The sequence below is a fragment of the Geotrypetes seraphini genome, chromosome 14, assembly GCF_902459505.1.
Source record: "Geotrypetes seraphini chromosome 14, aGeoSer1.1, whole genome shotgun sequence".
NCBI lineage: Eukaryota > Metazoa > Chordata > Amphibia > Gymnophiona > Dermophiidae > Geotrypetes > Geotrypetes seraphini.
The window spans coordinates 12,950,318-13,022,406 of record NC_047097.1 but is presented as its reverse complement, the minus strand read 5'-3'; the positions used below and the strand labels follow the sequence as shown (position 1 = coordinate 13,022,406).

Here is a 72,089-nt window from a genome sequence, read left to right as displayed (position 1 = left end):
CCTCAATATCAGGATAGGCTCAGCCAGGCTCATCGGGCAATTCTGGTACAGAACCAGCAGTGGTATATTGAAGTGGAGCAGGCCAAGCCTCCCAGCCAAGCTCTGCCGCTCCCAGAAATAAGAGTCGCATCCTCTGCTCCCAAGGTACCTCCTCCCAATCCCGCCCATCCCCTACAATCCCATCCCATCCCCAGACATATGCACATCCCCACTCACACCCCACTCTCCCCCAAACCCCCAGCCCACTGCCCCCCTGCCCCCAAAACATACTCTCTCCTCCAGCACGCAACCCCAAAGACAGTCCCCCAGCCTACCCCGAGACCCCCCACCCCACTCCCCAATAGACCTGCAATCCTGCAGCCCCCCCAGCCCCCAAATCCAAAAAGACCAAGACAAAACAACAAGTCCAATCTGGTAGCCCAGGTATGGGCAGGCTAAGTCTCAAATCCAGGAACCCCAGCATGTGGAGCAGCTCTCAGTGACTCACAAAAGTACGACTGGACTCGTAGCAGACATCCCAATAGCCTGATAGGCGAGAAAGGCTTCTCTCAGATCTCAGCAGCTTGTGACAATGAAAAATAGCAAGCCCCATGAATCAGGCACTGGCCCATTTGAATCAAAAGATTCCTTCAAAGGTCCCCGGTCCACGGGCAGTTCTCTGAAGTCCTCTAGAGCAGAAGCCTGTCCCAACGGGAGAAGGGAATGCAGATAGAAAGCAAAAGTTCCCGAGTGATCCACTCAAGTAGGCATCTTCGCCAGCAAAGCCCTGACCTCCTCAGCCGTAGACACGGTGTGGGTCGTGCCATCATGCCAGACCCGCAGCTTGGCCGGGAAAACCAGCGTGAACCTCACCCCTCTGTTGTGCAGGTCCGTGCAGAACGGTGCCATGATCTTTCGCTGGGCTGCGACTCTCACCGAGTAGTCATTGAAGACCAGCACACGGGATCCTTCATAATCCAAGGCCCCAGCCTTGCGATAAGCCTGGAGGATCATCTCCTTCTCCCGCCAGTTGGTGTAGCGGGCAATAGCCGTTCTCACTCTCCTCCCATCTGTAGGTTTCGCACCGATGCGGTGGGCCCTCTCGCACCCATAGCGGTTCGCTCCCTCGGGCAGACCCAGTTTGGCCGGCAGCCAGGTGGTGAAGATAGTATACAAGTCCTGGTCCGCCACCGTTTCCGGGAGCCCAACAAGCCTCTGATTGTTTCGGCAGCTCCTGTTCTCCTGCTCCTCCAGTTTATCTGCCAGCTCCTGGGATGTTTTCCGGAGCTCCGCCATCTGCGACGCTAGGCCCATACATGTGTCCTCCTTATCGGACACTCGCTGCTCAACCTCCGTCAGATGTCGGCTGTGGGAATCGAATTTTTCATGCGTCTCGTCCACAGCCGACTGGATTTTGTTAAGCCGATCAGCCAACGCCGCGGACACAGACCTGGTAATGTCCGTGATCCAGTCCCCCAGCCGGGATAGTAAAAGTGGCTGGTTCCGCCGCCATCTTGGAGGGGGTAGTCAAAGGCTTATCCCGGGCACTACGGGCCGTTTTAATGGGCATAACCGACTCGGTAGCCGACTCCTGAAGGTACTCCTGGGAAGCAAGGAGGTTACCTAGCAGGTAAAATGAAAAAATACCTGGGGGATGCAGGAAAAGGCAGGTATATTTGCAGTTTTACTCTCTGTGGAGCGGGAGCTCTCCTTCCGCACTTCCAACTAGGCAGGCTGCATCATGTGACCCCCCCCCTGTACGGTGCTCTATTGTCTTCCCTATTACCTTCCCGTTTGTACTCTGAGTAGGGAACCCCCGATACACTCCTGCTCTCGTTGAGGGGAAGGGTGGGGGGGGGAGAATCCAACCTCCCACTACACTTACAACTTGCGCTCTCCTCGCACAAACTCCAACCTTTGACTTTTCCGCTCCACTCCACTTATAATTTCGGCCCAAACGGAAGGTAATAAGGTGGTGTGATTTTGTCCTGTGCACAAATGTCAAGCTGGGATTGTCGGCGCACCAATGTCCTACGTGCTACTGACAGCGTACCAAGAAAAATATAGCATTTATGGTGCATGTAGAACAGTGGCCGGTGGCTGCCTGAGGCTGGAGCTCCTACAGCCACACTCCAAACTCAGACTGCTTGCCACAGCCAGTGTCATATGTAGGTTGTACACAGAATTAGCTTACCCCAGTCAAGAGGTCCTCTGGGTCCTGATGTCAAGGAGTATGCTGGCCCTACATCTTACTTCTATTCTCCTAGGCGTCTGACTCTGCCTTATATACTGTATTTTTACCTCCATAAGACGCACTTGACCATAAGATGCACCCTAGATTTAGAGGAGGAAAACAAGAAAAAAATTATTCAGAGCCAAATGGTGCACTAATATATTTAACAAAATATGCCAGCCTCTACACCCAGCTCCCCTCACTTCTTGCCAGGCGCTATAAAAGAATACTTGAGTAGGTTAATGGAGCACATAGCTTAGAGTAAAAAAAAAAAAAAAAAAAAACTGTCCCCCATGTGACCCACGAATATTCAAATATTTTTCCCCGGGACAGTCTGCCACTTGTTGCCACGTAAGCCTTGCCCTTGCAGCTGGGCGCGACCTGCCATCCCGCACAACCTGCACGGGTGCATGTGCTTCCCACAATGGGCCATTGTGATGTTGCGGCAGGGGAGCGCCCCCTGATTGCCCTGAGAGCGGCTGTGACGCCACGCTAATATTTACTAGCATCATGCCCCTCTTTCTTGGCCCCTACCCCTGCCTTCCGTATCTCTGGCTATCCAGGGCCAGGACAGCTGCCGTCGCTAGTTCGCCCACCTGAAGCAGGCTGGGGCCGAAGCAAACTGGAGACAAAGAGTGACCGCGGGGGGGATTTTTTAATATTTACTCCCTAAAATGCACTGATATTTCCACCCACTTTTGGGGGGGGAAAAAGTGTCTTATGGCGGGAAAAATATGGTAATTCCCTCTCGCCTCCTGACTGTGTCACTTTTCACTAAGGAGGAGTTAAGGCCGATTCAGACATTGTGATGCAATATGTAGCAGGGGTAGCATACTAGCGTACACTGTTTTCCAAATCAGTCCTGGGGTACCCCCATGCCAGTCATGGCATGGCAGTCTGTATCCACAGTTACAGAAGTACAGGGAGAAGGGAGACAGTGTGCATGGCAGTGGGGGTAGGGTTACCATATGTCGGGATTTCCCCAGACATGTCCAGGCTACAGCATGGTCTGTCTAGCATTTTCACTGGGCTAGACCATGTTCTAGCCAACGGGCCAGACTCCTTCCATCGCCAGTAAACTGGCCCCACCGCTGGCCCAGCATTTTCTCGCCACTGCCACTAGCCATTGTAGAAACAGGAAATTGTCAGAGAGGGCAGGCTGCAGTGGAGAGAAGACACCGGGTCAGCGGAAGGGCAGCGCTTCTCTAAGATGTTAAAGGTAGACACCTCACGGGCAGAAGGGAGGAGGGGGAGGGGCGCGTTAGAGTGCCCACCAGCAGGCACACACAGGCCGGTAGCTAGGTGTTTTCTAGAGAGGGAGGGAGCATATGGGACTGGGGGAAGGGAGAGAAGTTGGACTCAGATGAGGGAGGGGGGAGGGAATGATGTCAGATGTGTGAGGAACAGAGGGAAATTGGATTTGATGGTGGCAGAAGGGGTAGAAGGAGGACAGGGAGAGGTGGCAGAGGGGGGCGGGAGAGGGACAATAAGATGGATTTGGAGAAGGACAGAGGGAGTAAGTGAGGGAGAGATGGAAGAGAAGATATGGCTAGGGAAGGGCAGAGGGGACATGAAGTGGGGGCCAGGAGAGGTGAGAAATGTTATACTTGGGACCACACCAGGACCTCTGGTCATACTCTGCTGCTGCTGCCTGTGGCTTTGCGAAGAAAGAAGTGCAGCTGGAAAGAATGAGGTGGAGACCTACTTGGACGTTTTAGAGCCAGCCAGAACACAAGTACACACTCTTGGGAGGAGGCATGAAATTGGGACATAGGATGGAAGGATGGGGGAAAGAGATGCTGAGGTAGGGGGGGAGGGAATAGAAAAGGAGAATTGTTAAGCATAGGTGGAAGTGAGAGAGAAAGACATGGTGTACGTAGGGAAAGGAAGAAAGAGGAGAATTATTGGACATGGCGATGGGAGAGAAATGAGAGAGAGGGAGAAATGGTGGAGGATGTGGTGGTGGAGAGGAAACAGTGGGACAGATGGCAATGGATGCAAGAGGGAGGAATGTTGGACATGGTGGTGGAGGGCATGGAGGAAGAGATGTGGCATGGAGCTGGAGAGGGGTAATAAAAACATAAATGTTGGATATGGGGCTGGTGGTCAGGGGCAAAAAAAGACACGCAGCTCCTGATTGGTGAGGCCCGACTTTAGTACAGGAAGAGACGGTCAGAGCATACAGCGAGTGATTACCTTCACTCGCTGGCGTTCCAGCTGCCCTCTCCTGTCTCCCCTGTCTAAAAACCGTATTCGCGGTTTATCAAAATTCGCGGGGGTTCCTGGAATGAAACCTCTGCGAATATCGGGGGAGTACTGTACTTTGGAGTCTGGAGCTGAGCGAAGGGTGTACTCTGTATGTTCTCTGCAATTTATGGACTGGAGTGATTAGAATGCACTTGGGTTTTTTTATTTTTGTAAGTCTTTGTTATGTTTTGAACGTACAGGTATTTTTGGAAATATGTCAATAAACCTTTATTTCCATTGAGAAAAAGCGTGTGTGTGCATCACTGCTGTACTCACATGTAGTCATCTTTGGGGTCAGGGAAGGCCTCATGGACTTTGCAGGTTTACATCATCAAACCTGTGCCTTCTTAACTGCAAACCTAGTGGTCTGCAGCACTTCTATATGGGTGCACAGTGGGCAGCAGTAAGCAGCCATGTCATCAGTGTAGCCTCTTGCTGTTTCAACATACTGCAAATATTACTTGAGTTTGGTTCCTAGCTTGCATCTACAGAATCCCTCCCCTTCCTGCAAGGGTCGATGCAGCGCACAGGCTGTCCTAGGGGTTGGTCTGGCACCTCTCTCCTTTTCTTCCCTCAACTTCCTTCTCAATTTATTTTCTACATCCGTCTGTCTAGATCAGGGTTCTTCAACATTTTGACACCTATGGACCGGCAGAAATAAAAGAATTATTTTGTGGACCAGCACCGGTCCGCGGACAGGCGATTGAAGAACACTGAGCTAAGTCGCGGGCCAGACCTTGCCCATTTTCGCCCCAGACCCCGCCCCCATAATAGTACTAATTGTAACACCATTGTTTCCATTCATTTTTCATATATACACACAATATAATCTTATTAACAACACATAATGGTTAACCACAAAATTAAACTACACAAAGCAGACTGTATGCTTCTCAACATTCATTCCTACCAGAACACAGATAACCCCTATGCAAATATGGGACCAAAAACTAAAAGTACTAAAATATACAAAGGAAACCCTAAGATTCAAGACTCTGCATGCAGTACAACTCCAGAGAAATAAAAACAAATGCATTTCTTCCTGAACAATGCAAAATACAGACAGCAGATGTAAATTCTCAAAATTGGCACAATTCAATCACTAAATTCAAAAATAAAATCATTCCCCCTACCTTTGCTGTCTCCCTCCATGCTGTGCTTCAATTAGGTGCCTGCTCCAGCCTCAGTTGATCACAGCTAGGTAGAGGGAAGGAGAAGGACAGCTGCAGGCAAGAGGAGGTGCTATGCCTAGCGATTATTCTTCTGAGCTGGCACCAGGCACAGTTAGTTCCTCCTCTCTTTTTCTGGTGCTTCTCCACGCAAATAGCATGCATTTGATTTGAATGTTATTCTGCTGAGCATCACCAGTAAAAGAAAAATCACTCCCACCATGGTATTTTTTTTTTTTTACTGTGAAGTCAGAATTTAGTGCATCGTGCCTACAGAGGCCTGATGCCCCCTCCTCCATGATCTGGCATCTCTCCCTCCTCCACCCTCTACCCCACCATCACATCCTACCTTCAGACTTGTCTTTGAAGTCAATAGCAGTATCCTTCTCTGGTTTTCTGCTCCTTCTGATGTAACTTCCTGTTCCTGGCAGAGTGAAATGAGGCTGAGGAAGCAAGGATAAAGGAAGGGTGGGCGAGAGGTGCAGATACTAGAGAGAGGAAAGTTATCAAATTCCTTTGGATTACCTCTCATTGCACTGGAGATGTTGTTATATTGGGCTGGCTTTGACCTGGTTGATGCCCCTTGTTGAGGTTGTCTGGGAACTGCCTGGAGAAAGGGTACAGGACCTGTACTCCCATCTGGAGCTGCAGTTTGTGATAAGAATGTGTGTCCCCCCCACAAAAGGTGCAAGCCTCCGATCAGTTTCCTAGACTCCTGTAGTTGCATTCAAGTTTATTCATACCTTCATGGACTTGTGCATGTACTATATAAATCCACTATATAAGCCTTTAAATTAGAGGCCAAATTTTGGGTTCAGTTTTGGCTTAGGTGTGAAAACTATGCTGCTGCTGGTGCATTTTTGGATGAAAATCACCCTGCTCCCTCCCCCCCAGTGGAGGCATGGCCTAGTGGTTAGGACTGCAGCCTCAGCCCCCTGAGGTTGCAAGTTCAAGTCCAGCACTGCTCCTTGTGACCCTGGCCAAATCACGTACCACTCCATTGCCCCAGGTACATTAGTCAAATTGTGAGTCCGCTAGGACAGATAGGGAGAAATACTTGAGTACCTGAATGTATAAATACTAAAAATAAATTAAATACTAAAAATAGTGAGACTGGATCTCAAAGTCCCTCCTTGAGGGCCGCAATCCAATCAGGTTTTCAGGATTTCCCCAATGAATATGCATTGAAAGCAGTGCATGCACATAGATCTCGTGCATATTCATTGGGGAAAACCCGATTGGATTGCGGCCCTCAAGGAGGGACTTTGAGACCCCTCTTATTCGGCAGTCATTTTGGATTCAGAGCCACAACTGGGGATTGCTTCTGCCCTGATTACCAGGGTTTCTGATACAGGCCCAGGGAGGGCAGTGCATTTGGTCCTAGGGAGGGGTGGGGATGGGGGGTTGGTAGGAGCTTGTCTATCAGAAGGGCATGGAGCCTGCTTTTGATTGAAGGAGGGAGCCGTGCTGCCCTGGTTTCAGCTGAAATTGTGGTGAATTTTGGTTCCAGATTTGATTTCAGTCACCCTTTACTTCAAATCTTGTAAAGAGAATACCTTTCTATGCCTTGTACCTTTATTTTGCTGTTATTACAAATTTGAAAAATAATTTTCCCTCTTAACCACTTTCAATTTAATAAAGCATTTTCTTTGTGAGGAATGTTCTGTTCTATACTTACTCATTCCCCACCCCCCCCCTTACAAAAGTGCAGAAGAGATTTTTAGTGCCGGCCGGCACACAGAATGCTCTACGTCAGGGGTGTCCAACCTGCAGCCCAAGGGCCGCATGCAGCCCAGTGAAGTATTTTGTGCTGCCCCGGTCAAGGGTGATGCAGTGTTTTCCTCTGCTGTGTTTACTGTCTTGCCGGCTCCCTCCTCTGTCTTGCTGCAGCGTTTGCACATTTGTGCAGCCCCAGAAACATTTTTTTCAGCCAATGCGGCCCAGGGAAGCCAAAAGGTTGGACACCCCTGCTCTACGTTGTTCTGACAAACTGTAAGCATTGGAAGAACACAGAGCATTCAGTGCGCCGGCTGGAGCTAAAAACCTCTTCTGTGCTTTTGTAAAAAAAAAAAAAAAAAGGTGGGGGGGAGGGTTTATTTTATAAAATAGGCATGTGCTTGTTCATGTTAGAATACATGCACATAGTTGCACTTTCCTTGAATCAAGTGTAATTTTGTGCAAAAGCATTGCTACGCTGCCTGTGGGCCCATCCCAGAATTTGGCCCACAGGCCTTGTTGGAATATTTCTCCCCACAATAACCAGCATTGCTCTCTTCCACCCCTGTGATGACTAGATCTTGCTTCCTACCTCTTCTCCCAGCTAACGCTAACACCAAAGTTATTACATTACATTACATTTGTGATTTCTATTCCGCCTGTGCCTTGCGGTTCTAAGCGGATTACAGTTAAAAGAGATCAGGACATTACCGAGAGAATTACATTACAACGATTTAAGTAAATTACATGTTGTGGTATAGAAATACAAGTATAAGATATCTGGATTTATCGATAGAATAGCTTGACAGGGTTCAAGTAGTTACAAGGTTCAGTGGGGAAAACAATATAGGCAACTGAAGAAAGATACCTAACTTTGAAGGAATCAGTTGAGTGGATACCTAAGGGAGATGCTTATTTAGGAGAAGGTTAACTGGATACCTAAGGGAGATGCTTATTTAGGAGTTTGGATATTTTTGGTAAATGAGGTTCAAGGGGATGACTAGTGTGTTATTTGCTGGGGAGAGTGCATGTGCGATTGGGGAGGGGAATATTAAGTAAGGACGTGTTTTTTGAAAAGAAATGTTTTGATTTCTTTCCGAAACACTTTGATGTCTGTTGTTTTGATCATCAGTTTGGTGATGGTGGGGTCAATTTTTGCTGCCTGAGTTGCTAGAAGGCTGTCGTAAAGTTTCTTACGTCGGGTACCATTATGAGGGGGGAAGGTGAAAAGATTCTGAGTTCTTCTTGATCTGGGTAGTCGGTAGCGGCAAAGACAGTTGTTCAGGTAATTGGGGGCCATACCATGGGTTACTTTGAAAAGTAAGCAGTAGAGTTTGAATTGAGTTCTTGCTTTTATCGGAAGCCAGTGAGAGTCTACATAGGCGGGTGTGACGTGGTCGAATTTGCTGAGCGAGTAGATGAGTCCGATAGCTGTGTTCTGAACGGTCTGTAGTTGTTTTATCATAGTATTTGGGCAAGGTAGGTAGAGGCTGTTGCAGTAATCTAAGGAGCTGAGTATGAGGGATTGTACAATGATCTTGAAGTGCTCTTTGGAAAATAATTTTCTTATTTTTCTTAGGTTTCGCATGGTGAAGAATGCTTTTTTTATGGTTTTGTGTATTTGTGTTTGCATTGTGCAGCCTCTGTCTAGGTGTGTTCCCAGAATTTTGAGAGTATTCTGTATTGGATATTTGATTGTGTTTACATCTAGTTCTGTTAGGGATGGTTTTTGTTCCTTCTCTAGTTGTAGGAATTTGGTTTTCTCCGCATTCAGTTTTAACTTGTGGTTCGTCATCCATTTTTCTACAGTTTCCAATGTTGTTTTCAGGCGTCCGTTGGAGGTGGGGTCTTAAATGTCGAAGGGGAGGAGGATGGTTATATCATCCGCGTAGCTGAAGGATGTAATGTTTAGGGCGTCTAGGGCCGTGCCTAGGGATGCTATGAAGAGGTTGAAAAGTATGGGCGATAGAGGGGATCCTTGTGGAACTCCGCAGGGATTTGACCATGAGTCGGATAGAAGATCATTTGACTTGACTCTGTATGATCTTGTTATGGTGCTGTTAGCATCACCCGGGAGAAGAGGTGAGAGATCTGGTCACTGCAGAAGGTGGAGGACAGCAATGCCAGTTTTTCTGGGGGAAGAATGGAAAAGATGGTGATAAAGATATGCTGGTCATTGTAGGGAGGGGGGAATGAAGGCAGTGAAGGAATGCCAGTTATTGTGAGGGGGGGAGGAGGATAAGAGTAGAAAATGTCAATTACCACGGTGGAGAGGGGGGCAGGATGGATTGTCACCTTCTGTTGAGGTGTAGCATTGGCCAGAAGTTCAACTATATCTATTACAGAGTTGGGGGACTCTGTTTATGTTTAGTTTCATTTCACCATCAAGAGTTCATTTGAATTATAATATACACATCGGGGAGCAATATTATAAAGTGGGCCAAAACACTGGGTACCAAGTGTGAATTTTAAAAGATCTGGGTGCCCACATTCAATAGAATACTAGTATAAGTTGGCATTTTTGCACCAACATTTAAGTACTCCACCTTATCCCATGTCTATGGAAAGTGTAAATGTGTGCTCTTTGGGCACATAAATGTCATTATAACATTTACTATCATGTAGGCATAATTGTGGGAAACACCCCCCTCCCACACACACACTCATTTTGTCCTATGTAATGTTATATAATAAGAAGATAGAAAAGCATTTCCTTTAGCAGACAGTCTAGAATCTCTGTGTTGTGTCAATCAAGTAGTAGAAGGAGACGCAGAAGTAAAAATGTCCTGTGCTCTTCACCCCATAAAAGCACAGAGCAGCATAGCTGTAGGTGGCACCTATATGGCAGTATAGTAGGCTCGCACTTTCCACCATAAATGTAGGGGGGTCAGAGTTGTTTATGGGTCTGGGTCCTGCTCTCTACAGCTCACTAGCACACTCACCAGGCTACTTAAGACACCTCTGCGATGCTCTACTACAGGGGTCCCCAAAGTCCCTCCTTGAGGGCCGAATCCAGTCGGGTTTTCAGGATTGCTCCAATGAATATGCATGAGATCTAGGTGCATGCACTGCTTTCAATGCATATTCATTGGGGAAATCCTGAAAACCCGACTGGATTCAGCCCTCAAGGAGGGACTTTGGGGACCCCTGCTATACTAGGTGGTGCTGCTCTAGAGACAGGTATGTACTGTTTCATTCAGATTTTGGGGGTGGGGTAGGAGGGGGTCATTGACCTCTAGGGGAGTGTGTGTGTGTGTGTGTGGGGGGTCATTACTTATCCATCCAGTGGTCATTTGGTCAGTTTGAGTAACTTTTTTGCACTTGGATGCTTTTAAAACAGGTCTAGCTGAGAACGTCATGGGAAATGTTCATTACCATAAGATGTCCAAGTCTAAACAGGCAAAGAGCCCACTCATTATATGCCTTCAACATGCCCCCCCCCCCTTTTTTTTTTTTTAGTTTTGGATGCACAATAGCTAGGATGCCTCAGAGGACATCCAGAAAGACGGTTTTGAAAATTGGCACTTGGGTGTCCTGGCAATTAGGTCCAAGTGCCAGTATATGCCATTTTTAGGGATGTCTCAGTGTTTTGAAAATGCCCCAAGTGTTTTTACCTCTTTTTTTTTTTTTTTAAAGTTTTGAGATCAAATTGGGATGATTTGGATAGCAATTTTTAGCATTTTTATAAGGGTAAGATGTGTTGTATTGATTTTTTCTCTGGTTTCATGTTTTTAAGGTAAACATAAGAACATAAGAATAGCCTTACAGGATCAGACCAATGGTCCATCAAGCCCAGTAGCCCGTTCTCACGGTGGCAATTCAGGTCACTAGTACCTGGCCAAAACCCAAGGAGTAGCAATATTCCATGCTACCGATCCAGGGCAAGCAGTGGCTTCCCCCATGTCTTTCTCAATAACAGACTAGACTTTTCCTCCATGAACTTGTCCAAACCTTTCATATTCTGAGTGAAAAAAAAATTCCTCCTATTGATTTTAAAAGTATTTCCCTGTAACTTTATCAAGTGTCCCCTAGTCTTTGTAATTTTTGACCGAGTAAAAAAATCGATCCACTCGTACCCAATTCTACTCCACTCAGGATTTTATAGACTTCAATCATATCTCCCCTCTGACGTCTCTTTTCCAAGCTGAAGAGCCCTAACCGTTTTAGTCTTTCCTCATACAAGAGGAGTTCCATCCCCTCTATCATCTTGAACTTAATACTCTAGATGAGTTTGCACCATGTAGTGATATAGGGGCATTAAAACATTCTTAAGTCTTGTTAACCATCCCTTTTTTAATAATTCCTCTTTCCTTTTTTGGTGGTCGCCGCCGCACATTGGGCAGAAGGTTTCATTGTATTGTCTACAATGATACCCAGATCCTTTTCTTGGGCGCTAAGCCCCAAGGTGGACCCTAGCATCCGATAACTGTGATTCAGGTTATTCTTCCCAATGTGCATCACTTTGCAATTGTCCACATTAAATTTCATCTGCCATTTGCATGCCCAGTCTTCCCATTTCCTAAGGTCTGCCTGCAATATTTCACAATCTGCATGCGTTTTAACAACTTTAAATGATTTAGTATCATCTGCAAATTTAATCACCTCACTTGTCGTTCCAATTTCCAGATCACAAATTTGCTTTTTTTAAAAAACGAGTGAATTTAGGGCTTTTATGAATGCATTTTTTTTTGTCCCTTTTCTCTATCTTAGGGATCTTTTATTAATGTGCACTAACCAATTTAGTACACGGCGCGCTAAAGATTAGCGTGCATTGAATACTAAAATGCCCATAGGATATAATGGATGCCTTAGCATTTAGCACACGCTAATCTTTTAGCATGCCATAATAAAAGGAACCCTTAGTTCTAATATGAGAGAAGCAAATTAAAGATTTTTTAACTTTTAAAACTGTCCCTTGACCTGCACTGGCTATATAAACTTCCTCTTTGAGGCACAATGGTGATTTGCAGGTTGGAGGAATATTGCAGCAGGACTGTATGTTTAAATGTGATTTACCCTGGTTTTGAAACTTTTATTCTGCTGCTTGTTTTTTTGGTACGAGTGAGGTGTATTTTTGGCATTTAACTTGTGATTTATCTTTTTAGACTGCTGCTGAAATTTCGTACCAGTGAGAAATGTATTTTTTTGTGTTTACATACCCAGAGTACTTAGTCTATTTTACTTTTTGATAAATCTTTTTTTTGTTGTTGTTAAATGGGCTTCCATCAAGATAAAATGCTACCACACTACAACATATCGGAAATAGGAATTATATGGCTTATTCTTCTACCAATGTTTGTCACGTTGCAGAATATAAAAGTGATTGCCTTGCCTGTATCTGTGTACTCAGGACTAATTTACACAATAATCTGATTTTACTACAAAGATGATTCATAAATCCATAGTATAATTTTTTTGTCATATGGCTCTCATAACACCTGAGTAAATGGAAAGTGTTATGGGAAAAAAAAAAAACTACCACACTTGATATTACATGATATTATTTCATTTATTATTCTTCTTCCTTGCACATGGAATATTTTAAAATAACATATTTCCTACAACAGAATAATAGTGGGCTCATAAAAAAAAAGAATGCATGTCAGAATATTTCATTTGTTGCATGTTAAAACATCATACAAACAGTTAAACAATAATACTCAATATGGCATCACCAATTTGAACGAGTTACACACACTTGTTAATAAATAACCTCTCCTTCTCTTTCATCATGCCTGAGTTATGTTAGGTCAGATAACATGTTTCCTGTAACACAAGACATTGTGTTATAGATGTTAAAAGCAGCAGCAGGTTTTTTTTTTTTAACTCTTGTTACTGCAAATTCCAAATTTGAAGCAGCAAGAAATATTAAAAATAAATATTTAAGACATTTAACTTGTTTTTGTGTTTGTACCCAAGTTATTGTGTGTTCGCAGAAAATTCTCACTGGCAGCCACAGCATTATCTTTCCTCCTACATGGGTTTGGATATGTGTTATGTTTCTAAATGATCAGATTATCAGATCACTCCATATCAGGCAGTTTAAGTCAATTCAAAATTTATCCCATTATATCTATGAACCTATGATTGTAAGAAAAGCAGTTCTGCAAATTCTTACAAGCAGAGGGGAAACACCAACTGGTTTAGCTTATAGTCCCCTTTTAAGCTAATTTTTTTTTTCATCCATTGTGTACTGTAATGCAAATTGAAATTAAGTACTGATATGCACAAAGTATTAATTAGTGTTTAGTATCAGAAAGAATTGGCTGAATTAATGCAGAGTGCAAACCAGAAAGATTAAAGCAACAGCATCCAACAGTCATATCTTCTTTCTTCAGCCTTGAAGGGAACGCACAAGAAAAGGTAAGAAAGAAAACTGGAGATGTGCTTATTGTTTTCTGGAATTTAGCCAAATAATTCTCATTTTAACAAAGTTTCTCCCACTTCCTCATCAAGAAATGTGATCAGTAAACCCCTTTTAGATATATTATCTGTAAAATCTGGACATCAAGGCAATATTTAAACAAGGCCAGACAACAGTGGAAGGAAAGAATTTGGAAGAAAGTTCTATCATGATATCCTGATATCCAGTCTGCCTGCATTTTTGATGTAAGAACACAAGATGTCAGCATACCGATATTTTCTATAGCACACAGTCGCCTTTGTTCAAGTTTGTACATGTATATCAACATAAAGTCAACAAATGCCAGATAGTAAATGGCAAACACTCCTGCAATATCCATTTTGTAACCGATTATATTCATTGTAGTCTTAATAAACCCAAAATGAAAACTATTTAAGATGACAAATTGCAAAAAACAGAAAGAAAATAACCAGTTCTGTTTATATTAAACAGGATATAGGTTCACATTGAAATTTCTGATGTATGCATGAGTTTCTATAAAGTTAAGATGAACTATGTACAGGAGACAAGTCGCTGTCTTTCTAGAGCTGCTGCCTGCAAGCTCCCCAACTGTTAAGATAAGCAAAGCAAACTGTTCACTAAGGGCTCCTTTTACGAAGCCGCGTTAGCGGCTTTATCGCACGCAACTTTTAAGCGCGCGCTAACCCCCGTGCTAGCCGAAAAACTACCACCTGCTCAAGAGGAGGCGCTAGCGGCTAGCGCGGCCGGCAAATTAGCACACGCTATTACGCGCGTTAAACCACTAACGCAGCTTCGTAAAAGGAGCCCTAAATTTGAACAATTTCTAAGAGTTTATCATTCAAATATTTTTGAGTCATCATTCTCCTTTAATTTATCTGTCCAGAAATTCTCACTCCTTGTTTTGGGTCCTTGGGATAATTCATGCCACTGCTTCTAAACGTGCAATCGTTCTATGCACCATAATACAAAAAAACAAACAAACAACAAAAAGAACAAAATTGCCTGATTTCTACTCTTCCTTCCCCAAAATTTAAATGTAAACTATGATACTTGCTACAAACAACATCTCCATTGTTCTTAGAAGATGAACCGAGGAATAGGGAACTTGGCAAAAAAAAAAACCAACAGAAAACAAAGCACCTTGCATTTTACTACATCACGATCTTTCTTCTGCCTATGCATGCATCCTATACTGTATCTGTATTAAACACAACAAGGGCTTTTGGAGCGTTTTTGTCCTCTTCTTTACTGCCCTTGTTTTACACCTTGTTTGAACTGCTATTCTAACAAGAATTGGGGTTGCTTGTTTCCGAATAGAAAATACACACCTACATTTTTTTTTGATGCGGCAGTTTCTCCTTATATGGTCTGGTCTTTCAGCTCTATCAGAATTGGCTACAGCACCAAGAACCTTCATTTGCAACTACCCTAACTTTTAAAAAAAATCTTATCACATGCACTCCTTCCCCATGACTATCCAAGCAATTGCTCCTTGACTAGAGACCACAGCCTGCAACTCTTCCCAAACCAGCTGCATGTGCATCTTAAATCTTTTTTTTAACTAAAGCACGCCAATAGATTTCACACATGCTAAGTGCCATGCAGCCCACATTAGTACATCTTAGTAAAAGGACCCCTAAATGCTATCATGATAACAGACTACCCTCCTCTAAGGTTCTGTGAATGTCACCATCAGAGCATCCTCACCACAGGAAGGTCCAAGCAGCAGAAGCTGAGCTCAAAAATCAAAATCTAGGTCTCTATAGGTTAGTATCAGGCAGCTGCATTTTCATCCCTGACTTCCAAAAGACCTTAGCAAGATCTCCAAAAATAAACCATCTTGGGAGTAGGGGAACCCCAAAATACAGAGTTTATAAAAGATTACATCATCCTCTGCTGTCCACCTGTGGGAAAACCCATCCAAAAGAGTTGCTATTTGGCCTGTCTCCAGTATTTAAAAAAATATATATAAAAGTTGTTAAAAATAAAAGGTACCTAAATGACTGAAATTTCAAAAATGTCAACATGATTGCTGTATTCATCTCCCCAAAACTTGTCATGAAAAAAAGGACTGGCTTTAGCTTCAAGAATACCTGTGCATGAGTCTGTGAAGGCAACTAACTTTGTACCATGCTATGGCATAAAATGCTGTAAAGCAGCATGCCTGGCATAGGTTTGAAAACCAACAGCTGCGGAAAGTGATAATGATCAAATAATTCCTACAGAATCTCTCATTTTTACATCATGATATAGTTATATACAAGCATCACTTGTATACAACATGTACAATTCTAGTTAATACAAAAAAAAAATAATTCAGCGTTCCTGGATTTGGTATGTTACTCAATCCATTTGTCAACCTGTCCATACAATTTCAGTTAAGTAGCAGATCAGAACCGTTATCTTCATTTGGAACCAAAGCTATTTACATTTCAAAATTAGTTGCACTGACAAGAAGGCTCTGCACCTTCTAAGCTGCATATTAAAACAAAAAAAAAATAATAATACAGATTAACATAAACCATTTGGATAAATGCACATTTTCAAGTTTTTAATGAGCACATAGGATAAATCCACTATGCAAGAAGGGAGTAAAGCTATAAAGAGGGCACCAAGAGTGCACATGAATAACCTGAATACCAGCATTTAGGAATATAAATGCCAATGTTCTATGAGTTATTCTGTAAAACAACATCTAAATTTCATATTAGTATTCTACAGTATATATACATGTGTACCCCACTCAGGTGAAACCTATAATCTATGCACAGTCTTCAGTGATTTAGATGAGATCATTTATACCAGCTTTATGGCTTATATAAAATGGCCACACCTAGAATATGGGCCACATTAGAAATTTTTGCCACATTACTCTGGTATTTATATATATTGTTTAAAGATTCTATATTCTTTTCATATTAGGCTCCAAGTAGATACCTAACCATAGGTGCCCCCTTTACAGAATTACTCCTGTAGCACTTCCCCACTCAAGATTTGCAATTGAAAAGGCTGCTGATGCCTTCTGGTGCATTTATTCCACTTCAGAGATGGAATAAAATGTGCAACACGAGGCATAGAATTTTAGAATATGGAATACAGAAACGAAGGACAGACCTTGGAATGTGGAATTCAAAAGATTGTTTTGGAATGTGATCATACTGTGAATTTGTACCAGATCTGAAAACAAAGTGATGTCCTATGACTACACATGTCTTTATAGCAAAATTACACATTATCAATACTGACTTTCTAACAGTACACCAATAAATAAATATTTCAGTTACAGCACTGTGCATTAAAAGAAACTGAGAGGGCAGCTGGAACAATCAGGAATAGATCTGCACTCCAGGCTGCATCCTTGAAACATGATTTTTAGGTGATCAACAGCACCACTTTTCCTGGGGAAATAGGTTTTCCTGAGTTTGGAATACTGGCCAAGAATAAGCAAATGCTAGTCCAATAAGGACAATAATGGTCCAAACAGCTAGGGAAGTTCACCATATTAGTTAAGACTGAAGAGCTATTTCCTTCTTTTGTTTTTTGGGAGAGGGGTGGGGTTGATTTGGTTAAAACACACACCAATCACCACAGTAGCTGAATCACTAGCACGTACCATGTCACAAGGAAACACAACACAAATACTAGTGCACAACACAAGTGGCCTCAATGCTAGCTCTCAGTTTCTTCTGTTGCGATTGAAGATATTTTTGAGGTACAGAAAAATAAAACCAAGGGCCAAATTCTCCAAATGGCGTCCCAAAGTTAGGCGGCAGTAGAACCAATCAGGATGCATGTGTTTTTTGTTTTTTTTTTATGCAGGCGCCATCCTTAGGCACCTGTCATGTCTGCAGAGGCACACAGGGATTCCTATGGATGCCTAAGGCTGGAGTGGATTTGCACTGAACATAGCCTTAGGCATCCATAGGCGTCCTTATGTACCTCCATAAGCGTGAGACCTGCGCCTTAAATGTAGGCCTTTAAAATGCTGGCCTACATTTAAGGTGCTTATGTTTAAAAAAAAAAAAGAAGAAGGACGTGATTCTGGACATAGTGTCTGCCGGTGACTGACACACGGCAGGCACCGCTTCCAGAATCAGGCCCCAAGTGCGACTTATCCCTTCTCTTTAAAATGTTGACCAAGCCTATGACTGCATAGGATTCCTCCTCTCCCCTTACTACTTCCCACTCTAAACCAGAGATTGTTCATCACATCTGGTTGGAGTAGGTGTAATTAGGGGTAGCAGAATACTGAGCATCGGACTGTGTCATAGCCCCTTGTGCTGCTCCCATTGCTGCATTCTGAGCTGCCTGTTGAACATGGGGGTTTTTCCATGCGCCCGTGGTCCATTCTTCTTGTGCTTTGCTGAAGCTTCCGCCAGAGCCACGGTAGAATTTATGGACCTGAAATATATTTAAGATGAAGAGAAAAACCAAGAGATTACATTTCCTGCAAGTACACCCCCTCATTCTTTAATAGAGCACCTAGATTTAGAATCATGTGTATTTAAATTTATAAAATGCTAGAATTTGTGCACGAGAATGTATACCTAATGTATAAGTGCTAGCAGAATGCTCAGTGGTATCCTATAAAGTACATACACAAATGTTTTAGCACGCTCACTGGGAAGAAGCATGGGTGGGGCTCCCACTTACACACACAGCTTACAAAATACTGTACGTTACACGCTAAAGTGCTACATTTAGCTGCACACATATCTGTCAGCCCTAGACCTGGCATACGTGGGCACACCTAAATGCAGGTAGACTTACGCTAGTATTCTAGAATAGCATCTTGGGGCACAGGTACAGTCATAGAATTGGAACTCAGTGCATGCCAGTAGCGTGGCTAACTAGGGGCGCCCTGTCACAGAATTGCTCCCCATAATAAGTAACATCAATTACAAGCAGTGAAATCCACAAGGCAATTTCATCTGCGTACACTGACTGTGGTAAACAGCCGCCGATTCCACTAGAAGTGTGGCTTCACAAGCAGAGTTCCAGGCAGTATCGCCCGATTTATAGGGCAGCTACAAGGCCTCCCTATATACTTTTACAAAGTTCTACAGAGTGGACTTGGCAGCACAAAAGGATGCCGCATTTGGGTCCTCAATGCTCACAGCAGGCTTATCTGCCCTACTGTGAACATAGGTCTACGACTCTATTCATCCATGTATATGTCATTAAGACAAGATTTTATTAAGACTTTAGGTCATGCAAAGTGGTAAACATTTAAAACTACACTTCTCCCTCCGTATTCGCGGTTTCAGCATTTGCGATTTCGATTATTCACGGTTTTTAGCTCGATGGCTTCTCCCATCAAATTACATCAGCTTGCATAGAGAAATCGCCGATTTCTTCACCGTGTTTTGCCTCTCCTTCAAGAACAGGCCAAGTCTCCCACCACGTTATTCGCAGTTTCACTATATTCACGATGGTTTTTAATAGAAAACAGCGAACAACATATGAAAAAGTTATTTGCGGTTTTTCTGTATTCACGGTTCTGTTAATCCCCTGTCACAGCAAATAATGGAGAGAGAAGTGTATCTAACATGATGGGAGACATCAGTGGAACTTCATTTATTTTCAAGTAAAACAGGTCCCATTTTGGACACTTCTAAAACAGCCTTACCATTTCTGAACTGAGGCCACTATCTTTTGGAAAAAAAAAAAAAAAAGAACATGATAGTGTGAAAAGCAGATAAAACTGACCATGCTTGATGCTATGTTAAATGTATATTTAACAATCAGCTATCGTTAACTGGCACCCATAGGGATTGATAGATGCCGGATAAATGTAGTTTCTGGTCACTTGAGAGTTACTATTAAAAATAGGCCTAACTAATACTATACCATGAACTGTTCCAGACAAACTACCGGACATGTAGTAGGCAAATTGTGGGCGTATTCAGAAGTGACATGCCAAATTTACACTTAAATTTCCATCAGAAATTGATTTTATTTTCATTTTTATTTAAAGGTATTATAATATTTCTTTGATTTTTTTTGTTGTTGTTGGTTGCTTGAGTTCCGGTTAACAGAGAGTCTACTGTACTTCAGTCCACTGCTCTTTGACTTGTAGAATTTATATGATTCTAACCGATAACTGAGTTTAATTTAACATTGATAACTTTCTCAATTAAGTACTGTTTAAAATTTTTCAAAGTTGGTCTGCTGATATATAATCTGTGGTACATAGCATCTTAATGTTACTTAAGTACTGATTAGCAAGAATGCCCAATTTCCCTTGTGTACTCTCCCCAGAGTTTCTGGAGACAAAATAAAAACTTGATAATACAGATTGGAGGTAGATTCTGAAGCTGGGCAAAAAGTATCTTGGTCTTACACTTCTGCTTTGCAAAAAACTGCTTCTGTATTTTCTTTTGAAGCATGCTCCAAATTCTATGGTTCTTTGCTTTCGAGGATAATGAGTACAAATCAACCTTCTTCCTATTAATATTACTGTCTCCTTAATCATGAGGCATACACACATTCATTTATAGTGAATCAGCAAATTTGAAATTACCTTTGTAAGGGCAACAAAGGAAAAGACTGCCACAACAGTGAACATGATGGTAGGGATCAACATCACCACACCAGAGCCCACATTGGTCCCAAAGAAGGAGATTGTTGCAATCCAGCCACTGAAAGCACAAAATGTGTTTTGGTGACACAAATGGAAGCTCATAAATAGAGTTTAGCAAGGACTGCTTTTATCTGTGCCAAAGAGATATTTATAGAGACAAATATAAAAGCTAAATTTTGTAACATACAAGATGACCCTGCAGATTGGCCCACCATCCACTATGAATTCTATAGTCTTGCTATCAATATCAGGAACCCTATTCAAACTTCCAGAAGAGTCCTTATCCATTTCACTCCTTTCCTAACCATTTAAAAGTATTCTAATGTATACAATATTCCTTCCATCACAAATTATTTCACCTCCTATCTTTTATGGTCTGGTTGTCTCACAGAACAATCATGTTCAGTTAAACATTTTTATGCTTCGATAGCCTGAACTTCTGAATTCATACTTATTGTCTGCTTTTGAACAAATAGAAAGCTATTAATATAGTCCTTTTACAACCTAAAGGTGAAATTAGCATGTTAGAAATGTATTTTTCATCAATTCCTGCTAGACCAGTAGAGACTAGTGGGCTAGAGTTATACTCCTCAACCACCAAGGGAGACAGAGAACATAGTTTCAATGGCTATCACTAGTATAAGACGTGGTGCAGCTTTGTAACTTGTTAACCAACACTGTGGAACTTTTTACCAAAGCAAATCCGTGACGACCTTCATCTAGACAAATTTAAGATAAACTTAAAGACTTTTTTATTTCGTGACGCCTTTGGCTAAGTTCAGACTTACCTTAATCTTCTTTTTTCCTCTTTTTTTTTCTCTCCTTTTCTCCCTCTCATTCTAATCTCAACCAACCGCTTTCATAAAGCGACCCATCCTATATGTTCTTTCCCCTTCCCCACTGTCACCAGTTCTTCTTCACTATGTAACTTTCCCCTTCCCTCCCCTTTACCCTCACTTTCAAGTTTGTCCTGTCTATGTTATATATGTACACATATTTATTTTTAATACCTAATATTTTATCTTACTTTTTATCTTGTTTTATATATATTGTAAACCGTCCAGATATTTGTTTGATGGTCGGTATATTAAAAAACCAATAAACTTGAAACTTGGGCAATGGATACTAACATTGCTTTTGAGTGTCTTTTTACCACAACAAACATAAGCAATAATAATGTGTTCAGTGACAACCCTAAAATCCTGTGCATGAAGAAACATGACAGAAGAAGCCAAATTCTGAGCTACTGCTAGGTATAACCCAATACCTTAATCTTCCAGGGCAGGAATCAAGGAAAGGAAATTAGAAGGCAATTACTAATGTCACCTGTCTTTTCATGCTGCCAGACCATTCCAGATCAATGGAAGACAAGGCCACCCTGAGAACTCTCTTCCAAACTTCTTTGACTCACTTATATGACAAATTCATCCAATCCTCAAACGCTCAAAGACTCAAAAACAGCTATATGGGAGTTCAGATTCCACCATTTCATTCGAAATTGGTAGCAGTGGTATTCTTCATTATTCCCTTTGTAGCTTTACTTTATAACTTTACTTTATTTCATATTTTTTCAGTTTTCTATATTACTTTCATATCGCAACTCTTTAAATCAAGGTAACTTATTATTTCAATTCAACTTAGCTTTTGTCATTGCTGGTTCCCCTTCCCGACGCGTTTCGCCTATCTTTCTCAAGGTCGGGGGAACTTAATTAAAGATTAAACTTTCCCATTTACATCCACCGCTGGAGTCCTGGCTGCAACGGCTGTTTGCCTCAACTTACCAATGAGAGAAGCTGTGTGATGACCTTTCAAGCCACCTCTTAATACTAGTTGCAGTGTATGCACAGCCCAATGCAAATGTTGTACTGTATTGGAAATACTGTATATACTCAAATATAAACCGAGGTGACTTTTCACCCCAAGAAAGAGGGAAAAGGTTGACTCAAATATAAATCGAGATGAGAAATTCGGGTGATCTTAGTGAGAAAGTCTACAAAAGGCTAAACATCCAAGCCATAAGATTTAGCACAATTTTTTTAACTTTAAAAATTGTTATTATCACAAAAATACAATTTATTCAAGGTAAAAAGGCCTAAAACACAAAGCCTTCCAGCAAAACACTGTAGGCTAATCTGAATAATCTTCTTTACTTTCCATGACTGAGTACTAGCCACTTTCTCAATGTTTCTCACTTTTTTCATTTTCTTTTCAATTTAAATAATAGACATTTAAATCATAAATCAAGAACAGGCAGTACAATACAGCAACAGTACTCTCTTTTTTATCTCTGTGATTTTTTAACATATTAAAAATGTTTCCAGTAAAAGAAAATAGGTCAAAACTTTTGTACATCATAGAATGTTAATATCTTGCTTTAAGATCACAATCTGAAAAAAATCCTGAAATGTACATCTCCTCCCCCCAAAAAAATCCAGTTTCTTCTGTTTTATATTATTTTGCATTACTGTAAATTCCTATTCTTTGCCTTCAAAATTCACAAATATCTTGACCATGTGTAATAAAATTCATGTACCTTTGCACCCATTCCCACACTGCCCGAAGCAAGAAGAGGGGGTCCCGGCCTTAGTTTCTCGAGAACTCGGCTCAGTTGCTAACCCCTCTGACACTTTGGGATCCCCACAGAATCTGCACTGCATTCTCGACTTTTCAATGCCCCTCTTTCCACAGGTCCAACACTGGCAGGAACGGTCCATGTTAAATGTGCGGCTACTGAACACACATGGAACAAAGATCAAGTCCAATAAAACCTGGCCTTAGAAGAGAGGAGTGCAGGACCAACAAGGCCCCTATTTATCAACCCTGGTGGACTGCTCTGCACTCAGGGGTCACAGCCCAGTAGAACTAAGGCCAACAAGCCAAAGTGCTAGAGCAGGGCAAAGGTCTGCAGACCAGTCCTTAAGAGCCAAACCAGGCCTAGAGAGCTCAACCTTAAGGGCATACAACATGATCTGTAAGCCAAGGTGCTAGGCCAACAAGAATTTTGCTGCACTAGCCCAAACTGCAGCCATCTGGTGGAAGCAAAAAATTCAAGCAAGTTCCAGGGCTGCACCATTTCTTCTACTAGTGATGTTATCACATTTGCTAGTTGGGAAGCATGACCCACAAGTCTAGATTGGTCTATCTGAGTGAAAAGCAATAAAACCTCTACACCTCAATCCTCCAAAAACTTATCACCAACTACTTACCAGACACCCCAGCCAGGAATCCCCACTGCTTGGATGATACTGATCACCAATTGTGCCATAAACGTGAAGAAGAAAGCCATGAAGTTGAAGGAGCTGTCTGTTCTGTGTTCAAACAAGAACCCATGTCATCAACTTCAGCATCATCCTTGCCATCTTTTTTTTCATATCATTCTCCTCATTCCCAGTCCTCTTTAAGGCCCAACTTACTTGCAAAAGATAGTACCTAACTCATTACTGAAAGGGACCCCAGGAGAAGATAAAACTAAAAGAACGAAGACAAGTCTTTTCAAAACCAAAAAGGAAGAATCAGTGCAAAAAATTACAAATGAGCAGGGATACTCTCAAACTTCTCATCTTTCTTTAGCATGTAATGTGTAAGACAGGGGCTCTAAGCATGAATCTAAAGTACAAGACACTTTCAATTGTAGAGCCATTAAGCACATACTTCCATCATAGATAGCCATAGGATTTGTGAAATTTGCAATATAAAGGCATTTAAGGAACAGTATATTACATTTCAACAAAAAATTCTTAAGACTAGAAATTCTTAAAAATAAAAATTAAATTCATCTAGAAAACAACTTTCTGCACTTTAACAGGTTTTGGAATTAAGCTCTTCAATTACTGCTTCAGCCTTAGCCTTGTTCTTGCAATCTTCCAAGTACATGAAGCTGAGAGAAGAGTCTAGAATTAAAGAGATAAGTATATATGCTCCTAACTTCCTGATTCCAGAAGTCTGCTTTGATTACTTGTTGGGGGGGGGGGGTTTCAGAAAATAATATATATTTTTACTTGTGCAAATGATTAAAATTTCAAATATTTATTGCCTTCCTCCAGACCACATTTGTTCAAATCTGGATGTTCAGGAGAGCTACCATCAATTCTAAGACTTGTGGAACTCTTCCTGCTTCTAAAGGCTGGGCACAGATCCCAAATTCATAATCAAGATGTATGGCAAATAATCTATGAAGACCTCTGCCAGATACCACAGGTTTGGTTGACAAAGCCTCAGCCTTGTAACCCCTTAAAACTATTTTCCACACCTTTCAAATCTGAGGATAGAAGTCTGACGGTGCTAGAAGATGTGTCCAAGATGCTGGAAGAATTCATGTATAGCTCAAAAGTTTCTCTCTTTGAGCCTAGGGTCTCTTTATAGAGCCCTGAAGTTCCAACAACATTTTTTAACAAGTTCACCACCACTGGTTAGATAAGGAACACTAATTTAATAAGCTACCAAAGAAAGTGAGACCTCTAAAAACTGGTTGTGCCAAAGACACACAAACATTCAAAAACATGAGGCGTGAAAAGAGAAAATGAGCAAAAGGGACCCTTTTACTAAGCTGCATTAGGTGCTAATGCAAGCCTAACGCATCTTACAATGGTGTACCATAGAACACTAACAGATCCTGTAGTAAATTCCAAGTTAGCATGCACTAAAAAATATTTTAAATTGTATTGAGGGGGGCATATAATGGGCTAATCCGTTAAAGTAGCTACATTAATGTGCACTAACTGGTTAATGCAGGAATACTTTGTGAACCCCTTACTACCTGCCAAATGGGTGGCGGTAAGTGCTCATGTGTTAGAAAAAAATGTAATGGCCCCCACGCTAATGGCAACATTAGCACATGGTCATTAATACAAAAAGACAATTTTTATAGCTGCAGTAAAAATGGACTTAGCATGCAGGAAAAAAACCCCGCACAAGTCCGCTTAGTAAAAGGCTCCCAAAGAAAAAAGTGCGAGAGAAAGACGACCGAAATCAGAAAAAAAAGATTTTTATTTTTTTTTAAAGGAGGGCCAAGGAAACATTTAGGGCTTCTTTTACAGAGCCGCGCTAGGGCCTTAACGCGCGCTAGCCGCTACCACCTCCTTTTAGATTTTCGGCTAGCTCGCGCTAATCCGGTGCGTGTGTTAAAAAGGAGCCCTTAGTTTTATTCAGCCCATTTCATACAAATAGCGATTTGCAAATTTTTTTTAAAAAAAGTACAGCGAAGGCACACTACACTGTCATGGGAGAGTGGAAAAAAAACACAGGGTGCAGATCAAGTGGCTTGTTCAATTCTCAAAAGAAATTATATTAGAGAAACAGTATCTGAACCTGGGTATCAAGCTTTTACATTGAGGTGGTAACTGCTGTGTTTTCTGGCATCCCTACAAACAGAGAAAAAGAGTGAGAATAAAAGATAGCAGATGAAAAAAAGGGAGACTATATAAAACACATAGAGGTCCTTTTACTAAGGTGCACTACCAGATTCCGTGCGCGTTCACAATTAGCATGCACTAAATGCCTTGCAGCCCCTTAAATTCCTATGGGCTAAATGGAATTTGGCATGTGCTAATTGTTTAGTGCTCCTTAGTATAAGATCTCATAGATAGGAAACACAGAGAAACAAGGTACAGAGGAGAAGAGAGGAAAATCAGGAGAGCGATCACTTACTTGAAGGCTTTGTAAATAGGTCTAAACCAGCAGACATAGGAGCAGGGCGTAAAGAGAATGAGCCAGAGAAAAGCCAGTCCAAAATTAACAGCTCCACCTCCTCCAATTAGCCATGCCAGGCAGCCAATCAGATTCACTGCCAATGTGATGCTGTTCACTGCAAACACATACACACAGACACACAGAGAAAGCAAAGTAGCAAACACAGTAGAGCCACACAGAAAAAAACTCTTCCATTGAAATCTAATCTGGACCTGCAGCCCTGCTACTGAGCATGCACTACCAATCGTGCCTTGCTCCCTAGTGACTCTGTGACCTGGATGACCATACTAGGCTAGGCCAATACCCTTCAAAAGAATGTGTGCCCTACGTAGACAAGCAATCCGCAAGATCTAGAACAGCAACAAAATGGAGCAGACCAGCGTAATAAAGACAGTCTTATTTATTCTTTTACCTGCTTGTGGCGAATAAATTCAATTGAAGTTTTACTACGCTGGTCTGCTCCATTTTGTTGCTATGCCGATCTAATACCAAAACTGAGAAGCTTCTATTGAAGAATAAATGGAATGAAATAGTTGGCTCAGGTCATGTCTGCATCCATGCCAATGTCCATAAATGGAATCTAATCAACCATTCAACATTTTGCTTTGCAGCTTCAATAACTGATTTACTGCAATGCAAGTCTATTAAAACATGTCCCATTCTTAGTCAAAAAAGAGGAAGTGGGGAGAGGAGGAAAACAAGCAAAGTACATCAAGATAAATATGAGTGGAGTGCATCTAAGCCCATGTCCATCCCCTGTCCTTCAGTTGCTTCACAAATTTTATCTATTCACGGACCCCCATTAGATAAGGTCTGTAAACCAAAAAAGGTCCTTCCTCGGCAACACATGCATACAGTTTGTCAAGATCTGCAAACTCGTAGCAAGTCAGTTGAAATGTCTTTTACTTTCTTTTCTAGGTGATAATACGAGGGTCATTTCATAAATAATGCACACTATTTTTTAAAATTTACATGTTTTATTTTTTTTCCAAGTATTTCTTTACAATCCTTCAATAGTCTCCCTGCTTTGCAATGACCGAGTCCCAACATCCATTATTCCATCCAAGACACCGTTTTTGTTCAATTGCTGAATGGCTTGGTTACTGGTGGAAAAAAGCTGTTCCAGAGATGCAAAATGATGTCCACGCATAGGTTGTTTCAACTTTGGAAAAAGGCTGAAGTCTAGTCTGGACTGTAGGGAGCAAGAGGCAACACCTCCCAGCCAGAGCTGAAATCACAGTCCAACGAGTGGAAAGCTCCATCTTCCCCACAGCCAAAAAAATTTCGATGAGCTCAATCAAAGGTCAAACAAATGATGATTTTTGCTTATGATCATGAAAGCATCATCATCATCATCAGACAAAGTTCCATATGGAAATATGGAAGAAGTGTCACAGCAATGTATTATCATGATTTTTTGCAAAACAAAAATGCGCAGAAAAATGCACAAAACCCAACCTCAGTTGCTCTTGGCTGGGCCACTCATTCTTCACAACAACGCTCGCCCGCACATAGGGAATGTCATCATTGAAAAACTATGCAAATACAGCTGGGAGGTGTTACCTCAAGCTCCCTACAGTCTAGACATAAGTCCACCAGACTTCGACCTTTTTCCAAAGTTGAAACAACCTATGCGTGGACATCATTTTGCTTCTCTGGAAGAACTTTCTTCTGCCAGTATCTGAGCCATTCAGCAATTGAACTAAAACAGTGTCTTGGATGGAATAATGAAGCTTCCCGGACATTGGGACTCAGTCTTTGCAAAGCAGGGAGACTATGTTGAAGGATTGTAAAGAAATACCTGAAAAAAAATGTTAATTTTAAAAAATAGTGTGCATTATTTATGAAATGACCCTCGTAAGTTCAATAACAGTTCTTCAGAAATCCTTAATCAATGTTAATTTTACAATGCTTGTTTTTTTCCAATTATATTAAAACTATTATAAAACACTCATAGCAAAAAAGAAAGTATACTGCAATAAAGTTAGTGTTGCACTGAAAATGATGTGATTTGGGGGAAAGAGAAGTTTTGGCACATTTTATTCTGTTGCTCTGAAGACAGTGATCCTGCTGCTGGCAGATAGGGTAGGACATGAAATGACGACGCCCAATATAATTCCTAAAAAAAATCCCACCATGCTAGCCTGTTCTACCTTTTAAAACCTGGAATTTTGCCCACAATATTAATAATGGATCTAAGATCTTTTTAAAAATCCTACAGGAGACTTTGCCATTCAAGCATAAATACACGAAAGGAGAGGTATAAGACCAGAACAAGCTACCTTTATGTGAAACTAAAACCTCATTCAGAAAGTTAACAATGACTTCAGTATAATAAGGATACCAGTAGCTACAAGACTTACAGCCTGCAGCACAGCAAATTAAACTGAAGGATTGCTGTCCTGCTCCTCCACATACTCCTCACAGAAAGCAGGCTTGAATTTAATTATTAGATGTGTTCTGCACTGCTTTCCCCCCCCCCCCCATCTCCCTCAGGCAGGGCAGGCTGTAGTTTCGGGACCTGGGAATTTGATAGTCTGTCCTGCCTTTTCTCCATATCCCCAGGATCAGCAGCAGGGAGAACACTCACACATCCAGAGGTAGTAGAGGCGCTTCGCCATTGTACGATGCTGATCAGGAATGTCAGCCTCAAAATCCTGATAGAAGCAGGGTTTCAAAGGAATGAACCGGGGCAACGGTGGAAAATTATTCATTTTTTCTATTCAAATGAAAAAGAAAAAAAAGAAATTAAAACATTAGAACAACTTTAATGCAGGGTAAGCAAGAACTTTCAGTAATAGCATTCAGTTCTGTCAGAACTATGAACATTGCCCACTGAACATCCTCAGCCATGTAGATTTGGGTTCAGCTCCAGGCTGACTGAGGATTCACAAGAGGCAATGTTCACAGTCACTAGAGGGGAATCACAATCATCACACAACGGTGACACCGAGGTCAGAGTCAGGATTTAAGCCTTGCTGCCCTGTGGTCACTACTTCAGGTCTATGGTTATAACAATTGGGCTAAATGGGATGGGGAGAAAGTTAAAATTGAGGTACTCCCTCACCCTCAGGTAGTTGTAAATGAAGACTCGTGGTGTCATACCTCAGTAAAGTCCAGTTTCAATTGAGCTAGAAAGCCCAAAAAGGAGAAAATACCGGTCAAACAAACCCCAACAACAACATTCTAGAGCTCTTCCAACTTCACAGGCTCAGTTTAAAAAAAACCCAAAAAAAACCCCAGCTCAAGTGAAGAGACTTCCTAATGCAGGAGTGACTGACCCTGATTTAGGCAAGTATAAAATATATAAGAACATAAGAATAACCTTGCTGGGTCAGACCAATGGTCCATCAAGTCCAGTAGCCCATTCTCACGGTGGCCAATCCAGGTCACTAGTACCTGGCCAAAACCCAAGGAGTAGCAATATACTATGCTACCAATACAGGGCAAGCAGTGGCTTCCGTCATGTCTTTCTCAATAAGTCACCCTCACAAGTAGGCTGCATTCCTACCCCCCCCCCCCATTACTATGCTCATATAGGGCTAAATTTAGTAAATGGCATTCAAAATTAGGTGCTGGAAAAATCTACACCAATCACTGCCCTATAAAAGGCACTCCAGGCTGAGTGCCTTTTGGAGAATAGCGCTTAGTGCGGATTCCCATGTTCAACTGTGCATGCATTTTGATCTACACAAACAGTGTGAAAGAGCAATTATAGGAATATTCATAAAATAATTAAGTATAAGAAACCAAGAGCTGGTATCTTGAGTTAAATCAGTAAGAAAATCTACTGTAACGGCATTTAATTTTCAAAAGTGCAACTACGATAAAATGAGGAAAATGGTTTAAAAAAAAACAACCTAAAAAGGATCTGCCGAAAAGGTTAGGGCTTTAAATCAGACATGGATGTTTAAAAATAGCATCACGAAAGACCAGATGTATTCCACATATTAACAAAGGTGGAGAGAGCAAACAGCAGCCAGCATGGTTAAGAGGTTAGGTAAAAAAGGCTATTAGGGCCAAAATAACTTCCTTCAAGAATGCAAAAAGGATCTGAAAGGAGAAAATAAGCAGCAACATAAGCACTGGCAAGTTAGATGCAAAAACTCACAGTAACAACTTTTTCAGGTATATCAGAAGTAGAAAGCCTGCAAGAGAATCTGTGGGACTATTGTGTCATCAAGAAGCAAAAGGGGCACTCAGAGAGGATAAGGCCATAGCAGAGAGAACATAAGAAGTTGCCTCCACTGGGTCAGACCAGAGGTCCATCGCGCCCAGCGGTCCACTCCCGCGGCGGCCCATCAGGCCTATGACCTGTGAAGTGGTCCCTGACTATTCCTATAACCTACTTCTACTTCTATCTGTACCCCTCAATCCCCTTATCATTTAGGACTCTAGGAATCATTTAGAAAATGAATGAATTCTTTGCTTCGGTTTTTATGGAAGACGATATAAGAGCTCTATCTATACAATATGCGGTGAGACCTGGACAACTGCAACAACCACCCTGAAGAAAGCCACAGCATGATGGCTGAAAAGTTGAATCTTCCTCCCCAAACGGGCCGACCTGGACAACTGCAACAATCACCCTGAAGAAAGCCATAGCATGATGGCTGAAAAGTTGAATCTTCCTCCCCAAACGGGCCGACCTGGACAACTGCAACAATCACCCTGAAGAAAGCCACAGCATGATGGCTGAAAAGTTGGTTCTTCCTACCCAAACGCGGCGAGACCTGGACAATTGCAATGATCACCCTGAAGAAAGCCACAGCATGATGGCTGAAAAGTTGGTTCTTCCTACCCAAACATGGCGAGACCTGGACAACTGCAACAATCACCCTGAAGAAAGCCACAGCATGATGGCTGAAAAGTTGGTTCTTCCTACCCATACGCGGCGAGACCTGGACAACTGCAACAATCACCCTGAAGAAAGCCACAGCATGATGGCTGAAAAGTTGGTTCTTCCTACCCAAACGGGCCACCTGGACAACTGCAACAATCACCCTGAAGAAAGCCACAGCATGATGGCTGAAAAGTTGGTTCTTCCTACCCAAACGGGCCGACCTGGACAACTGCAACAATCACCCTGAAGAAAGCCACAGCATGATGGCTGAAAAGTTGGTTCTTCCTACCCAAACGCGGCGAGACCTGGACAATTGCAATGATCACCCTGAAGAAAGCTACAGCATGATGGCTGAAAAGTTGGTTCTTCCTACCCAAACATGGCAAGACCTGGACAACTGCAACAATCACCCTGAAGAAAGCCACAGAATGATGGCTGAAAAGTTGAATCTTCCTACCCAAACGCGGCGAGACCTGGACAACTGCAACAATCACCCTGAAGAAAGCCACAGCATGATGGCTGAAAAGTTGGTTCTTCCTACCCAAACGTGGCAAGACCTGGACAACTGCAACAATCACCCTGAAGAAAGCCACAGAATGATGGCTGAAAAGTTGAATCTTCCTACCCAAACGCGGCGAGACCTGGACCACTGCAACAATCATCACTGCACCATCCCCTTGTGCAAAATTGATCAACCCTTATCCTATAAAAAGGGGCTTCCGCTAAGTATTGGCTTATTTAAATTACTTTTTGCACATTTCTATGTTGTTTTTTCATACTGAAAGTGTAAAGTATGTTGTGTAGATCAATAAAACAAACTCATATTTTAGTGTTTTCTGAATTGTATGGTTTACTGGATTTAATATATTGCCCTTCCTGCCAATCTTTTAGACAGTGGATTGTGAAAGTGTACAAGGGCATAAAGACTTCTGCAAAGCACTTAGTCTGAAAGAACATCCCAGCAGTGAACTGAGGAGGTCAAATCCATCTGCACTTTACCTACATCTGGTATGAGTTAACCACATCCTTCCTACTTAATTAATTCAGGTCTATAACCTAAGCAAAGATGAAGCGATGGAACAATTGCAGAAAAAAATTCAAAACAGCAGTATGAGCATGGCTTCCCTAGGGTGCTAACAAGGGGTACTTCACCGAGGATTCACAGAAAGTCTGCTACTATATCCCTGGCATTATTCACTTTAAAAGCAAATTGTCTCAAGGGGTGTCTCAGTCCTAGAGTTTTAGTCTCCGGATTTTCCTCCAAGCCTGCCACCATTTTAGGAGATAGAGCAATACTATAAAAGACAGCCAAGCCTTCTCACCTGCCATGATGTTTCCACAGTCGTGAGAGAAGAGGAAGAACTCTGTGCACGTCACGCCTCCCCCAGATCAGAGCAGTCACAGCAATGCAGAGAAACTGAGGAAGGAATATGTGAACACTTATTACAGAATCCAGATTAAAAATACAACCAAACATGGATTCTCAGTAGCAACTGAATGTTGTGACAAGGTTGTTATAAAACAGTGGAAATCTAAGTCTGACTTTCCATTCCTGTACCTGTTAAGACAGTGCCTCACGCAAACCTTTTGACGTCGTGGCACATTAAACTCGGTACTGCAGCTGGAGGGCATCCAGAAGTGCACGGATGTCGATGCGATGTTGTCACACATGCGCATGCGTGGAGGCCCTACAGCCGTGGCCCTGAGCCTATTTCTACACCGGTAGGGGTTACTGAAGGACGAGAGGTGCGGGGAGAGGATGAGAGGTGCCAGCGCCAGCTGGAAGCCAACAGGACATGCCTCTCACCACGAGAGATATTTCCTATAAGCAGACAGCTGGCGCCTCTCCTCCCTGCCAGCGTCTCATGGCATACCTGGAATCTGCTGCGACACATAGTTTGCCATACAATGCTGTAAGACATATCCCCCCCAAAAAAAAAACCCTGATGTAAAGAACAGAAAGTGTTATTACCCCCTTACCAAAAAAAAAAAACAAAAAAAAACACCCCATGATATAAAAAACAGAAAGTGTTATTACCCCCTTATCAAAAAAAAATAAACCATGATGTAAAAAACAGAAAGTGTTATTACCCCTCTTACAAAAAAAAACACACAAAACCCTTACCAAAAAAACCCAGAAAGTGTTATTACCCCTTACCAAAAACAACAACCCCTGATGTAAAGAACAGAAAGTGTTATTACCCCCTTACCAAAAAAAAAAAAAAAACCCTGATGTAAAGAACAGAAAGTGTTATTACCCCCTTACCAAAAAAACCCAAAAAACCCTGATGTAAAGAACAGAAAAGTGTTACTACCCCCTTATTAGCTTTATCACCATTCCAACCATTTCCACCAGCAGATGGAGACAGAATAGTTCTCTGTATATAGGCTATCAATGGCTTACTTGCCTAACTTACAAGTTCTTCCTAAGTCATACTGACACTTTTCTAGTTAGTCTAATACACAAAATTAATACTTGTGGATAATTTTCAGTGACGTACATCCATTTAGCGGGTTTTCTGAAAACTGCCTTCTAATATGGCTGAAAGTATATGCATTGTTCTAATACGTGCATACTTTTCACCACAAAAAGAGGAGCTGGCTCCAAAGATTTGCTTGTTACTTTACCAAAGAATAGCTATCCACACAAAAAGCAGGTACCAGTGTTCATAGGTTCTAACTGGATGTATGCATGTACATTCTCTTTGAAAATTGTTGCAGACTGTGAGTAAAGAGTACCTGTGGATTTTGTCCCAATGCAGATGTTATTAAAATTAATCTAATCAACAAATCAAGACAAAGTCGGGGAACAGCTCCCAATTTCTTATAACAGCTCAGAGTAAAAATCTGTAGAAATTTGATGCATACTTGCATAAAAGGATGGAAAACAAACTTGGATGTAGGTTTATTTTATGAAATGGTATTCATTTGGATACTTTGCTTTTTTTGTTAATTTGAGGAGGGGAATAGGAAAAAGAGAAGCTAGTCACTGGTGCAGAGAAGGGTTGAAGGACAATCAGCATAAGGATGGGATCTCAGTGGTGAGAAGAGGTAAAAGGAGAAAAATTGAGCATTAACTTCTCCCCCCTTTTTCTCTTCTTTCATCACCTTCTTCATCCCCATCCCCTATTGATTCACACTTTTCCACCCTCCTCTCTTCACTGATCAGCAGCAGAAGAAAAATTGTAGTTGTACCAGTACCTCAGATCAAGACCTCCTCTATTCCTGGCCAGTACCTCAGGGTTTGAGCTGTGCAGAATACCACAGTGGCTCATTCTCCAAGTCAAAATTGAGGAAATGGCCTGAGATACCACAGCTCTCCTCTTTTTCTTGCCAACTAAAAAGCACACATAGGGAGAACAGCGGACGGGAAGCTCACATGCATCACACGAGGGAAAATATGAGGTTTAAACCTAAGCATGCCTACACCTGGCCAATTACAGACATCCACGGCCCCTCCCCTGGTTTCTGGCAATTCCACAAGAAACCAGTCAATTCTACAGCAGAGGCTAAATTTTATGTCTCTCACCATGCTGTCAGAAAAGAATGAGGGCCCCCAAATACAGATGAAAAAATACTGTATGCTTGTCCAAAACAAAAATATTTTCACACATTTCAAATAAGCATAGAAGGAAATAATCTGCAAAATGCAGCAGTTATAATCCTAATTACTTTGCTGGGCAGACAAGATAGACCACGCTTGTGTTTATCTGCCACCATTTAGTAAGGGAAGATTAAGTTCTTACCTAGATAGTCTTCTTTCTAGTAGAAAAGCATATGAGTCTTGAACCAATGGGTTATTCACCACAAATCATGAGTTATATAGAAGGCATCATCTAGATTTTTCAGTTCTATTCCCAAGGGACAATATCTATGGTTGGTATTATTAACCCCAGCCCCTGTAGAGAAAGAGCTACTTTACTGAATCTGACTTCACCCAACTACTCTATGCCCTCGTCCTCTCACGCATGGACTACTGCAACACGCTATTCATCGGACTCACAGCAAAGAACATACATCTCCTGTGAGTTCAAAATGTAGCAATCACACCTCTGTGCCCACAACTCTGTCTCCAAGACTCTATCGTCATCTCACTTGATACCTCTAGCCAAACACTGTGTCTTCAAATTGCATTTCTTGTAAGTCACAATTCTACCTAGACCCTCCAGAACCTGGACCACCCAATCTACTGTGTGTCAATCCACAGCCAATGAGGGGGCTTGGACAAGCCAAACATTCAAGTACGGGTGAACCTACAGCCCCATCTTCCTCAAATGAGCTGCCACAACCACCATCACCTCAGGGAAGGTAAGAGGTGCCATTGCCAGGCCAAAAAGCAGAGCTAAAGACTGATGATGATGTTCCAGAACATGAAACCAGAAGAATTACTGGTGCGCCTGATAAATGGGAATATGGAAGTACGCCTCTGTGAGATCCAGAGAAGCAAGAAATTCTCCTGGGCCTGCACTGCACATGCGAAAGTGCAGGACCTTGAGCACTGCACTGACGTGCAGAAAATCCAGGATTAGACTCCAACTGTCTGAGCCTTTTTTATTGTATTCTTGGGGGGGGGGGGGGTTTGTACTGTGGCCTAAAAATCCAACAGTACAGTGACTTGCACTTTGACTGCTCTGTCTGGGTGCCCCGTGGGAGAGTCCACCACTAATCCATTAGAAGTCAGGCAAAGTGCAGCTTGTAACCAAATTGAATAACGTCCAGAACCTACCGGCTGGACAAAATCTGCACCCAGGCCTGCAGGAATGCCGAGAGCATGCTTCTGGAATGCAGAGCGGCATACCTCAGCCTTGTGACTTCTTGATAGAAGAAACAGTCCTGGATTTCTTGGTAGAGGAAACAGTCCGGGAGGCAGAGGGCTGGATATGCCTGGAGCCAGAGAACCACTGCCTGTAACCCTGAGAAAATCTATGAGACATGGAACTAGAATTTGGGAGAGAATGCCTGGAGCCACGAAAATTAGAGTGTCCTGAACCTCACAAGGTTCTGGGTCTGCTGTCAGGCAGGGTCTCAGAACAACTGTCTGCAACAGAGTGCATGAGATTGCCCAGGCCTTAGCTAACGAATAATGGCCTCTTAAATGGGAGCCTCTCAAGAGCAGCTGTAGAAGAGGATGCATAAGCCCAGAGTCCAAGCCAGAGCATTCTACGAGCAGACATCGAATATTCCAATGCCTGAACCAGGACCCACATAAGGACATACAGAGCATCAGGAACAGAATCTATACCAGAGAAGAGAAGCTGAGGAGGAGGCTATGCCATCATTCTCCAAGGTGCTCAAACAGAATAAACCAGCGCTAGTGACTAGAACACCGCCTAGGCAGCCTGGACTCCCAAACTCACTGTTTCAAAGAGTCTACAGAGAAACACATCCTCACGGTGATCCTGCATACTTATGAGCACTACTCCACCTGCGCTGGGAAGGTGCGCTTAGACACTTGCACAACTGAGCCCACTTAAGACACCAGAGCCCTTACAGAGGAGCCCATGCCCCAATAGCAGAACGTCATTAACAAGATGCAAAGAAAATGTGAAAGACTGAGCCCTCACTCCACACATAAGAGATGAGGAGACAGTAAGAGCTGACTGCAGGTTCAAAGTGACCTCACATAGAGACTCGAAAGAGATGCAGTAAGGCAGCAGACTTAAAGAACTGCAGAACCATGGGATCATCCCAAGGGTGAAAAGCCAGAGAAGGATCCGCAGATCAGGCATGTTGGCACCGGTCCTTGGCCATAGGAAAGGCATCTCCAGAAAGAAGGGATTGGCAACTGATCACCAACATTAGTACCACAAAGAGCAGGTTCTGCTAAGATGACACACTCAGGAAGGCAAAGCCGCGAAGAGACATGTCCAAGGCACAGGAGGACTACGCAATAGAAGCACGGCTGTTTTGACAGGCATGGCACAAAAATGTCAGAAATTTGAGAGCGCTTCCAAACCATGGAGCGTGTAATCACTCTCAGATGACTAAAATCTGTGTTTCCTGGGCTGCGGAGCATCTGCATCCCTTCACGTGGAAATAGCAGTATTGCTGGGCCCCAAAAACAGAGGCCACCCCAATGGGCTAGCCACCTTTTTTGTCACCTGCTTAGACAGGGGAGAGAGGCTAGGCTTTGCGCTCCTGCCTTTCCCAGACATGCCACGCGGCATGTGGTGTAAAAACACTCCTGAAGCACAAATTTTGCACAATCCTGGCATGAATTTGGAGCAGAAGAACCCAAAGACCCCCAACCCAACAGGTTTTGAGGTAAAAATTGCAATTTTGGAAGTTCAGGGAGTTTTTGAAAAAAAAAGATGAGATCACTAAAAACCCACAATGGCCGCTGCTAAGAAAATCACACCAAAATCATGATATTTTTCATATTAAGCAACGTAAAAAATGATGATTTTAGGATTTTTCGGGTGGAGGACATACAGAAACCTTCAAAACCCCCGCCACAATCACCTCACAATTTTCACTCTGCCTATGTTATACTTCACTGGGCTCTCTAAGTCTAACAAATATAAGCTGGGTACCCCCGACCCGCCCCAGACCACGCCCTCCATAAGTGCTAACTGTAATGCCATTTCTTCCATTCATTTTAAATATACACACACAATCTATCTATATATATATATATATATATATATATATATATATAAAATCGGAGGTATGTATGTGTGTATGTGTGTGTGTATGTGCCGCGATCACGCAAAAACGGCTTGACCGATTTGAACGAAACTTGGTATGCAGATCCCTCACTACCTGGGATGATATGTTCTGGGGGTCTTGCGGCCCACCTGCACACGTGGGCGGAGCTACAAACATAAAATCAGATTTCACCCATTCATGTCAATGGAAAAAATGTAAAAAGCTGCCATTCTCACAGTAATTCAAAAACAGCTTGACCGATTTGAACGAAACTTGGTATGCAGATCCCTCACTACCTGGGATGATATGTTCTGGGGGTCTCGCGGCCCACCTGCACACGTGGGCGGAACTACAAACATAAAATCAGATTTCACCCATTCATGTCAATGGAAAAAATGTAAAAAGCTGCCCTTCTCACAGTAATTCAAAAACGGCTTGACCGATTTGAACGAAACTTGGTATGCAGATCCCTCACTACCTGGGGTGATATGTTCTGGGGGTCTCGCGGCCCACCTGCACACGTGGGCGGAGCTACAAACAGAAAATCAGATTTCACCCATTCATGTCAATGGAAAAAATGTAAAAAGCTGCCATTCTCACAGTAATTCAAAAACGGCTTGACCGATTTGAACGAAACTTGATATGCAGATCCCTCACTACCTGGGGTGATATGTTCTGGGGGTCTCGCGGCCCACCTGCACACATGGGCGGAGCTACAAACAGAAAATCAGATTTCACCCATTCATGTCAATGGAAAAAATGTAAACAGCTGCCATTCTCACTGTAATTCAAAAACGGCTTGACCGATTTGAACGAAACTTGGTATGCAGATCCCTCACTACCTGGGGTGATATGTTCTGGGGGTCTCGCGGCCCACCTGCACACGTGGGCGGAGCTACAAACAGAAAATCAGATTTCACCCATTCATGTCAATGGAAAAAATGTAAAAAGCTGCCATTCTCACAGTAATTCAAAAACGGCTTGACCGATTTGAACGAAACTTGGTATGCAGATCCCTCACTACCTGGGGTGATATGTTCTGGGGGTCTCTCGGCCCACAACTCTATGTTGCTTGCTCAAGGGTGGGGTCACCCAAGAATTTATATGTTCTTGCTCCTGGAGGTGAAACTAAAAATGTTGTTTATAATCACGTTTTGCGTTAGTTGTATTGTATTCATTTTGTCAAATATTTCACATTATAATTTGAATATTGTACTTTTTATTAAGCTGTAAATAAATAATTTCATTCACCACTATAAAGTATCTTTATTTGAATCCATTTACAGTGTTATTGCTATAATTAAATACCCTTGCAACGCCGGGGCATCAGCTAGTACTGTATAATCTTATTAGCAATACATAAGGGTAACCACAAAATTAAACAACATTATCAAAAACAGATCTGTTTCACTCCCATAAACTGTCTGACCTCTTGTCAGCTGGTGTGTTCTTACTGAGGGCCCCTTTTACAAAGCTGCGGTAGCGATGCTGCCATTGTTGATGCACCAAAGCCCATTCAATTCCTATTGACTTCAGTTCATTTACCATGGCTTTGTAAAAGGGGTCCTGAGTAAAAAAAAAAAAAAAAAAATGAACAATGGGGCTAATTTTATAAAATCAAGAGAAAAGAAAATTCTTCTCTGGTGATCATATTAACTAGTCAGACTCCTTTTTTCATTTTCCCAGAGAAATAAAAGATAAATTGATTGGTCACTATGGGCAAATTCTCCGTAACTGCAGGCCCATGTTTGTTTTTACAGTTTTAATGGGAGAACTTTGGATTCTGAATCCTTTTGATGACCATGCTGTTGAGGAAGCAGGGATTCCAGATGAAGCAAAACAAAAATAGTTTGACCTTTCTTCTGACAGTACACTGAAAACAGTGTAAAAAGAGGGCCTGGGAAATATTGCAGCATTTTGGCAGATGTGGAAAATGGAATACCCACAGGTAAGAAAAATGGCTCTTACAGAACTTCTTCCTTTTGCTTCTACATACTTATGTGAAACCGGCTTCTCTCATTTAACAGCGCTCAAATCTAAAATAAGAAACCTCTTGTGTCCAGAACGTGACCCGATTGTGGGAATCAGTACACTGAAGCCAAGATTCAGAATGCTTATTTCATCCAAAAAAAAGCCCAGTTTGTATACATCTTCTCCTTCATCAACACTTGGAAAATAACGTTCAGAATTTGACTCCAGATTTGTCAAGTGCTCTCTGATGGTGTGTTTAACACTCTCAGCCAAAGAGAGTTTGTTTTCTTCACAGAATTCTGTGAGCAGTGGAGAAGAAATTCACGTTTCCAAATAAAGCCCTGGTTTTCCAAAACTTCAATTTTTTTCTTAAAAGCTGTCACCTTATCTTGCAATTTGAAAATGTTTGTGCAAAACCCCTGCAGTTGTAGGTTCAGATCATTGATTTTGTCAAAAACGTCACTAAGGTAAACAAGTTTGCAAATCCACAGATCGTCTTCAAAATGACCTTAACAGTTCACATCTCTCCGGAAAACTCTTACTTCGTTCCTTTAATCAAAGAGACAATTCAGAAGCAATCCATGTGATAGCCAGTGAATTTCTGTGTGAAGCAGAACTGTAATATGATCAGCTCCTGTGTCACGGCATAGTGCCCAGAAAAGACGTGAATTTAAAAAAAACTCTTGCCTTTATAAAGTTGACAGTTTTCACAGCAACATCTAGAACACCGTTTAAATCTCTGCTGAGTCACTTTGATGCAAGTGCTTGCCAATGAATAATACAGTGATTCCACTTTATGGAAGTATTTAAGGCCCTAAGTTGAGCAATAAGGACACTCTTTCGGCCCATTATTGACACTGCACCATCTGTGCACAGAGACACACCACTCCCAGGACAATCCATTTTCTAAAATGTGCTTATTTAAAATATTAAAGATGTCATCACCTGTTGTTGTGTCCAGTTCTTTACAACCAAATATTTCTTCCAAAATCCTTTCCTCACTTTCATCATCAATCTACCAGACAAATATCATTAACTGGGCAGAGTTTGAGATTATCTGTTTGTAAAGCAAACTATTTTTGCAGGATTATTATTTTTTGTGATATTTGCTTTACTATATCTTCTCTCATGTCATCAAGTCTTCTGCTGATAATATCATCATAGTGTGGAATTGTTATAATTTTGTCAACTTCTGGTTTTCCAAACATAATTTCTGCTATTCTAACTGCAGCGGGAATGATGAGACTTTCAGCAATGTTGTGAGGTTTGTAGGGGTGTTTCCTTATTTGCACCTGAAGGTTAGGCCTCTCTGACATCATAAAGCCTGAACCGTTGTTTGCAAGAAATCATTCCAGCCTGAACCTAGCAAGAAGAGAAAGAAGAAAACATCTTTGCTGTTTCTGCCTGATGCATTCTGGGTATGTACCAGAACTGTATTCTAGTCAAGGACATCCAGCTATGCCTCCATGTGCAGCCTGTGTGAATCTTGGGGGAGGAATTGCTCCTGTGCTGGTCTTATCTAACGAAGGCGCCTCTGTCTCAGCCTGTATGAGACTCTATACAGAAAGGCTATTCATCTAAGTTATGTTTCTGGATTGGTCCGGGGAGGTCACCTGACGAGATCTAGGATGTGAGGAAGCTTGCATCTTATCATAGGTGTTTCCAACACATCTTATAATAATTAAGACCTGAAAAGTTACCTCCTGTGACTCTCTGCCTGAGAGAGAGCGAAATCGGACTTTATACAGACCTGGATTCCATCATATCAACCTAAGTTATAGCATCTCCAGTGGCTGACGAACTCTTGTTCCAGTATCAAAAGAATTCTTATCTTCAGTGCTGAGTAGAAGACGTCTTCCCTTTCACCTGATTTTATGCTAAGGCCTAATTGGATGGTGAGAATACAGAATTCTATTATCTTATCAGCTGGGGTTAGATAAATGAATCCTATTGTGGTTCGGGATAAGAAGAAGTGAAGCTACTCTTGGTGATAATCTGTAATAGTTTGCTGCTAATCAGGAATTATTATTGTAAGGAATTATTTAGAGTGTAAGAATTAGTTTTACTTATTTATCTAGCAAGAGTGTTGTAATAATTATGTACTGAGTTTCATATATGTAATCAAATATTTTGTGAACAATAATTAGTTACTGCTACTGGCTTATGAATTATATTTTTCTATTTTCATAATAAAAGTATTTCTCATTAGCCTGGGTCTGGTGTCGTGTAAGTAGGCAAAGATAGCTGAACCTGGATGAGATATTATGGTCTTCCCTAGAAAACTAACAGGCACGTATTTTTTTATGTAACTGATTAGTGCACCATAAATCTTACTGCAGGTTTCTTTGTTTTTGCCACCATTTAACTAATCTAATCTAATCTAATCTAAATCTTGGGTTTATATACCGCATCATCTCCGCAGATGGAGCTCGACACGGTTTACATGGTTAGGGAAGGAACGGAACTCCAGTGGAATTATATAAGTATGAGAGAAGAGAGGTTGGTGTGAGAGTGCCAGGAGCGGGACGGGGTTATGTTCTGGAGAAGAGCCAGGTCTTCAGATGCTTACGGAATGGTAGAAGGGGGCTCAAATTGCGGAGAGGGGAAGGGAGACTGTTCCAAAGCTGAGTGATTCTGAAAGGGAGGGAAGAGCCAAGTTTACCAACAAGGGAGATGCCTTTTAAGGAGGGGTAGGATAGTTTTAATTTTTGAGTGGATCTAGTGGAGGTTGGATTTGAGGAATTCCAGGATAGAGGGATAAAAGGAGGAAGGATACCGTGGAGGATCTTGAAGGTTAGGCAGGCACATTTAAAGTAGACCCTGGAAATAACGGGAAGCCAGTGGAGTTTGGATAGGAGCGGTGTGACATGGTCAAATTTACTTTTTTACTACAAAGCTTCTGTGTTAACTACTGCAAGTATTGCTAGCATCTATCCAAGCAATTAACAGAGAAAACCCCCCAACCAATTAGCACATTAAGTGCACTGCAGACAGTGCAGATTCACCTGAAGTGGCATTAATGCTCTGACTTACCTACCGTACTCTACATTAAGGGGAGAATTCTATATATCACATCAAACATTAGGTGCCACTTCAGCATAGTATGTGAAAAAGGGAGCGAAAGGGAATGGGGTATACAGTTTTTTTGTGGATTTGGCATTTCAAAGCTGACATTCAATGTGGTGGGCATTGAAAGATTAAGGGCTCCTTTTGCTAAGCTGCGATAGAGTTTTTAGCGCGCGCTAAACCCACACTATGCGGCTAGAATGCTGGCGTTAGCGTCTAGCGTGACTTGCCCAGGGTCACAAGAGCAGCACTGGGATCTGATCTCATAGCCTCTGGGTGCAGAAGCAGCACCTTCCCAGGGTAGATTTTCAAATCAATTTAAATCACTCGTCAAAAAGACTAGATTTGAAACATGGTTTTCTACAGACTCATTCTTGCTGGTATGATCTTAGGGCTCATTTTACATTACATTACATTACATTACGGATTTCTATTCCGCCTTTACCTTGCAGTTCAAGGCGGATTACAAAAGATTTGACTGGACATTTTCCAGTGAAGATCATATTACAGAAGATTTGACTGGACATTTTCCAGTGAAGATACAAATTTATTTTTTTTTTTTAGGGGAGTAGCTGGATAGAATTCTAGGGGAACTTACGGGTTGGATAGTAAACTGACAGTGCCGAACTGTGTGATATTAGCAAATGGAATACAGTTAGAGTAGGTAAGATTACAATCTATTTTAGGGGTCTGTTTACTTGGAAGGTGTTGAGGTGGGATATTTGGGGGAGAATTATCTGGAGGTAGGTGAATTATCTGGAGGTAGGTGAATTAACTGGAGGTAGGTGAAGAGGGGTTAAGATATTTGGATGAATTTTTTGAAAAGCAGGGTTTTGATTTTACTAAAACGCTGTAGAGCTTTTTACCACGGACTAGCGAGGTAAATGCTCAGACACTCATTCAATTCCTATGAGTATTGGAAAATTTACCTTGCCGGGCCATGGTAAGAAGCTCTACCAGAGTTTAGTAAAACCCAGTATTAATATTTATAACCGGATGTCATCAGAATAGGCCAGTTCTTGATATACTGCTCAAAACAGTCCAGCACAGAGTTTCACCTAACATCTTGTGATAGCATTAGCTTGGTTCCACTCATTCTTTTTAGACCTGCTGCTGTAAAATGATTCTTACATAAGTATTTAGCAATTTAATAATAATAATAATAACTTTTATTTTGTATACCGCCATACCCAGAGAGTTCTAGGCGGTTCACATCAGTTAAACAAAGTTACAAATGAAGAAGTCGTGGAAGTTAGGAAGTCAGTTAAACAGAGTTAGCTGACCGGAAGTCAGTTAAACAGAAGTTACAAACAATGAAGTCAGACAATTAAATTAGTCTTTATTTCTGGGATAGGCTTTGGCTAGGGAGTGCAGCAAATGAGTACTGCAACCGTAAGTTATTAGCTTGGTATTCTCTTCATGCTCTTCTAAATTTCTTCTCATCTCAAATACATGCAGTATTATCTGTAACTAAACTTCATACTAGACATTTGAATTTTTCTTCATATTTTATTAGAGCTTTTGCTGATATCTCATGTAAGTATTCTGTTGTATGTGCATTTCCTGAGGTATCAATTGATTCTGCAAGAAAGACATTCACTTCTTCTGTTATACAAGCACATACAACAGGATCATTGCGGACTTGCTCAAAAATTTAAACATTGCATGAATTGCATGAATAAACAGCCTCATGCTACATAATTAAAAACAAATTCTTATTTCATGAATAACTTTTGAGCTATAATGTATTTTAAATAGAAAACTATCTAGACTTTTCCTCAAAAAAGCATTTTATTTAAATAAATCAGATTTAATTTTTTTTTAATCTGTTTTTGATTATTATCCACCTTGGAAGAAAAGCATTCTTGATGCCTTCGAGTCCTAAATGCCCTTTTTAGGGCTACATAGTTTTATTCTACTTTTAGATACCCTTCCTTTTGTTCTTTCCCTATATGTTCTCTTTCTTACTTGATATTGTAGTTCTATCCTTCTTCCCTTTTTTGTTCCTGTTTGTTTTTGTATTGTTTTTAAATGTTTTAAATAATGATTATTGTTTTAAAGGATGTATAGTTACCCCATATATGTTTTTAACATAATGTTTACCGCCTAAAGGGCCGATTGGGCGGTTTATAATTTTTTTTTACATAAACTTGAAACTTGATACAAGGGACAAAATAGGACAGAAACAATACTTCTACAAAAACATAAACTCACACTTCCATTTATAGAATAAATAGCGTGATAAATATTCCATGCAAATCTGCAAAGGGGGCATGGGCAAGCCAGGGGTAAAATAATTGAAGTACCTGTATGTAAACCGCTTTGAGTGTGGTTGTATAACTACAAAAAGATAGTATACAAGTCCCAATCCCATTCCCTTAAAATGCCGCAGTCTTATAGAATTTGGGGGATCTACACCCAATACACACACCGGGATTTATACCTGTTTTCAGATGGTGTAACTCCTCGTGTCCAAATCTGAACGTGAATCCTGATACTACACACTATTCTATAAAGTGAACTGATTCCGGAACACCCACTATAAAATGCTGTTCAGTGCCGAATTTTGAACATTTATAGAATTTTCCGCTAGGTGTAGGGTTCTGTCCTGCCAATTCCCTGCACCATTCCACTTTTGAAAGTTAGCATGTGCTGATTTCCCATGCCATCGTGCTGCTGCATTAAATTATGGTAATGTAGATGTGTCCTGACAAGATGAGCATACCCCTACATTAACTGCATAGCAAAGTTAGTAAAAAGCTCCCAAGGCATCTCCATGGTCTGAAAAACTTCTTTTCATACTACATAGAGGCTAACAAGGTACAAGATACCACCATGCAATCTGTCAACACATAGCACATGTCTCTTTCTATAGAAATCTACAAGGAAAAGCCATTGATCATAAAATCTTCAAACTCATGTTACTCTATGAATGTAATATAAATTATTCCATGCATAAACAAAATGTGAAGACAGATGCTACAGGTATGAATTTTTTTTTTTTTTTGGGTGGGAAGGTCCACACGCACAAGTTAACTAAGCACAAAAATAAACCTCCAAGCATAAAATGACGTATAGAAAATCAGAATGACACTTCAAAGGAAGATCAGTTTCTTAATTGCCTCACAATCAGGGTTCTAATCTAATCTAATCTAATCCTTAGGTTTGTATACCGCATCATCTCCACGTTCTGATGAGGTTTTCTGAGTTTACACATGCACCTGTGAACATCAGCTAGATAAACATGCTGGAAAAATGGAGACTAGTGCTACGTGATTTTAGGGTGAAAAATATGCAAGGCCTGAAACAAGGTAACATTCTTTAAATTTTATAGGATTGGATAAGATTACAGGAAGCATGGAACAGTGTGGTAAGAGAATAAATTTAATCCACCTTTGGTCATACCTGAGCTTATGATGAGGTGTCAAGGGTAAGCTATAATAAATAAATAAAATACATTAGGAGAAATATAGAGTAGAAGTTTATGAGACCCTTTACTGGAAAAAGCCCCACCTAAAACTATAAGAATTCATGTGCCTAATCTTATGACAAAGGTCCTGCTTTAATAACAAAAACAAGTCCTGTAGAACTAGATAAATTATTCACTGGGCATAATAGAGAAGGGCATCAGTCAAATGGAAAAGCAAAGGCCAAATGTTCCCTAAGGTATTTCCCAAAACAATCGCCTGACAAAGTTAGTAATAAACAAGTGAAGTTTATTACTGCCATCTAGTGTTCACTGTTTAAAATGCATTATGCACTATACTGTTATGTAAAAATTAAATTGAAATTAGAAACTGGGATTATTTAATAGACTTTTTACTGTGTTTTATCTGGATATATCAAGCATATGCATTGCTTTTACTTGTGAAGACTTAACTTTGAATAATAAACTTGGTTATTGTGATCATTGTTTCCACAGTTTCTTTTTTGCTTTTAGTGTTGAGATAAGAAATAACCCTGCTATGTTATGTGATGATTTAAAGGAAACAGAGAAAAGATGCCGATTAGACAAACAGTTTAATTATAGGAATCAAGCAGAAGAATTATAAGATTATGTTTGTGCATAACTTAAACCAGGGGTGCCCTAAAGGTCGATCACGATCGACCAGTAGATCACAAAGGCAATGCTTGCCTTTGGGTTATGTTCTTCCTGCTTCCTCGATACCAGGCGCGTACAAGCGCCAGGCCCACAAGCCTTCCCCCCCCCCCCTCCCCCCAGAAGTCGTTGTAGACGTTGCTGTAGAGGAAGTTCCGGGTCAGCCAATCGCTGCATGGCTGGCCTCCGGAACTTCCTCTCTGTCAGAATTGACGTGGGGGGGAAGGCTTGTGGGTCCAGCGCATGTATGCGCCTGGCATGGTGTCGGGAAAGCAGGGAGAAATCAGGGGCAGGGTGGTGGCTTGGTGGGGACAGGGAGAGAGAAAGACAGAAAGAAAGAAAGGGGGGATAGAGAGAAAGCAAGAAAGAAAGGGGGGCAGGGAGAGAGGAATAAAAAGTTGGATTCATCGAGGGAAAGAGAGAGATGTTGGTTGGGAAATGGAATGAGGTCTAGAGTAGAGGAAGCATGCAGGAGGCAGGGAAGAAATATTGGATGCAAAGTCAGAAGGAAGTGCAACCAGAGACTCATGAACTCACCTGACAACAAAGGTAGGAAAAATGATTTTATTTTCAATTTAGTGAATTTTGAGAATTTACATCTGCTGTCTATATTTTGCACTATGGCCCCCTTTTACTAAACCGCGATAGCAGTTTTTAGCGCAGGAAGCCTATGAGTGTTGGGAGCAGCGCGGGGCATTCAGCGCAGCTCCCTGCGCTAAAAAACACTATCATGGTTTAGTAAAAGGGGAGGGGGTATATTTGTCTATTTCTGTATAGTTTCTAATGAGGTGACGCATATTTTAAAGTCATCTGCCTTGACCTCTGAAAAAAACCCGAATATAAATAATAATTAATATTTCCTCTGCGTACAGTGTGCTTTGCATTTTTTTTTTTTTTATTTTATTGTTGGTAGATCATTTTGACTTGGTCATTTTAAAAATATCTCGCAAGCCAAAAAAGTGTGGGCACCCTGGCTTAAACTTTGTAGTGCTGTTAGTATTTCTATGTTAGTAGTAAGATAATTGAATGAGATAGAATAAGGTATAAAATAATATGTTCGTAAAATGTATGCTTGGAACTTAAAGAAGAAATATTATAGGTGGTGTTTATGCTGAGTTTCAGCAGTCAGCTCACAGCTGCAATCATGTTAAAGTTTATTTATGGTTTGTTTGTTATACTACCACTTATCGTACTTCTAAGTGGTGTACAGTTTATAAAAAAAAAAGAGAATTTTACAAATTAACAATACAAGTCAATGTTAACAAGATGTACTAACATACGAGAAAGAGGAGGATAAGGGGGAAACTCTATAAAATAAATAGGATGGAGAGACATTTAGGGGAAGAACAAAAGGGCAGGGGAATCCTGTCTGAGATGGGCCTTTAAGGTATAATTTTAGATTTAAAAAGCATCGGTACATTAAAAAAAATTTCAGTTTTGATTTGAAGTGGTTTAATTGGGTTTCTTCTCTTATATGGGTTGAGACAGAATTCCAGAGTGAGGGGGCAGTTACAGAAAAAATGGAGGATCAGGTTGTATCGTTAATTTATATGGCGTAGAGAGGGTATTGTAAGTAGATGCTAGGATTGTGTCTGAAGTGATCTAAGTGTAATAAGTTTTGATCATGCTGATTAATAGATGTGCTGTAAAAGAAGGTATAAATGTAAATGTTTGAAAGCCAATCGAGGGGAGTATAGTAGACAGGAGAAAGACAAACTATGCTCCCCAGACACAAACACTGTCTTTTCCATTATTCACTATGTCTGACTTAAAATCTAATATTAAATTGTCACATTGCAGTCTTTGTGTCTAATTAATTTGAAGTTGCAGGCTGAGACTACTTTCCTTTAGGAAAGGACAGCTTAGCTGGCCTTAGTCAGTTCTTGAAAGGAATTATAAAAGTACACAAAAATATAAAGCATTTGAAGTTAAGATCATTATCTGTCCACTGTAGGGGTGAGCAACCCGCGTCCCATGAGATCATGGGAGAAAGACACAGAAAAAGTCATTAACCAAACTTTTGGAGATTTTAGAGGGTAACTGAAACCAGATTCAAAATTCACTGCACAGTTTTGGCCAAAACTGAAATGATGTGACTCCTGGCAGCTATTTTGAATGCGGAGACACACGGGCAAGAACAACTGAGGATTACTCCTGCCTTGAGTATGCCACCAGACCACTAAGGGAGGCCCGCAGAAGGCCTATGAGTGTTGGGTGTCGAAGGGGAGTTTTGGTTTCCGCTAAAACCAAAACAAGGATGAATCTGAATTTTGGGCTGGTTTGGGGCTGAAGCAGCCCTCTGTGTATAAAGGTTGCCCGCTTCTGGTCCAGTGCTATGAACTGGATGCAATGCTTTACCAGAAATACATAACCCCTGCTCCTTAGAGCTTGTACAATCTAGTCAAGACCAAACAAAAAAATAAATAAATAAATAGGTTTCAAGATGACAAAGGCCATGATAGAACATTTTGAAAGAAACAAAAGGGTTTAATAAGGATTTTGGCTTCTCATTAATTATCAGGCAGAACCTATTAGAACTGCAAAATCGCTCCCTTTCAGTTGCAAAAGCCCTTGCAGATCACCTCTTGTCTGACTGTTCTGTTTTTTTCAGTGACCCAACCAAGGGGAAACTCAACTCCTTATAAGCTAGTCAAAGACGAATTGGCCTTGTTTAATTAAAAAAAAAAGCATCACGAACCTACAACTATTTAGTTACTCCATATTTTTATATAGATATATCCCTTAAGCCATTGGCTTTTAAACAACACACCATCTCATTCAACTGTTTACACGTCAGTTTAACAATCAATGTTCTGTACCTTCAGATTCTGATTTGTCTCTAGGCTCCCCCTCCACTGCTCTAGGCCAGAGGTCCCCAACCCTGTCCTGGAGGACCAGCAGGCCAATCGGGTTTTCAGGCTAGCCCTAATGAATATGCATGAAGCAGATTTGCATGCCTGTTACTTCCATTATATTCAAATCTCTTTATGCATATTCATTAGGGCTAGCCTGAAAACCCGATTGGCCTGCTGGTCCTCCAGGATAGGGTTGGGGACCACTGCTCTAGACGCCTGGGCCAGCACAGCGTTCAGCTCCAGAAGACAAGAGAGCCTCCCTGTCCCCACCTCTTCCAGTTAAAGCCTTACTTACCTTCTACCCCTCCGCTCCCTCGCTCTTCCGTCCCCGCTAGGAGAGAGGCATATGCAGTCTCCAGCAGCCGGCGGCGTAGGCCGCTACCGCCGAGAGCAAAATGAAGGGGAACAGGAGGAAGCCGTCGCCGACACGCGCGGCCCACTGACGGACACAGGACCCGAGGACAGCCCAGCGCGCGCCTGCTCTCGCTGCGCCCCAGCCTCCGCCTCACCCGCCAACGTTCCACTAATTCTAGAAGTGCTACTTTCTCGCGAGTCTGCGAGCGCGCGAGGAGGGGGTGGGAGGAGAAGAAGAAGGAAAAAAAAAAAAGCTCGTGAGATTTACAGCGGCCTCTTACCTCAGCTGTAGCCCGATATCTTCTCGCGAGACGTGGTGAAAGCGGCGCTGTTCGGAGTGCTGAAACGGGGATTTCGGGCGGCTGAGGCTTGGGCGACGGAGGAATAGGACCGAGGAAAGAGAGAAGAGAAGCGGAACGACATAAGGAGGACAGTAAAGAGAAAGGAGGGTCAGAAAAGGAAGAAGGGCAGCAGAAGAAGGAAAGGTCACGAGAAGAATAAGGGCAGGGCAGGGGAAGGTCATCTGAAGAAGAGCAGGCAGAGGAAAGGAGAAAAAGTGCACAAAGAGCAGAAGAGGGGAAGAAGGCACATGGAGGGAGAAAAGGGGCAGCATAGGGGAAAGGAGTGGTATAAAGGAGAAATACCCCTATTCATTGAGGTAGCTTGCTCTAAATGCAGGTGAGGTTAAATTTAATACAAATAAAAAGCACATATTAACTGCCACAGCCCCATTCATTTTAATTGGGTTCACTTAATCCACTTTAAAGGTAACATTACTAGCTTTTAACATGGGTTTATAAGGAAGAATAAAGAAAGACAGGACTGGGAAATAAAACGAAGGAAATTTAGGGATTGTGAGGAATAGCAAGACTGTCAGGACCACAGGAAGAGGAAGGCAAAGACAAGGAAAGGAAGGCAAACACAACGGTAAAGGAAGTCCAGACAACAATGTAACAGAAATCAATACAATACAAAGTAATCTTATACGAGCAAAGCTCCTCTGAATATTCAACGGAAAATATACAGAGCAAGAAACAAAAGAAGTGAGATTACATGGTCAATCAAAATACTTTATAAAAAGATATGTCTTCAAAAGTTTTCAGAACAATAAGTAAGAATTAATCCTTCCTATTCCTAGAGAAATTGAATTCCAAATATATGAGACTTGATAAGGCAAAGAAGAATACAAGTTCTTTTTTGATTTAAAAAAAAAACATTCATAGATTAAGGGGAATAGAAACATCTGTACCATACGTGATGGGAAGAAAATATAGAAGTGCTAGTCCATAAAAGATGTTATAAACTAAAATGCGTATTTTAAATTCTAATCGCACTGCACCAGTATCAGAGTAATGTGCTGAAAAGATTAGTCTTACAGCAGCAATATGTTGTATAGTTTGCAATATTTTCAATAATTTGCAATAATTTAGAAGTTCCAAAGTAACATTGATTACGATAATCAAGTTGGAAAATAAATAAACTCTGAACTACCTAAGTTTGAAAGTTTAGAAAATTCCAAATTCTATGCAACTTCCTCATCAACAGAAACAATTTCTTGAAGATGAAATTTGTGCTTCAAGTATTAATAAACTATTTATTTTAAAAAAAAATTTTAATTGTGACTTAAACTTGAATTGTAAACCATCAACTTGCAAAACAGAATTGTTTCAAATCTGGTCAACTTGATCATTAAAATTTTTTTTTTTCAATTTAAGAAAATGATTACTTATCCACTTCTAAAGATTACAATGCAGGCTGAAGTCTCAACAGGCGTTGATCTCATTGAAAGTAGAATGGTGATATCATCTGGTTATGTAAAAAAAGCTATAACCCTCTGATATAAGATAATGTCCCAAAGAGCTCATCAAGATGATAAACATAGTTGGAGATGTAGGGAATCCTGAAGGAACCCACAAGATGGTTTCCATAAGACTGAAAAGGAATTTTGAAATTTTACCATATAAGACCTATGCCATAGAAAGCCCTCAAACCAATGCACCACATTACTCATTATCCCAAGAGAGTTCAGTGTCAACAGCATAAGGTGATAATTGACCAGGTCAAATGCAGAAGAAAGGTCAAATGGAACTAAAACAGCTTTTTGACCTTTTCCTAGCAAAGATCTACCCTCTGCCTATATAGCTGCAATCAATGACTCTGTACTGTAATGTTTACAAAATCCAGATTGTGAATTATGAAGAATATTAAATCTTTCTAAATAAGAGACCAACTGAGAAGAAACCAGACCTTCCACAAGTTTTGTAAAGAACGGTATAGATGCAATCAGTTTATAATTGCAGACCTCATAAGCACCCATTAAAGAATTTTTCACTAGAGGAGTCAAAATAATTTTTCCAAAAGTTAAAGAAAAATATCCCCTCCCCTTAAGCTTCAACATACCTAGGAAGGACTCAGGTACTTCTTTAATTATATAAGCTGGACAGTTATCTAGAACACAATGAGATGAACTATACTTACTAAGCAGAGTTTTTAAAAGGGAATAATTAACCAAGTCAAAGTTAGCCCAAGATCTGTCTGCTAGATACATCATATTTCCTACACTGCTCATAGTCCTCAATATGCATATGACATTTGAATATAAGATCTAATTACATTGTTTTATTCTGGAAAAAGTTAGCAAGATCTTCTGCTGAAGAAATGGTATATTACTGGATTAGATTGTGTTAAATCAGATAATTCCTTAAAATGATACAGTACATCAATCCAAAAAGTTTGGCCTGATTCTGTCATAAGAACATAAGCAGTGCCCAGCAGTCCGCTCACGTGGCAGCCCATCAGGTCCAGGACTTGTATAGTAATCTATCTATACCCTTCTATCCCTTTTTCCTTCAGGAAATTATCTAATCCCTTCTTGAACCCCAAAACCGTACTCTGTCCTATCACACCCTCTGGAAGTGCATTCCAGGTGTCCACCACCCTTTGGGTGAAGAAGAACTTCCTAGCACTGGATCTGAATATGTCCCCTCTCAATTTTTCCGAATGCCCTCTCGTTCTTGTAGTTTTCAAAAGTTTGAAGAATCTGTCCCTCTCCACTTTCTCTATGCCCTTCATGATCTTGTCTATTAACTCCAACTAAATAAGAGTAGTGAGGCATTTTCTTATCTCTAATTACTTGTTCATATTTTTATATTTGTTGTCTCCAATCAAATTTCATACTTTCCTCGCTGTTTTTCTGCCAGCATCTTTCTAAACATCAGCATAACTGTTTCTGTTTAATTAATTCTACATCATACCAAGCATTTGTCTCTTTTTTTTTTTTTTTCCATGAATTGTTCTTCCTTTTGACTGGAGCGATTTGATTTCATCTAAAATTTCAATACTGAGTATATCCCAGTCCTCAAGCTAGAAACTTCCCCTACTGAACTCAATGATATTTTATCATTAAATTTATTCCCAAACCCTGAGGTACTCTTAACTCTGCCTCTAGCCAAGTAACTAGTTTTTTCAATGCTTGATTTATACTATTTTTCTCTCCAAATAGTTAAATGTAAAGAGTAATGGTCAGACCAAAACACAGGACTCCAGTTTATAGACTCCCTCCTAATATGTGAAGAAGGATGATTTGTACAAGCCATATGATTCAGGTGATGGCCCTTATCATGTGTAACATCAAAAGAGGACCAAAGAAATTTAATGACCCTAATAAATCTAAACCTTCTAAAGTCCTACAATCTTGAACATCACCTAGGTATAGGTTTATATCCATAATCAGTAAAACATGCTTATACTTACCCCCTTTTACAAAACTGTGAAAGCACTAGCTGGAACGCTGCTCCAACACTCATAAAGTTCCTATGAGCATCAGAGCCAATACCACCAAAGGAAGTGTTAAAAAAGCCTAGCATGGCTTCAGAGGAAGGGCTGTGGCACACTGGTTGAGCTGCTGCCTTTGCATCTAGAGGTTGTGAGATCAAATCTCAGTGCTGCTCCCTGTGACCCAGCATAAGCCACATAATCCTCCCATGCCCACCACTCTGAATGTCAGCTTTGAAATGCCAAAGTGATAAAAAGGTAGTTTATAAGTTCCCTTTTCATAAAAGGGGGGGGGGGGGGGGTATGAGCATCAGAGCTAATACCACCACAGCCAGAAATTTTTTGAATAAACCTAACACAGCTTCATAAAAGGGGGTCAAGTTCCTAAAAATAAAATATAAAAAACCTATCCCCAGCTTAATACCATTTTTGTGGTGGGCGATAAAATAAGATTAAGCTGAGAGGATCCTCAAATGAAGAATCTGAGATTTCATACACCATCAGCTCTAAAGCTACTGTATTACAAGAATCTACAATCTTCACATTGACAAAAATTCTTGTATATATAAGCAACACCGCCCCCCAACACCCCCTGTTTTTTCAATCTAATTTGATGTAAGATTTTATAACCTGCAGGACAGACAGTCCTCAATACAGGGTTATCTGATAGAATTAAGCAAGTTTCTGTCACCAACACCAGATCAGGATGTTGGAGGCACTGGAGTGTAAGAAGGATAACAAGAAGGTATATAAGCAATTCAAGTCAATATTCACTTATTATATAGAGATCTAGATTTAAAGCACTTTGACCAGGTGTTGGAAACTGATCTATAAGAAACTACTGTTGGAATATTATTGAGCATTAAGCTAGAACAATTTATCAGTTTACAAAATATTTGGTGAGGACCATATTTAAAATGTTCTGTTATCAGCATGCCCCCAACCAAACTACCCCTCCTTCATCCCTAAAAGTGTAAAAGATCACAATTAAATAAAACATGATGGAATATTTTAGATACATAAGGCCTTCTCCAAAAACTACACACAAAGCTAGACATGGAGCTGTATACAAAGTGGCACAAGAAGGGGTATACAAAGGGGAAGGGCATGTCCCTTTGGCACAAGCCCTCAGGAGTCAGTGTCCTTAAGATCCGGAGTTTAATGATGTCATCAGTGTGTGCTGGGCATCAGTTCCTGCTTCTCTTGCTTCCAATATCACAATGAAAATACAGCATATGCATAAAGATGTAACTCAGTTCCAGAACTCAACTGTTTAGCTGGTAAGCAGACAAATGGAAAGGCTGCTGGATTAGGATTTCCATATGGCTCCAGAAAAAGGAGGATGGATTGAGACATCTGGGTTTTACTTCTGTTGCTTTCAGTGGAAGTAAAAGCTAGATGTCTCCATCCATCCTCCTTACTTCCATTGATGTGAATGGAAGTAAAACATGGATCTCTCAATCCATCCTCTTTTTTTTCTGGAGCCACATGCTCCTCCTGAGGCTGCAGTACCATCCAGTACAGGGTTACTGGATGGTACTGCAGCCTCAGGAGTTAGCATTTTTATGACCTGTAGATCAATGATGTAATCAGCATTTGCCTGGCATTGGCTCCTGCCTCTCCTGCTCTTGATAATGTTGAAATTCAGAAACAGCAAGCACAAAGATGTAACAGTTCTGGGGATCAGCTATTTAGCAAATAATCATTATGACCCAGAGGTCATTGATGTCATCAGCATGTGTTGGGCATTGGCTCCTACCTTTCCTACTCCCAATAATGTTGCAAAACCCTCTGTAAAATAATTTTGGTCCTAGCTTCAACAGTAGATGGCAATGTGGTAATCTAGTTTCAGAGGTGGATTTTTTTTTTCAAGTGCTTGATATCAGAAGGTAATTCTTATTTATTTTTTTAAATACATCTACGAGATTTAGGGGTGGTTGGGCTAGAGAAAAAATGTCCAAAGCAGCAGACAACACATGTTGTGTTTATTGGGATTAAAAATGAAATCAAGAAATAAGTGACAGGATGAAACAGAAAACTCTCAACAATTTGTGCTTTTATCCAAATGGCCCTTAAATAAGAAAATAAGTTTTTCATTTAACACTGACAGGCCCTAATATGGCCAGAGAAAGTATATAGTGAATAAAACACAAAGATAATTAGAAGGAGGGGAAAATTCTATGTTAATCAGCTAACACAGGGTTTACGATGTAGTACTACTGTCTCCTGCATTAAAAAGGCAGCCACTGTGGTCAAATTCCCACATTAGCTGCCGAATGCAGGAGTGCATGAGTAGCTGGCTCTAATTGCTAGAGCATGGTTTGTTACCATGTGCTGTCAGGAATGCCAGTAGAACAGCTGAACTTATCACCATCTGAAGAGAAGATATTAACTGCAGCTGTGCTATCCACAGTCTAGTAGCACTACATGTTGTCTCTGATCACAAAGCAGTGCTACCCCAAAGCTGCTTAATGCCCTGGCTTCCTGATGATCAACATGACACCCCAATGCGCAACCCAACATACCCCTCCACTTAGAGCCTCAAGCCCCCTCCCCAAAGCACAACCCAACATTATTGCAGAGCTGTTGCTGCTGCCTTCCCTCCTCCCTGCCCTCACTTGGCTTTCATGCATGCATGAAAGCAGTGGCAGCTTGAGGATATTGCCATTAGCTGCAAAGCTTGGAGATTTCTGGTTGCCAGACTGGAGGAAGATGTCTTCAGTTGGGCTTGGGAATTCCCACTAGCTCAAGTATTTATATATTGCACTCAGGCTAAGAGAAACTTTGGTGCCCATCCACTAATTTTGGGCTCCAGTCCCTCCCTCAAATCAGCTGAATGCCACTGAAAACAATACAAAAATAATTGTGATGCACATATCTCAAAGCAAACATACTCCAGTTAATAAATTAAAATAAAACAATTTGTTCTACTTTGTTGTCTGGACATTTTATTTTTCCATCATCTTGATCCTAGTTTCTCTTTCTGCTTTTTGTCTATCTTTTACTAATTCTCTTTCCAGTGTCTGCTGTCCATTTTTTCTTCTCTTCTCTCTTATTCCATTCCCTCCATATGTCTGTCTCCAACATATTGATTTTTTCCTTTCAGCTTTCCTAACTTTTTCTTTTCTGCCTCTGTCTACTCAAATCTTGCTCTTCTCTCACCCTTCTTTTTAAATTTTTGAGCTACCTCTCAATTCTCCATCTCCTCTCAGTCCCTAGCTCTCCTATTTCCCCATCTCACTCCTTTCCCAGACTCCTATTTCCTTCTATCTACTACCCATTACCCCATTTCTACCACTGTACTCACAGTTTTCTCACTCATCTTGTCATCTCCCTTTTGACCTTATCCAAATGGATCACTACTTTCAGAATCCTCTTCCCTCTCTCTGCCAGTCAGGCTTTTTTCTCCCTGTCCCTTTATCCCCTAGCATCTTCTTATCCCAGCTCTCTTCCCTCCTGCCCTCCCATGAGTCCATCTCTCCCCCCCTCTCCCCATGGCCCAACAATTTGTTCCCTCTGTTTTCTATTGTTCTTCTTCCCTCCCCTACTTGATGCTGAACAATGAGATGGAGTGAAAAAAAAAAAAGATATGCTGCATCTCTCTCTCTCCCTTCCACCCCAAGGTTTTACATTTCTCTCTCCCTTCCATTCCCAGGTCCACCATCTTTTCCTTTCTCTTCCCAAAAGTCCTCCATTCAAGTATCTCTTTCCCATGGTCCAATTTCTCTCCCTTCAGACCATTGCCCACCATCTCTCACTCTCCTCTGTTTCCGGCCCCATAAGCTCTCCCCCCCATGCCTAGTCTGGCACTTCTTTTAATACTCTTCCCCTTCATACTTTAAAAAAAAAGTTAGTCCAGGGGACTTCCTTGGCCCAGCATGTTCTCCCTCTTCTCTCCATGCTGGTCCAATGTCGCCCTCACTTTCTGTCTCACTGAAAAATCCGCTGGCCTCGGCAGTGATTCAGAAACATTGCCCACAGTTCCTCTTCTTGCTTTCCATCTGCCTTGGCCTGTTCCCCAATGACACAACTTACTGTTTCCACCCGGGTGGACCGCAGCAGACAGAAAGCAGAAAAGAAGAACTTTGGATAACTGGTGGGCTGGGACCAAGGACAGTTGACAGAGATTGGGTTGTTGGCTTGCATCGGTGGGGCCTGCCTGGATGGTGTACAGTGGGTTGGTGACAGTGTTGATCACTCCAATCTTTAGAGACCTACACTGGCCATCAATCGGTGAGCAGATCAAATTCAAAGTCTTATGCATTATTTTCAGATGTTTACAGGACAACTCGCCATCTGTTTTACGTCCTGTTTTGCAGTTTTATCAGCCAGTGCGTACTTTACGCTCTTCAGACAAGATGTGCTTAGAAGGGTCCTTGTTGAGCATAGCGATGCTATCAGTGAGTCGTAAAACAATGCTTTCCATTCAGGGACCAGTGTTCTGGAATGCCCTACTCCGGGGGTGTAAAAGCCCCTCCTCGAGGACAACAATCCAGTCGTGTTTTCAGGATTTCCCCAATGAATACGCATGAGATCTATTTGCATGCGCTGCTTTCATTGTATGCTAATAGATCTCATGCATAGTTATTGGGGAAATCCTGAAACCCGACTGGATTGCGGGCCTCAAGGAGGGACCGTGACACCCCTTCCCTACTCTTAGAATTAAGACAGAGTCCTACCTTTCTGCAGTTTAGAAAAGGTCTAAAAACAGTCTTATTTGAGCAAGGTTTTGCAAATTCATTAGATTAAAAGGAGACGAGGAGCAAGACCTGTTTTTTTTCTTTCCTTATTTTCCTGTTATATCTGTTTTAGTTGATTTATCTTGAATGTATGCTTGACTACCTTTTACTTATTACTATGTATGTTATTTTTATAAGCCACATAGAATTGTTGGATATGCGGGCTATAAATATTTAAATTGAAATAAATAAACTCTTTCCAAACCAAGGAGTCAAATCCAAGTTCTGCACTGGGTTTCCTAGTTTTCCATTTCACTTACTTCCTGAACATTTGTTGTTCTTGAGTGTCTCTTCTATCTGCCTTTACCACACAATCTTTCTTCAACAAAAAGGAAGTTGAGACTTCTCTCCCCACCCAAGTTTGAAAGACTAGTGCGCCCTCAACAGAAAGGCAGGTATTCTTATTAAAGCAGAATTAAATATTTCCTCTGAATTTGTTTACAGCAGTCAGGTCTTATAACTGCCATGGAACGAGTCCAACATCTCAGCCAATTTGCAAAGAGCCCCCAGCTTCTCACAGCGAGTTAAGCACTTTAATTTCATGCAAGATTAACAAGCGTATTATCCCATTTCTTTCAATTTTATGCTTATTTGTTTGCTTCTGTCTCAGATGCCCTTGTTGAAGGCACCAAATTGCATAGTATCTATTTTATAATTAGGTGATCTCATTTTAGGAAATTTAGTTTTTGAGCAAAAGGCTCTGTGGTGTTCATCTTCACAATTCTATAACTATAGGCCATCAAAAACACATATGAACAATAAAGTCTAAAAAAAAAAAAAAAAAAAAAATCCAAAAAGGCATAAAATAAATATTAGGCATATTTATATTATTATTGTTATAATTACAGCCCCCAGTTTTCTGCTGCAGCCCAAAGATGATTCTGCAACAAGAATTAGAAAATGCTGCAGTAATTATGTAACATATTTGAATAAATTTTAATTATTTAGACTTTTATTTTAGAAGCTCGATTCCTGTTTTAGAAACCAGCATTTATAAAGCCAAGATATGAACGTTAAAAACTGTAGTACGTCCCTATAACAATGGAGCATAGTCTGGGTGTGTTTTAGACAGGACTGGGAAGGGACCAAAATATGGGACCTTCAACTCCAATTTCGAATACAGAAGGAATGTTCATCTCTATTTAGACCTGGTACCTGGCACATCTGGGTTACAAAAAGATGCTCCGATTGAGCAGTTTTCCCAATGAAGGGAGTAAGGGAAGTCAGAGTAAGTATTTATGGCAAAGGGCTCTTAGGCATTGGTGGAATGAAACAATATAACATCACAATATCTGCTCTGGATACCAGAGTCTGTCATTCTGTAGTGTCTATCTCAACCTCAGTCCTTCTAAACATAGAAACATACAAACATGATATCTGCAGTAACCATTATCTCTTCCTCTCTCTAAGAGATCCCATGTGACTATCCCAGGCTTTCTTGAAATCAGACACAGTCTCTGTTTCCACCACCTCTTCTGGGAGAGTGTTCCACGCATCTACCACCCTTTCTGTAAAAAAGTATTTCTTTAGATTACTCCTGAGCCTATCACCTCTTAACTTCTTCCTATGTCCTCTCATTCCAGAGCTTCCTTTCAAATGAAAGAGACTCGACTCATGCGCATTTATATCAGGTAGGTATTTAATGTCTCTATCATATCTCCCCTCTACTGCCTTTCCTCCCAAGTATACAGATTGAGATCTTTAAGCCTGTCCCCATACGTTTTATGACGAAGACTACACACCATTTTAGTAGCCTTCCTCTGGACCGATTCCATCCTTTTTATATCTTTTTGAAGGTGCTGCCTCTAGAATTGTATATAATATTCTAAATGAGGCCTTACCAGAGTCTTTTTACAGAGGCATCAATACCTCCTTTTTCCTACTGGCCATACCTCTCCCTATGCACCCTAGCATCCTTCTAGCTTTTGCCGATACCTTTCCAACCTGTTTGGCCACCTTAAGATCATCACATACAATCACACTCAAGCCCCACTCTTCTTTTGTGTGCTTAAGTTCTTCACCCCCTACACTGTTCCCTCGGGTTTTTGCAGTCCAAATGCATTAAATTTTAGCTGCCAAATTTCAGACCATTCTTCAAGCTTCGCTAGGTCTTTCTTCATGTTATTCACACCATCCAGGGTGTCTACTCTATTGCAGATTTTGGTATCATCTGTAAAAAGGCAAATTTTACCCGACAGCCCTGCAGCAATATCATTTATAAAAATGTTAAAAAGAACAGTAACATAGTAACATAGTAGATGATGTCAGATAAAGACCCGAAAGGTCCATCCAGTTTGCCCAACCTGATTCAATTTAAATTTTTTTTTTTTTTTCTTCTTAGCTATTTCTGGGCAAGAATCCAAAGCTCTACCCAGTACTGTGCTTGGGTTCCAACTGCCAAAATCTCCGGTAAAACCTACTCCAGCCCATCTACACCCTCCCAACAATTGAAGCCCTCCCCAGCCCATCCTCCACCAAATGGCCATATACAGACACAGACCGTGCAAGTCTGCCCAGAACTGGCCTTAGTTCAATTTTTTATATTATTTTCTGATTCTGATTCTGTTCATCCCACGCTTCTTTGAACTCAGTCACAGTTTTACTCTCCACCACCTCTCTCGGGAGCACATTCCAGGCATCCACCGCCCTCTCCGTAAAGTAAACAGGCCCAAGAACAGAACCTTGAGGCACACCACTGGTAACATCCCTTTCCTCAGAGCGATCTCCACTGATCACTACCCTGTCGCTTTCCATTCAACCAGCTCTTGACCCAGCATGTCACTTTGGGACCCATCCCGAGGGCATTCAGTTTATTTATTAGATGTCTGTGTGGAACACTGTCAAAGGCTTTGCTAAAATCTAAATGAACCACATCTAGCGCACTCTATCTATCCAATTCTCTGGTCACCCAGTCAAAGAAATTGATCAGATTTGTCTGACAAGACCTACCTCTAGTGAATCCACTGGTCCTGTAATCCACTGGATTCCAGAAACATCATCATTCTTTGTTTTAAAAATATTTACATGAATTTGATTACCACAGAAGTCAGACTTTCTGGCCTGTAATTCCCCACTTCTTCCTTACTTTCACTTTTGGCAAGAGGGATCACATCCACCCTTCTCCAGTCCTTCAGTGGTTGTGCCCATTCATACTCTGATTCTCTCCCTCTCTCCTTAAAGAATGCAGGGCCACCATCAGGGCAGTACTACCAGTCCTGCATTCAGGGGCCCGGAGCTGACAGGGGGCCCGGGCTCTCCCAGGGTCCTAGGCAGTGTTCTAAGGCAGGGGCGCCAGTAGCTCGCCAAGGCAAAGTGAGTCGATCAGCCAGGACTCACTTTGACTTGGTGATCTAATCTATTGAGCCGATCAGTCTTCCTCTCCCCGACGTCAATTCTGCAGTCGGAGAGGAAGTTCGGGCCACTATTACTAAACCGCAATAGTGGTTTTTAGCGCAGGGAGCCTATGAGCGTCAAGAGCAGCGCTGGGCATTCAGCGCAGCTCCCTGCGCTAAAAACTGCTATTGTGGTTTAATAAAAAGGATGGAGGGTATATTTGTCTATTTTTGTATGGTTGTTACTGAGGTGACAATGCATAGAGTCATCTGCCTTGACCTCTTTGAAAAAAACCCAGAATAGGAATGATAATTAACATTTTCTCAGCGTATAGTGTGCTTTGTGTTTTTTAATTTTATTGTTGGTAGATCATTTTGACTTGGTCATTTTAAAGTAGCTCACAAGCTCAAAAAGTTTGGGCACCTCTGAGCTAGAGCGTTGAAACTGTGTATTTCTATTTTATCCCCCCTTTTACAAAACTGTGGAGCGTTTTTTAGCGCCAGCCGTGGTGGTAGCAGCTCTGATGCTCAGAATTCTATGAGTTTTGTAAAAGAGTGAGGTGTTTTCTGTGTTCCGTGTGTTCGAAAGACATGGTTTTCTGTTAGGATTGACGGTGTAGGATTGATCTGTGCTGTATAATAATCAATAAAAGTATAATAAAAATGATAAAAATCGGTGAAATAGCAGATCCCATAAGAACTGGTAGCAAAATCACATAACTTCTTTGGAAGGGAGAAGGGAAAAATAAACATTTTCCCTAGTTTTACAACAGCATTTGCTCCGAGTATTCCTGCTTCTCAGTCTAATATGCTCTGATCTCCTCTCCTTTCATTTGAACTTCACTTATCTTCTCCCAAAACATCTCATTTTTTATCCATGCTTCACTTTTCATTACAAAACAGAGGCACAGCCATGAGTGGGCCTGGGTGGTAAAGGGTCTGCTCACTTTCAGCTCAGGTCCATCCAGCGGCAGTGCGCTTTTGTTGTGGCTGGCAAGGATTCACAAGTCACACTAGCCGAAGACTTCCTCCTCTAGCATCCGGAACTCCTACCAAGCTTGACAGCTTGCAGCAATAATCCCTGGGCTGATGCTGATGGCAGCATGCCATGCATGCTCAGATTTTGTTGTCTGCCAAGCTTGGTAGGAGCACACTACCAAAACACTACCAAAACCCTCATCACCTTGCGCTTTAGATTACTGCATCTCGCTACTCTTAGGCCTTCCACTTAGCCATCTCACTCCCCTCCAATCCATCCAGAATTCGGCTGCCCGACTCATATTCCGAGAGAGCCGCTATACTCATGTTACCCCTCTCCTAAAGTCACTTCATTGGCTTCTTATCCGTTTCAGACTACAATTCAAACTCCTCTTACAAATGCACTCACTCAGCTGCCCCTCACTATCTTTCTTCACTTGTCTTTCCCTATGATCCTCCCCATGAGCTCCGCTCAGCTGGTAAGGCCCTCCTATCTTTGCCCTTCTCTTCAACTGACAACTCAAGACTGCCTTGCTGCACCGTATGCTTGGAACAAGCTGCCCGAATCCCTACGGTGGGCTCCGTCTCTGGCAGTGTTCAAGGTCCATTTAAAAGCCCACCTCTTCGAGAGTGCTTTCGACTCCAAACTCCTTTCACCTTGGGTTCTGCATACCCAACTCCATATGTCGTGTCTGTCTGTCCAAGTTAAATTGTAAACTCCTCCAAGCAGGGACTGTCTATAAATATCAAAATGTACAGCGCTGCGTACGCCTTTCAGTGCTAAGTAAGTGATAAGTTGTAGTTTTAGGAGGATGAGCTTGGCTGGTGAGGCTTGGAAAGTCCCATCAGCTGAGGTATTTATGAGTTGGGGAACACTATAGAGGGGCAGGAAAGGAGCATAGAGTTGGGGAGGGGAGAAAGAGAGAAAATGTTGTGCTCACCCACTTTAGGCTTAGGCCCACTCAAAATCGGCAGTTAACCTACTGCTGCTGAAAAATGACTCGGCAACAGTGCAAATTACATTACATTTCATTACTGATTTCTATTCCGCCTCAACCTTGCAGTTCTGGGCGGATTACAAAAGAGACAACTGGACATTTCTAGGATAATTACAGAGAGAATTCTGGTCATTTCCAGGAGAAGTTACAAGAATAATGGAGTTGTATATTTCAAGAGCTACAAGATGCTGTACAAATAGGAAATAGTGCAAATCCAGTATATATACCGTTAGGGAAGCAGTTGACATGCTTGATGCTAAAAAGAAGGGAACTGGTGAAGGGGGGCAGAGGGGGGAGTTGCGTTGAGGGGGGTCCAGTTGGGGTTAAGCCATCTGTATAAATTTTTTGAATAGGTGGGTTTTGATTTCTTTGCGAAAATATTTGTAGTCGTTTGTTGTTATCCAATCACTAAGCTACCTAATTCCCTCCAACTCACCATGCAACTCTTTGGAAGCAAGAGTATTATTCAGATTTTCCTGTATCTGCTTTTTGTTGATATTGGGCTTGTCTCCAGCTTACCTTTTTCCTCATTTTGTATTGCATAGACCATCAAGAGAAACTAGAGACTTCTACATATTTGTTTATCCAAAAATGAATGGGTGTAGATATAAGACCTTCTTAGATAGGACCCTAGCATTTCAAGCAGGTAGGCAACAACCTTGGTTAGGTAAATGCATTCAGCAAGCTATGTTATCCTATTGCAGTTTTCTGAAATTAATTAAGACCACTTTGTTCGATAAGTTTATTACTTAGTGAGTTTTATTATTGAAATTCTATTTTACAAATATTTATATTTTTTTACTGTATTATTGTATTTCACTGATTGTCCAGCTCTTTTTAGTGTAAACCACCTAGAACTTTAGGGTATGGCGGTATAAAAGAAAGTTATTATTATTATAATTATTGAAATCTAGGGGGCTTCATTCAAAAGTTTCCCATTTTTACAATGTCTCAATTAAGATGGGAGAGGAGAAGAAAAGGTTTGGTTTCCCCCTGTTTCTTCTGCCTAATAAGCTTCTCTGTTGGTCTCAGCTACCGGTAATTCTGCGGTCCTCTCACACATGATAGCTCTCCCATCAGTAATCTGTTTGTATCGGTCTATTTTGGATTTTCCAGTTTCCCTTATTTTGTATTTACAAGAAGTAGAGTGTTGAAAATTTCTCTGCAGGACTCCATTGATCTATGTACTAGATAAAGGGAGACCAGGAACAAGGGCATTTGGCTCTGGACATAAGTAACAAAATTTACAACCAGGTTTAACAACTGTTCAAGAGCCAGATCTTCATCTGCCCATGCTGTCTTATGTTTATTTACGCCTTACTTTGGAACCTGGTTATGTGCTGTAGAAGTTTTAGCAATTAAAATTCCAGAGGATCAGTAAAGCATCTCCAGTTCCACAGAGATGATGTATACATTGTCACACAATCAAAATGAAAATAGCAATTTATTAGATAGCTCAGAGTACATATATTGTTGTTATTATTTTGGATCCTATAAATAACATTTCTCTTCTGTGACAATATAACTAGACTACTATTGGTGCTGGTTATTGTGTAACTCTGCAAAGCAGTGGAGTAGCTATTGATTCAATGCGTTTTGGGTGGAAAAACTTGAGATGGGTCCCCTATAACACTATCTCTCCCAAGAACAGGGGGATGAGGGGAGGTAAACAAACCCTTCAAATAGCAAACCTATCACAGTATTGGAAATTAAAATGCAATTTCCCAAAGCTGACATATTATAATTAATACAATCAGAAACAAAAAATATTTTTGTCTACTTTTGTTGACTGAGCTTTGGTTTGGTCTCAGTGTCTTCTGCTTTGCCTATTTTTCCTTAACTCTTTCTAGGGTGGGAGTGTATCCATTACCCCTCCCTCCTTTCTTGGTCCAGGGTCTTTTTTTTCTCTCTCTCTCTCATTGAATATCTGGGGCTAATTTGGCCAGCGATGGTCAGTATTTATAAGATGCTGACTGCTACCTGCTGAATATTAACTTGAAATTTTTCTGTAACGAATGGGTTCCCAGAAATGTACAGGTAATAAATAGGAAGAAAACAAAATATAGAAAATAATATACTAGAGGATGATACCTTTTTTAAATTGGACTAATTTAATACATTTTTTATTAGCTTTTGAAGATAACACCTTCTTCTTCAGATCAGAAATGAGTAAATGTTGACAAATATCAGAATATATAAGTCTAATCTAATCTTTTTATATGTGGATCGCACTATACCTGCATAGGTTCAAGGCAATTTACAAGCAAGAGAATCCATGTAAGAGCATGGGGAACTTATAATTAAAGGTCATATCAGTTTTACAATAAACTTGTTACACAGCTTGAACAAAGATTTCAACATAAGTAAAGATGAATTGCAGCAAACATTTTTTGTTACAGTTTGATTGGATATCGGGCACAGCTTGAATGGCGTAAAGACAAGCAGAATTACTATAATAAGCAACAGTCTAGTAGGCATTTGGGATGACAGTTGGATTCAGTCATTGCAATTGTCTATTAGTCATTGCTGTGGGTGACGTTCAAACAGGCTGCGGTAGAGGTATGTTTTAGGCTTCTTCTGAATTTTAGGTAGCAAGATTCTTTTCTTGTAACTTGTGTTTGTAGGTAGACTGTTTCAGATTTTAATAGCAACATAGGTAAATAAAAAGTTGAATATTCATTTGTATTTTATTCCTCTAGGAGAAGGGGGGGCTCATTAGTGAGGTATTGGCTAATCTCACTGAAGAGAAGTAGAGTTCTGAGAAGATATGAATTAATGTCTCAGATGAGTTGGTGTTGTGTACATGGTATAGAATGTAGGAAGTTTTGAATGAGATTTGGGAGGATATCAGCAGCCAGTGAAGTTTGTGACAATCTATCAAATTTTGATAGTTCTGACACTCGATGAAGTTACAGGGAAATACTTTTAAAACCAATAGGAGGAAATTTTTTTTTCATTCAGAGAATAGTTAAGCTCTGGAAGGCGTTGCCAAAGGATGTGGTAAGAGTGGATAGCGTAGCTGGTTTTAAGGAAGATTTGGACAATGCAGTATAATTTTTATGGTTTCTAATGTGATAGAAAATTCAGATCTTTGTTAAGTCCTGTCTGGTAGGTGTCAAAATATTTCATCATTTTGACTTACATTCCTGTATTGTTTTAAATTTCCTTTTAGTATTCTCACCATAAAATCATTGATGGAGTGTTCTGGTTTTGTAATATGCTGTCCCATAGAGTTTTGTATGTTTTGCAGTTCCCCTCGACCCTGAAGAAAAACATTGTTTGAAACATGCATGTCGGGAGAGGTGACATTGATGAACATTTGAGAGCTAACCTTGAAGCTAAGTAGCTAAGTAATAAGATTAAATTAGAAGAAAAAGACATTAAGTAAGGAAATGAAGGAAACTAAAATGAAATACAATGAAGAAATAGTTATGGAATTATGAAATTAAGAATAAGTATGAAACTAAATGAATTTTAGAGTTTTGAGTAAATAAACAATAAAGTGGACTGATGAAGACAAGAGATTGCTGGGCATTATTCATGGTCCAGTTGATATCCGAAGGTCCATACAAATGAAAAAATAATAAATTAATATATATATATACATATACATATATTATGAAGTATATGTTAATACTAGACCAATAATCTCTTTACAGTGTATATGGGGCCGCAATATATAAACAGGCACCATATAGCTTTACAATATTAGAGATTTAAAAAGAGTACAGAGAATAGGTAGTGATTTAGAGAGAAGTGAATAAGGACTACACTAACAATTGGTTAAGATTGATCAAGTCCCATAGAGGTGACATCCTGGTTGGCGTTGTGATGTTTAATATGATGTCTGCGTAAACTGATTCTCATCTTTAGAATCTGGCTTGTCGCTCCAATTCTCCCAACTTGCTAAGTTAATCTGAATGTCCAAGTTAAACTGAACTCCAAGTTCAACCGAATGTCCTCTTTGTAACACTATTATCTTGTATGCAACATCACTGTCTTATATGTTACATCACTTTAAATTGTACAGTCTCTTCCTCTGTTAACCGCTCTGAACTGTCATGGTACTGTGGTATACAAAAATAAAGTTGTTATTATTATTATTAATATAGCATGCTTCTTTACACTTTTTGCATTAAATGATGAGCATGTGTAGCATCCCTGTATGCTGAATGTTTGTCCCATGTGAGTCACTGCGGGTCCTGTGAAATATGGGGTCAATACGGTTTTGGAGTATTGAAAAAGTTAACATAAGCGTTGCCTAAGTTATTTCCCTGATGCAGCGGGTGCTACAGTTTTGCCCCACGAAACAAAGGCCTTGTTGGATATTGATTACAAGCAACGGAGCCAGTTTGGCACAGGCTGTTTGAGCTAAGTACCTTATACAATATATAAAGATTTTTTTGTTTGAATCGTCACAAGTTTGAATGAATTGAATGAACTGTGGGCTTATTTCAGCCGAAGTAACTTCGTTTTGAAATACATTTTTAACATTCCAGCACTTTTTTCTTTGCACTTTCTGCTCTTTTTCTATGAACTTTTAGCTTTTTTAGTCTTTCAAGCACTATAGCGCTTTCAGCTTTGATGAGTTTAAATGAAATGTGAGATTGTTAAGTTTAAAATAAGGAGTTAAGATATACCTGAAACCCCTAATGAAATAAATTGAAATGCAAGAAGATAATTAAATTGATACTCTAACAGAAGTTGGTCTTGAGTCTCAAAAAATGATATGCTGATTCTTTAATTAAATTTTAAAATTTTAAATTAAAGTAATTTAAATGTATTGTAATGTAATTTATTTCTTATATACCGCTACATCCGTTAGGTTCTAAGCGGTTTGAAGAAAGTATACATTAAGATTATAAATGAGAAGTAAGAAGGTACTTAAAAAATTCCCTTACTGTCCCGAAGGCTCACAATCTAACTAAAGTACCTGGAAATTAATAAAGAAGAGAAAATAAAGATGGTTGAAAAAAGAAAAATTCTATGTGAACTTATAGGATGGAAATTAAACTGACAGTGAAGAACTGTATGAAAAATACATATGGAATGCAGTTAGAGAGGGTAGGTTACAATCTATTTATGGTATTTGTTTAATTGGAAGGTGTTAAGGTGGGTAATTTGGGGGAAGGTTATCTGAAGGTAGGTGAATCTTCTGGAGGTAAAAGAGGAGGGGTTAAGATATTTGGATGAATTTTTTGAAAAGCAGGGTTTTGATTTCTTTTCTGAATGTTTTGAAGTTGTCTGATATTGTCATAAGATTGGAGATGGAATGGTTGATTTTTGCTGCTTGTGTTGCCAGAAGGTTGTCAAACATTTTCTTGCGTTATGTGCCTTTGAGTGGGGGGAAGGCGAAAGGGTTCGAGGTTCTTCTGTGTCTTGAGGTGGAGATTTGGTTTAAGCGGTTGTTTAGATAGGAGGGGGAAGAGCCGTGTAATGCTTTGAATATCAGGCAGTGGAATTTGAATTGGATTCGTGCTTGTATGGGTAGCCAGTGAGAGTCTAAGAAGGCAGTTGTTATGTGATCATATTTTTTGAGTGAGTAGATCAATCTGAGGGCGGTGTTTTGTATGGTCTGGAGTTGTTTTATCATAGTGGCTGGACAAGGAAGATATAGGGAGTTGCAATAATCCAGCAGACCTAAGACTAGGGATTGGACGATTAGTCTAAATTGTGCTTGGTCAAATAATTTTCTGATTTTACGGAGATTTCTCATGGTTAGAAAAGCTTTCTGGGTTGTTTTGTTGATCTGGGGCTGCATTGTGCAACATCTGTCTATCGTAACTCCTAGGAGTAAAGTACATTATAAGTTATATGTTGATTCTCTACTAAATTAATTAAAATTAGATTTACAGTTATGTTATTTATTTAATTAATTAATTAAAGTAATAAAATAAATATTTTGGTAGGGAGGTGGGGAATTAGCCTGTGATGTTATAAGGAGGCAAGAGATTAATTCATTCTTCTCTTGAATAGTTCCAGTTGGAAAGATTTACTCCCAAGTCTGAGGCATTTCCCCGTAATAATTAATTAATAATTGAAATATTTTAAACAATTAGATTTAAGGTTTGTAGTAAATTTTAACAAATTATTTTGGAATCGGTGTCTCTTTTTTGAGTTTTGTGAATGGATTTTGTTATTTGGTATATTGTAGGGACATTTGCCATGCTCTTCTTTTTGAGACTGTAAATTGGCATTTGATCCCGAAATATCTTTACAACACGACATCAGTGAAATTTTGAGCAACGCTAAATATGAGGGTGTTATTTCACATAAGGAATTTAAAGCATTATATGAACAACATCCAAGGTCTCCACATAAGTGCTTTATTCCTAAAACCTCATAAATCTTTGGGCTCCTTTTACTAAGCTGCGATAGCGGTTTTAGCACACGCAGAGTTTTAGCGCGTGCTAAAGCCGCACTACGCGGCTAGAACTCATGCCAGCTCAATGCTGGCATTAGCGTCTAGCGCCCATGGCAATTTAGCGCGCGCTAAAACCGCTATCGCAGCTTAGTAAAAGGAGCCCTTTGAGTAGGAATGCCAAAATATCTGAAGCCATCATAGAGCTTGCTATCTGCCGGGGAGGGGAGTGTCAATGACCACTGGAGGATTAAGGGGAGGTCATCCCTTCATCCCTTGTTCTTGTACTAGGTGATGCTTTTGTTCACCCTTTAGATCAGTGGTTCCCAACCCTGTCCTGGAGGACCACCAGGCCAATTGGGTTTTCAGGCTAGCCCTAATGAATATGCATGAGAGAGATTTGCATATAGTGAAAGTGACAGGCATGCAAATCTGCTTCATGCATATTCACTAGGGCTAGCCTGAAAACCCGATTGGCCGGTGGTCCTCCAGGATAGGGTTGGGAACCACTGCTTTAGATAATTCTGTTAACCGCATCGAACTTCTAGGTGTATATAAATAAAATTTTATGTTATATTATTAAAGAGGTACGGGGGAAGGGAAGGGGTGCACGCATATGGCAGTAGGGGGCATATATACCATCTATCAAGGTTATCTAAGTCGTTTACAATCAGGTACTCAGACATTTTCATATAGATCTACAAACTTTTCAGCCTTGACAATATAACAAAATTCAATAATGACTCAAACAAGGCAAGGCCTTGCTTCCTCAGCTAACAGTACATTACATGCAGTCCCTTGGTTATGAATGTCCAACTTACGCCAGACTTGTACTTACGAACTAGGGCCTTGCCTCTTCCTTCTTATGCCAACACGCCCCCTCTTCCTCCCTTCCTTTCCAAATGCGATCCTCCTCCTCCTTTCCATGTCCCAATGTGCCCTTCGTCATCCTTCCCTTCGTTCTGCATCCCAAATTCGTGCCTCCCTTCTTCCCACGGGTGTTTACCTCTACTAACTGGCTCCCTTCTCCCAGCTGCACTTCTCATCGCAAAGCCGCGATCAGTGGCTTCTGCACGCAGCCCACAGCTGACCCAGAAGTCTTCCCTCGGACTTCGGAGGTAAGGCTTCCGGGTCAGCTGTGGGCCATGCGTAGGAACTGCGGCTGCGGCTTTTCTTGAAGAGAAGTGTGGCTGGGAGGAGAAAGCCAGCCAGAGGAGGTAAACACCCGTGGCAGGGCGGGAGGGAGGCACAAATTTGGGATGCAGAATGGAGGGAAGGACAATAAGGTGCGCGTTGGGACATGGAAGGGAGGAGGAGGGAAAGGAAGGAAGAGGGGGTGCGTTGGCACAGGAAGGGAGAGGCAGGACCCCAGTTTGTAAGTACAAATCTGATGTGTGTTGGACATTCTTAACCCAGGGACTGCCTGTAATGTACTGTTAGCCGAGGAAGCAAGGCCTTGCAGGTGACATCATCATGTTAACAACCACACATGCACAGAGGGCCTCCAGACATCGGGGAAAGAGGCAGGAGGTTTGGCTGGGGGCAGGACTAGAGTCAGAAAGGGGCGGGGCCAAGTATCCCCCTTTTTTTACAGAGGAAATCTAGCAACTCTAACCTAATCAGTTAGGAGATGGTTGGTGGCAATATTCAGTGGCAATAGATCTGCAGGGTTTAACTGAACAGGAACTTCTCCTTTCTGGTTAAATGCTTTTGAATTGTGTGTGTGTGTGTGGGGGGGGGTGTAGGTTCTGTCTTGCTAAGAGTTCTACTATTTGGGTACAATTCTTACGGCACTGTCCTCCACAGGTTCTTTAGGTTGCTGCAGCCCACCACCGCTTGATGGCTGAAACAGCTGCTGCCCTTGACTTTCATTGAGAGCTGCTTCTAGTGCACTGGCAATCTCTTTTTCTGACCTGCAGGTAGGCCTTAGCACTCACTGATGGTAGTATTTGTTCAGAGGACTTGCTGTAATTCTTGTTTCTCCCTTGCTCTCTCACTGTTCTTCCCTTTCTTCTGCAGAATTCAGCACTTCTGCTGCCTTCCTGGAGCTGTAGTTTACTGTTCTTAGGGT

The 72,089-nt window shown here is 41.1% G+C and overlaps 1 protein-coding gene across 1 annotated transcript; it reads right to left on the bottom strand.

Annotated features, from left to right (window-relative positions):
• Positions 1-12,834: 12,834 nt before the first annotated feature.
• SCAMP5 (secretory carrier membrane protein 5) lies at positions 12,835-50,066 on the bottom strand. Its single transcript, XM_033920463.1, has 7 exons — positions 49,778-50,066; positions 32,166-32,260; positions 28,591-28,719; positions 25,959-26,115; positions 23,519-23,620; positions 20,253-20,370; positions 12,835-18,130 (listed from the first exon to the last, which is right to left on the bottom strand). The coding sequence occupies exons 2-7, from the start codon at positions 32,170-32,172 to the stop codon at positions 17,936-17,938; spliced, it is 708 nt and encodes a 235-aa protein (XP_033776354.1). The 5' UTR covers positions 32,173-32,260; positions 49,778-50,066; the 3' UTR covers positions 12,835-17,935.
• Between the last annotated feature and the right edge of the window lie 22,023 nt (positions 50,067-72,089).

Coding starts and splice junctions, on each gene's coding strand:
- SCAMP5 (XM_033920463.1), bottom strand. Junction 23,621..25,958: donor CCTATTTACAAAGCCTTCAA/GTAAGTGATCGC, acceptor GTTTGAACACAG/AACAGACAGCTCCTTCAACT. Junction 20,371..23,518: donor ATTCCTGGCTGGGGTGTCTG/GTAAGTAGTTGG, acceptor TTGTGCTTTCAG/TGGCTGGATTGCAACAATCT.